The 72,089-nt window shown below is 45.2% G+C and overlaps 1 protein-coding gene and 1 pseudogene across 1 annotated transcript; one reads left to right on the top strand and one right to left on the bottom strand.

The window, feature by feature from the left end:
• The first annotated feature begins 19,327 nt into the window (after positions 1-19,327).
• Positions 19,328-23,312, top strand: LOC127308737 (ABC transporter F family member 1). The gene is made up of 5 exons (XM_051339639.2): positions 19,328-19,584; positions 20,497-20,570; positions 20,645-20,855; positions 20,985-21,219; positions 21,947-23,312. The coding sequence occupies exons 1-5, from the start codon at positions 19,384-19,386 to the stop codon at positions 23,005-23,007; spliced, it is 1,782 nt and encodes a 593-aa protein (XP_051195599.1). The 5' UTR covers positions 19,328-19,383; the 3' UTR covers positions 23,008-23,312.
• Positions 23,313-25,123: 1,811 nt separating this feature from the next.
• Positions 25,124-36,790, bottom strand: LOC127310729 (uncharacterized; annotated as a pseudogene).
• Positions 36,791-72,089: the final 35,299 nt, after the last annotated feature.

Below are 72,089 nucleotides of genomic sequence, written 5' to 3'. Positions count from 1 at the left end.
CTCTCCGGCGACAACATCGACCTCATCGCTGCGCATCTGGACGTTACCTACACCGTCCGACTTGCCGCATGTTCCAGGGAGCTCTACGACCGGATCAGCAAGGATGAAGGTAAGATGCACCATTGGGGTGAACCCTGCCTACTGATGCCTCCGCCTGCTTATTGGTTTGATGAACACTGGGATTGGGCGACAGCATCTCGTCTGCATGATACCGTGTACGACCTGGTGCCCCTCGACCATCCTCGCCGTTCTGTCGCCCTGCCGTTCATGCACGACAGAAAATGGCTTGGCGCGAACGGCGACTGGATCGCCGCCGCCGATCATCATGGGTACCAGTGGTGCCTCGTGAACGTCTACACCGAGCGACATATCCCCCTTCCATCCCTACCCGCTTCGAAGATCGATCATAGTAGTTTTTCATATCAACCTGCATACTCTTTTAACTGGGGTCCAGCAATTGATTTGTTGAAGATTGTAATCTGCCAAGTGCCCACAAAAGGTGGGAGGTACGCAGATTACAAGCTCATCGCCTTGTTCGACAAAACAATTTTCTACCTTGAAGGGGGTGGCGACTGGAGAATGCCCATGCTGGAGGCCCTTACACCTGCACCTGATTATCCAAATTACTGTGATGCCATTGAACTCGGTGGCCACGTTTTTGCGGTGGACGAAACTGACGGCTCCACGTACTGGGACACCGCAAATGGTATTTTTCAGTCCTTTTGCATTGCATGATACTTCGCCTTAACCAATGAAGTTATTAATGAACTACCTTGTTTATATTTTACCTTTCTTAAATGACTTAATGATCACACCCCTTTTGCTGAATATGAATGAACCGTTGCTTGCAATGAATTAGTAGTACTAATTAGCCACCAACAAACATAGTATGCTCGCATGTGATTGCATTCCTGAATTAGTAACTCTACGCCAATGCAGAATATGGATGTAATTAACCAAGATCTCAAAAGATAACGTAGCACTATGAAGGCACCCTTTTTGATAACCTTTTACACCCATTGTTTCATATATAACTAATTGATTTTGCCTCCAAAAGGAGGACGAGAGACTCGCCATCCGCATCGAGAGATGCATAAGGACTTTCATAAGTATATGACTTAACGATCACATCCTTTATCTGAATATGAATGAACCATTGCTTGCAATGAATTAGTACTAGTCAGTCATCAGCAAACATAGTATACTCCGTATGTGAATGCATTCCTGAATTAGTAACTCTATGCAACTGCAGAATATGGATGAAATTAACAAGTATCTCAAATGTTAACGTAGAAACAGAAAAATAGAAGAAAATCGTTTGTAATTACATGCGTAGCTTATATTTTCTAGAGATCAGGGAAAAAGCGTTGATTGGATGTACCTACATGCAGATCAAACAGTTCTTTGTTTATATCGGTGAACAATCTGCAAAATGGTATAATTAATTTTGTGTTTGATACATTATTTCTCCCATTTTCTTGAATAGATTTCAGTTTCCCACAATTATCTTTGATTAGTGATTGTGACGTCCCCTCATTCAAAATAACTCAGGTTATCTTTTTCCTAATCAAGTGTTATTTAAGTTTGAGTAAGTTTACGACTAATATCTACAACCTCATATATATATAAGATTTAGCACCTGCATGCCTAGCAAAGTTAGCTGCCTGTAGTCCCCTGTATAGTTCTTTCTTTTTGCTTTCTCAGTTTTTCGTAGCCTTGCTACAACCCTGTATGCTCTAATATATAATGATGCACGACTAGGCATGTGTTCGAGAAAAGAAAATCTAAATATCTTTTGTAATATATGAGCCTATATTGATGTTTTAGATGTTGGTAGTATAACTTTCGATAAACTTGAACAGACTTAAATTAGTTTAACTTAGCACAACCATATGGCGTACCTTTTTTAGAACGCGAAAATGAGGTAAAGAAATACCTGTGTACCCTTAACTATCAATAGTAGAGAAGAGATTATGAACCTTCAACTCTAAAATGCAAATTCTTCTACTGAATGGATAGCTGTATCTGATACCTATTTTGCAAATGTTACCAGACTTGGGGTTAGCTATAAAAAGGCATTTCTTTCTTGTCAAGCTTAATGCACTACCAACACAACCAAAAGTCCGAACTGATCGCAAGGGCGGCAATTTTAGGATAATTGCGAAAGCCAGGACTCGAACTCGAGACCCCGGCTCGACACCATGTCAAGCTTCATCGACTAGCCAACGCAACCAAAAGTCCGAACTGATGGAAAGGTCTAGGCAATCCACTTATACGATTAAACATTTCTTACCCTTCGGGTGGTCACAGTGGAAGCTCTCTAATAGATCACTTAAGACAAAGGGAATTAACTACAAAGACAGGACTTAAACTTAAGATGATATATATTTGTCAAAATTTGAATCTATCTATATGCTTTCACCGTCTAGATACATCTGAATTTGGACAAATCTCGACACTTTCGGTGGGACAGAGGTAGTATATAACTGTGTATACACTAACTAGTGTCTAGTTTTGGCATCAATAATAACCTAGATGACACAAATGCTAAACCGCAAGAATGCTCGATGTCGATCACGTAAACATTATTGCAGTACCACTTTAGTATGTAAACATCGTCAAGTAACAGAAAGACTCAAATAGAGTTAGCTACTGAATTCATTCTTATCCCGATGTAGAGTTATTTTCTATATATTATTGAGACGTTTACGATGCTTAGTTTCTGTTGGGCTTTTCTATCCGGACAAATCATTAGCTGAAATGGGCAGCTACTATTTTTAGATTATATCAACTAAGGCAGCTGTTACTTTTCTCTGTTCTTACTAATTACTGTTCATGAAACTATAGTTCATATTACATGTGTCAAGGTGAGACGATTGCTAAAGTAGAATTATCTGCATTTACTTTGCCGTGCTTTCCCTGAAAATAGTCTGTTGTTTTTGGCTACTAATTCATACGCTCACATCTTCACATGTTAAACATGGATGTACACTAGACCAGCTTAGATGAGGCAATTGTCCACTTTTGCTGGTGTAGCAATTTTAGTATTTCATCTTACACTCAATTACTTCAGGGTAGCCATCTTTTGTTTTCAGATGTCTTTTAATAGATCAAATTCTAAGAAGGATGCAATTACCTTCCCACGGTCAGTTTCCTACATGGGGTAGCTAGCTGAGCATTTGGCTAAGTATATGAACTCTTACTTTCACAACTGGAGACATGAACCATCAGTATTAGTAGATGGCCTAGCAATTTAACCGATACTGCACAAGATACACACCAAGGAGTGATAACAAATGGCATCACAAAATTGTGTTCTGTAAAAAATAATCCTAAAGTTGTGTTGTGATCTATTTATGAGTTGCAGCAATGTGTGCAACGGATTCATTCTCTACACATTAGGATTAGACAGTTTTGTTAAATTAAATGTTGATCTCTTCACAGTTGATATTGTTTCAGACTTCCGGATAGCATGATGTTTGATTGCGTTGTCTCAGGGCTTAGGGAAAGTGGGTATGTGCCTAATATCAGCTCCCTTAACGTTGTAAGGGCAGTTTGAGAATCGGTGAGTTTGAGCATCATTTATTCAAAAAAAATCATGCTACAACTGCTAAACTTCACTTCATGTTGTGCCATCATCATTGCTGATGAAAAGCCCATAAATATTTACAACTGCTAAACATTTACTCCATCTCACAGCTTAAGGTGTAAATAAATTGGCGCTAGGATTAAGTAGGGTTGGCGTGGAAATTAGCTTCCATACTTGCCCCTCTTAAATCTCTAATAACTCACTCCTTTTACTCCGTATTTCTCTCTCTTCCCTAAAGTAGCCGCATTAGACTCCTCGTTAACTACCATCTCATGCATGCACCGTATACAACCAATGAGGCACCGGTTTTAGAGGAGATTGACTGGAGGAGCAGTTAATTCAGCGTGAATACCGTGTGCATGCCATAGCTGGGTCAATCGTCTCCCTGTTTTTAGCAAACGAGAAACGGCTGAGAGGGGCATCTTCGGTAGAAATAGGATAGAGTTCACCCTACGCCTTATGCTTTGATCAAAAATCGAATTTATTTTTACGCCTTAAGCTCTGAGATAGAGGGAGTATATTAGTTAGACACGCCGCGCCGATCATTGCTAGTGCCTTACTATATGACATAAGAAGACCATGTGAAGGAGACATGCATCACCTTTTTTGGTGATGTAACTAGTCGTCCTGTAGCCCTTGTCAAATTCCTCTGATACTGATGGGAGGGCCTCCTCACCCTATACGCTAGTACAGTAGTAGTAGTTGCATTTTTTGGGCTCACACCGGCGAAGGGCGCGAATCGGGCGCGTCAGCGCCTCGCGGCACGACGGTTTTTGCGTGTGGGGCCGCCTTGTCAGCGGGAGGACGCGACTGTTCGCATCAAAGGCGACGCGGGAAGGTTGGTAGTCCCCGGCGTTTAATGGTCTCCCGCGCCTAAACCTAGGCGGCCACGAGGGCAGCGGCCGGACACGCGGCCTCCAGTCGCCTACCCCGCCGTAAATGAGGGTAGTTGCCTACCACCAGCATAAAGTACCTACTACGCCGTCCACCCCCGCGGTGCTATCCTCTCATTTCCACCACCGCTTACGCTCCATTCTCTCCTCTCCACCTCAAAAATGCCGCGCCATCGGAAAACGAGGTTCTGTAGGCTTGGCCTCAAAGTCCGCACGCAGCCTCCACCACCATCGCAGCCGGAGCCGGAGCCGGAGCCGCAGTCCGACGCGGAGTACAGCTCCGATAACGACGAGGACCCACGGTTGAAGGAGGAGTACAGCGAGCACGACCTCCGGATCTTGGAGGCTTCCCAACGGAAGTTCTGCGAGGACAGGGCTCATCGCCATTATGAGGCGTTCGCACGCCACAAGCGATACTCTTCTTCCGGAAGGAGATTTCTCGGCTAAGGACCGAACCGCTGGGACAGCGCCGCCGCAAGGTCTTTTGACGGCGTCCGCCATGCTCGACCGCCTGGAGCGCGAATAAAGGCTGCGCCGATGTTGAAGTGCTGGGTATTCATTTTCAACCTGTGTATTCATTTTGCCAAAATCCTCATGTATTTGCCAAATTTTTCCCTGATTTATGAGGAAATTCTAAGGTTTTGTCAAAATCTTGGGTATTCAGCTGCATACGCAAGAATACCCCTGGGGCCGCCCCTATCGCGAAGCATGGGACCAGAAGCGGGCACGGACGTAGGCGGCATAGGCGAAGAACGAGGACGAGGCAGACCCGTCGCGCGCCCCAACCGACGTCCATTAGATTAGGATTAAGTTTAAGTTTTATTTAGGCCTCCCCAACCAACGGCATCACTTGTGTTCATGTAGTATTATTATGGTGGTGTACTTGTGTTCATGTACTTGCTTCAGACATGTACTGCTGTGTTTGTTGAAGGAGACATGCATCACCCTTTCTTGGTGATGTCTTCCTGTAGCCCTTGTCAAATTAAATTCCTCTCGATAATCGATGGGAGGGCTTGCTCACCACACACGTCAGGATGAAGTGGAGAGAAACTACTCGTCCCTTGTTGGACACGGACCATTGGAAACTTATTTTCATTATCAATCCTACGTATTATTTTTGTGGCATATATCTTATATTACACCTTGTCAGTGCCCATGATGATGGACTTGGGTGTCTAGGAATAGGAAGGAGGACACTAGCGAATAAACAAACCGGTCAGCCAAACTGGGCAGCCGATGAAAAGTATGATCAAGTGCGAATCGTCGAAATTGCAATACAATAATTTCCGGGGAAAATATATGTTGATATGAACTTGCAAGTGTGGGCTACCCACAAACTATTTGCAAACACGGGCTATGCATCCACCATGCCATGCTATCTATAGTTCTATTCCTGTTGCTTAGTTTTTTCCCGCTTTATGCGATGAACCTGATATACCGTTCCTACGAAATAGCCAAACTAGATCCAGAGGCATAATGTTCAGATTGTGGGCTTCATAAGTATACCATTTGGGTCCATTTTTGTTGTTGCATTGTTCAGGCAACAAGATCAAGCTTGTAGAGAGCTCATCTTCGAAAAAAAGGGAGCTGCCCTGATGATCAGGCCACCAAACGCTAGTGAGCAGACCCGCCCTGGCAGGTTCTGCAAGTTACTGGATGGGCTCATCCCCAGTGCTTTTAAGCCCTGGTTTGAAGGTTTGTGGCCAGAGACCATCAAGCTGAAGATCTCCACTGATTGCATCTGGGAGGTCGGCCTGAAGGAGGAAGATGGCAAGATTGTTATGGACGCACGCTGGTCAGCGTTTGTCAAAGCACATGACTTGAAGATAGGATACTTCACAGTATTCAAGAGGATTGACACCAGATCCTTGAAGGTGCTCGTATTTGATCACGAAAACTGCGAGAAGGTCATCAAGTGTAAAGGCAATCATGCACCACTGGAGGAACAATATGGATCACAGCTCAAATAAGGTGGTGCATGTTCGGTTTTAATTACCACTTTTTTGTAGAGAGGTGGTCAATAAGTATATTTACCACTCTCTTCGATGATGCATTTGTGGTCAACATGATGGTACTCTTATATACTATGTGCGTGGCTCCTCCACACACAATGTTATGTTAAACATGAAGGCTCAATCTGTACTCAATGTCTCTAGTTACATTAGTTAATGCTTGTGTTGGCTGTATTGTGAAGAACACATGCTGTTCAGTTGTCTGGTGAAGTCAAAATGCTGCATTTGGTTCCTCGCAAACGTATGCATGCACCAACAAACTCCCCTTCCATAGTTTTCCAACAAATAGCAAACCTCCTGCTGGCAAGCATATTAGGCGCAAATGTGCAACCTTCAGTAATGATCAAAGCTTCCAAAGATCGCCCCATGTAACCAGACATTTTTTGTGTGTGAGGCTAACCTTACCAATAGAAAAAAAGTACAACTTCCCCCGCTTGGGCCAAAATTTCCCCTTTTGGGTTGCCGTCTACATGGCAATTGATGTGGGCCTACTTACTAGGACTATAATGCCCAATAACTACAAACGGGCAACTCAAACACTTTCGGCCCCTTTTCTAATACAACACGGATACTATGATTCACCACAAAAAAAACAGGGACATTCTACGTACAAGTTGTTTTTAAAGTGATCAAATATCAGGAGCCAAAAATAATTCAAGAAAAGAAACTTGAGTGTACATAGAGGATGACATGCGGGTCCCATTTAGCAGCAGCGGTATCACCGTTTGAGAGGCTGCACGGGATCGAAAGAAAAAGGCAAGTGACCAAATACGAGGTGCCAAAAAAATCCAAGAAAAGAAAGTTTTATAGTACATAGAGGATGACATGCGGGTCCCATGAGCCAGCAGGTTCCTCAACGTTTCAAAGGTGGCATGAGATCGAAAGAAAAAGGCAAGTGACCAAAAATCAGGGGGTAAAAAATCCAAGAAAAGAAACTTTATTGTACATAGAGGATGAAATGCGGGTCCCATGAGGCAGCTACTTACTCAACGTTTCAGAGGCGGCATGAGATCGAAAGAAAAAGGAAAGTGACCAAATATCAGGAGCAAAAAATAATCCAAGAAAAGAAACTTTTATTGTACATAGAGGATGACATGTGAGTCCCATTTTGCAGCGGTCTCAACGTTTCAAAGGCGGCATGAGATCGAAAGAAAAATGCAAGTGCCAAAACATCAGTAGCAAAAAATAATCCAAGAAAAGAAACTTTATTGTACATAGAGTATGACATGTGGGTCCCATTTTATAGCAGTGGTCTTAACGTTTCCAAGGGGCACGGGATCGAAATAAAAAGGAAGTGACCAAATATCAGGAGCCAAAAATAATCCAAGAAAAGAAACTTTATTGTACATAGAGGATGACATGCGGGTCCCATTTTGCAGCAGCGGTCTCAACGTTTCCAAGGCGGCACGGGATCAAAAGAAAAAGGAAGTAGCCAGAAATCAGGGGTAAAAATAATTCCAAGAAAGGAAACTTTTATTCTACATAGAGGATGACTTGCGGGACCCACGAGCCAGCAGCTTCCTCAATGTTTCAGAAGCGGCATGATACCGAAAGAAAAAGGCAAGTGACAAATATCAGGTCCCAAAAATAATCCAAGAAAAAACGTTTATTGTACATAGAGGATGACATGCGGGTCCCATTTTGCGTGACGTTCTCAACGTTTCAAAGTTGGCATGAGATCGAAAGAAAAAGGCAAGTGACAAATATGGGAGCCAAAAATAATCCACGAAAGAAACTTTTATTGTGCATAGAGGATGACATGCGGGTCCCATCATGCAGCAGCGGTCTCGACGTTGCCAAGGCGGCATAGGACCAAAAGAAAAAGGAAGTAGGCAGAAATTAGGGGGTCAAAAATAAACTCCAAAAAAAGAAAGTTGATTGTACATAGAGGATGACATGCGGGTCCCATGAGTCAGCAGCTTACTCAACGTTTCCAAGGCAGCAGGGGATCAAAAGAAAATCAGTGTGTGAAAAAAATCCAAGAAAAGAAAGTTTTATAGTACATAGAGGATGACATGCGGGTCCCATGAGCCAGCAGGTTCCTCAACGTTTCAAAGGTGGCATGAGATCGAAAGAAAAAGGCAAGTGACCAAATATCAGGAGCCAAAAATAATAATCCAAGAAAAGTAATTTTTATTGTACATAGAGGATGACATGTGGGTCCCATTTTGCCGCAGCGGTCTCAGTGTTTCAAGTCGGCATAAGATGGAAAGAAAAAGGCAAGTGAAAAATATCAGAGCCAAAAATAATCCAAGAAAAGAAATTATTGTACATAGAGGATGACATGCGGGTCCCATTTAGCAACAGAGTTCTCAACGTTTCCAATGCGGCACAGACCAAAAAAAAAGGAAGTAGCCGTAAATCGTGGGTCAAAAAATCCAAGAAAAGAAAGGTTTCAATTGGGCCGCATCTCGGCCGTCTGGGGCCTTCGAACTATCCTGCTGACGCCTTTGGACTCGTACAGTTTCAGCCCACTCCAAAACAGGAAAGTCCTATGCTTCGCAAAAACAAAAAACAAGGAGATTCAACATATAAGTTTGTTTATTTAAAAATAAAGATTTTTTTCCGTTTGCAATAGCTCAGAGCGAAATACACTGTTTATTGTCTGCAAAATAATCAAGATATCACATGTTTTTGTACGGGGAGGCTGACATCGGGGACCCATGAGCCAGCAGCGTCGTCAACGTTTTAAAGACGGCAGAGGATCGAAAGAAAAAATAAACCAAAAATCAGTTGGTAAAAAAATAAAAAAATAAACATTTATCATTCTGAGAGGATGACATGCGGGACCCATGAGGCAGCAGCATCCTCAACGATTCCAAGGCGGCAGGGGATCAAAAGAAAAAAAGGAAATATCCAGAAATTAATTAGGGGTTCAAAATAAATCCATCAAAGGAAAGTTTTATTGTTCATAGAGGATGACATGTGGGACCAACCTGCCAACAGTGTTCTCATCGTTTCAAAGGGGGCAGGAGAGCAAAAGAAAAAGGCAAGTAGCCAGAAATCAAGAAAGGAAACTTTTATTGTTCGTAGATAATGACATGCGGGACCCATGAGCCAGCAGCTTACTTAAAGTTTCAAAGGCGGCATGAGATCGAAAAAAAAGGCAAGTGACAAAATATCAGGAGCCAAAGATAACCCAAGAAAAGAAACTTTATTTACATAGAGGATGACATGCGGATCCCATTTTGCAGCAGCGGTCCCAACGTTTCAAATGCGGCTTGAGATCAAAAGAAAAAGAAAGTAGCCAGAAATTAGGGGGTAAAAAAATCCAAGAAAATAAAGTTGATGGACATAGAGGATGACATGCGGGTCCCATGAGCTAGCAGGTTCCTCAACGTTTCAAACGTGGCATGAGATTGAAAGAAAAAGGCAAGTGACCAAATATGAGGAGCCAAAAAATAATTCAAGAAAAGAAAGTTTTATAGTACATAGAGGATGACATGCGGGTCCCATGAGCCAGCAGGTTCCTCAACGTTTCAAACGTGGCATGAGATCGAAAGAAAAAGGCAAGTGCCCAAATATCAGGAGCCAAAAATAATTCAAGAAAAGAAACTTGATTGTACATAGAGGATGACATGCGGGTCCCATTTAGCAGCAGCGGTCTCACCGTTTGAGAGGCTGCGCGGGATCGAAAGAAAAAGGCAAGTGACCAAATATCAGGAGCCAAAAATAATCCAAGAAAAGAAATTTTATTGTACATAGAGGATGACATGCGGGTCCCATTTTGCAGCAGCGGTCTCAACATTTCCAAGGCGGCACAGGACCAAAAGAAAAATGAAGTAGCCGTAAATCGGGGGTGAAAAAATCCAAGAAAAGAAAGATTTCAATTGGGCTGCATCCGGACATACGGGCCTTCGAACTATCCTGCTGGGCCTTTTGACTCGTACAATTTCAGCCCACTCCAAAACAGGAAAGTTCGGATTTTTCTAAAAAAAACAGGAAAGTCCTATGCTTCGCAAAAACACAAAACAAGGAGATTCAACATATAAGTTTGTTTATGTAAAAATAAAGATTTAATTTATCCGTTTGCAATAGCTCAGAGCGAAATACAATGTTTATTGTCTGCAAAATAATCAAGATATCACATGTTTCTTGTACGGGGAGGCTGACATCGGGGACCCATGAGCCAGCGTCGTCAACGCTTTAAAGGCGGCAGGGGGATGGAAAGAAAAAATAAACCAAAAATCTGTTGGTACAAAATCCAAGAAAAGAAACATTTTCGTTCTAAGAGGATGACATGCGGGACCCATGAGGCAGCAGCATCGTCAGCGTTTATTGTTCATAGAGGCTGACATGTGGGACCCGTGAGCCAGCAGCGTCCTCAACGTTTTAAAGGCGGCAGGAGATCGAAAGAAAAAATAAGCCAAAAATCATTTGGTAAACAAAATCCAAGAAAAAAAACATTTACCGTTCTGAGAGAATGACATGCGGGACCCATGAGGCAGCAGCATCCTCAACGATTCCAAGGCGGCAGGGGATCAAAGGAAAAAAAGAAAATATCCCGAAATTAATTAGGGGTTCAAAATAAATCCATCAAAGGAAACTTTTATTGTTCACAGAGGATAACATGTGGGACCGACCTGCCAACAACGTCCTCATCGTTTCAAAGGGGCGAGGAGATCAAAAGAAAAAGGCAAATAGCCGTAAATTAGGGGTCAAAAATAACTCCAAGAAAGCAAACTTTTATTGTTCGTAGAGGATGACATGCGGGACCCATGAGCCAGCAGCTTACTCAACATTTCAAAGGCGGCATGAGATCGAAAGAAAAAGGCAAGTGATAAAATATCAGAAGCCAAAGATAATCCAAGAAAAGAAACTTTATTGTACATAGAGGATGACATGCGGGTCCCATTTAGCAGCAGCGGTCTCAACGTTTCAAATGCGGCTTGAGATCAAAAGAAAAAGAAAGTTGATTGTACATAGAGGATGACATGCGGGTCCCATGAGTCAGCAGCTTACCCAACGTTTCCAAGGCGGCAGGGGATCAAAAGAAAAAGGAAATAGCCAAAAATCAGAGGGTGAAAAAAATTAAAGAAAATAAACTTTTATAGCACATAGAGGATGACATGCGGGTCCCATGAGCCAGCAGGTTCCTCAACGTTTCAAACGTGGCATGAGATCGAAAGAAAAAGGCAAGTGACCAAATATGAGGAGCCAAAAATAATTCAAGAAAAGAAAGTTTTATAGTACATAGAGGACGACCTGCGGGTCCCATTTAGCAGCAGCGGTATCACCGTTTGAGAGGCGGGGGGATCAAAAGAAAAAGAAATTGCCAAAAATCGTAGGGTGAAAAAAAACCAAGAAAATGAACTTTTATTGTACATAGCGGATGACATGCGGGTCCCATGTAGCTGCAGCGGGCTCAACGTTTCAAACGTGGCATGAGATCGAAAGAAAAAGGCAAGTGAAAAAATATCAGGAGCCAAAAATAATTCAAGAAAAGAAAGTTTTATAGTACATAGAGGATGACATGCGGGTCCCATTTAGCAGCAGCGGTATCACCGTTTGAGAGGCGGCAGGGGATCGAAAGAAAAAGGCAAGTGACCAAATATGAGGAGCCAAAAATAATTCAAGAAAAGAAAGTTTTATAGTGCATAGAGGATGACATGCGGGTCCCATTTAGCAGCAGCGGTATCACCGTTTGAGAGGCGGCAGGGGATCGAAAGAAAAAGGTAAGTGACCAAATATGAGGTGCCAAAAATAATTCAAGAAAAGAAAGTTTTATAGTACATAGAGGATGACATGCGGGTCCCAGTTAGCAGCAGCGGTATCACCGTTTGAGAGGCGGCAGGGGATCAAAAGAAAAAGTCAATTTGCCAAAAATCGTAGGGTGAAAAAACCAAGAAAATGAACTTTTATAGTACATAGAGGATGACATGCGGGTCCCATGAGCCTGCAGGTTCCTCAACGTTTCAAACGTGGCATGAGATCGAAAGAAAAAGGCAAGTGAAAAAATATCAGGAGCCAAAAATAATTCAAGAAAAGAAAGTTTTATAGTACATAGAGGATGACATGCGGGTCCCATTTAGCAGCAGCGGTATCACCGTTTGAGAGGCGGCAGGGGATCGAAAGAAAAAGGCTAGTGAAAAAATATGAGGAGCCAAAAATAATTCAAGAAAAGAAAGTTTTATAGTACATAGAGGATGACATGCGGGTCCCATTTAGCGGCGGTATCACCGTTTGAGAGGCGGCAGGGGATCGAAAGAAAAAGGTAAGTGACCAAATATGAGGTGCCAAAAATAATTCAAGAAAAGAAAGTTTTATAGTACATAGAGGATGACATGCGGGTCCCAGTTAGCATCAGCGGTATCACCGTTTGAGAGGCGGCAGGGGATCGAAAGAAAAAGGCAAGTGACCAAATTTGAGGTGCCAAAAAAAACTCCAAGAAAAGAAAGTTGATTGCACATAGAGGATGACATGCAGGTCCCATTTAGCAGTAGCGGTCTTAACGTTTCCAAGGCGGCAAGGGATCAAAAGAAAAAGGAAGTAGCCAGAAATCAGGGGGTCAAAAAAAATCCAAGAATAGAAATAATTTTGGTTCATAGAGGATGACATGCGGGACCCATGATCCTGCATCGTAAACGGCTCGATCGGAGAACGTTGAACGAGATGGCGCGATCTAGAAAAAAAACAATGCCAGAGAGGCTGCCATCTGGGCCCTACATCCCTCGGCGGTGCGGATTTGCGTTGACTCGGCCGGCGAACCCGAGATTTCGAGATGCACCACGTCCCGGGCCACCATACGCGACGTTTTGGCCGCTTTCGTCGGGCTAGGTGGCCTCAAAAACGAGAAAAAAAAAGTTTTGACATGCACCACGGAGGGACCCAAAATCGTCGGCCATGGTACACCAGCAACCACGACGCGACTTCAACTTCGTCGGCCATGGCAACTTTTCTTGTAGTGAGACTTCACTTGGCACAACAATGCAATAAAATAAAGATAAGGAGAGGTTGCTACAGTAGTAACAACTTCCAAGACACAACAAAACAGTAGCAAAATAAAAAACATGGGCTATCTCCCAAGAAGTGCTTTCTTTATAGCCATTAAGATGGGCTCAGTAATTTTAATGATGCTCGCGCAAGAAATAAGAGTTGAAGCAAAAGAGAGCATCAAGAAGCAAATTCAAAACACATTTAAGCCTAACCCACTTCCTAGGAAAAGGAATCTTGTAAATAAACAAATTCATGAAGAACAAAGTGACAAGCATAGGAAGATAAAACAAGAGTAACTTCAAGATTCTCAACACAAAGAGGGGAAACTTAATATTATTAAGATGCATATAACCATGTTTCCCTCTCTCATAATAACTTTCAGTGGCATCATGAACAAACTCAACAATATAAGTATCACATAAAGCATTCTTATTCACATGCATAAAAGTATCACTACTCTCCACATAAGCATAATCAATTTTATTAGTTGTAGTGGGAGCAAATTCAACAAAGTAGCTATCATTATTATTCTCATCAAGTGTAGGAGGCATAGTATAATCATAATAAAATTTACTCTCCATAGTAGGCGGCACTAAAAGACCACTATCATTATAATCATCATAAATAGGAGGCAAAGTATCATCAAAGAAAATTTTCTCCTCAATGCTTGGGGGACTAAAAATGTCATGCTCATCAAAACCAGCTTCCCCAAGCTTAGAATTTTCATATCATTAGCAACAATGGTGTTCAAAGCGTTCATACTAATATCATTGCTACTAGCATGCAAATAAGATTCCATAGGTTTTTTAATTTTCGTAGCAAACAATCCATGTCTTAACTTAGGGAATAGAATAAAAAGCTCACTGTTATTTTCCATTATGCCTAACTAGTGAACAAGAAACAAAAAGATGCAATTGCAGGATCTAAAGGAAATAGCTTCGAGCACTTACAACGGCACCAGAAAATAACTTAGTTACCTGGGACCGGAGTATGAGTGCCTTTTACCTTACCTCCCCGGCAACGGCGCCAGAAAATATGCTTGCTGTCCACAACTGGCGCGTGGTTAACGTGGGAGGTTTGATGGCGGTTGACGGGCTTGATGGAGTGCCTTGATTCGTCCCCGGCAATGGCGCCAGAAAATATGCTTGATGTCTACGCACGCTTCTATTCCTGTAGACAGTGTTGGGCCTCCAAGAGCAGAGGTTTGTAGAACAGCAGCAAGTTTCCCTTAAGTGAATCACCCAAGGTTTATCGAACTCAAGGATGAAGAGGTCAAAGATATCCCTCTCAAGCAACCCTGCAATCACGATACAAGAAGTCTCTTGTGTCCCCAACACACCTAATACACTTGTCAGATGTATAGGTGCACTAGTTCGGCGAAGAGATAGTGAAATACAAGTAATATGGATGAATATGAGTGGTAATAGCAATCTGAAATAAAGATGGCAGCGAGTAAACATGCAACAGAACAGTAAATAAACGGAGTTTCAGTGCTTGGAAATAAGGCCTAGGGATCATACTTTCACTAGTGGACACTCTCAACATTGATCACATAACTGAATAAACAAATACTACTTTCTCTACACTCTCTTGTTGGATGACAAACACCATTCATTGTGTAGGGCTACAAGAGCACCTCAATGCCGGAGTTAACAAGCTCCACAACATTCGATGTTCATATTTAAATAACCTTAGAGTGCATAATAGATCATTGCAATTATACCGAGTACTAACATAGCATGCACACTGTCACAGTCAGGCTATGAAAGGAGGAATAGATCGCATCAATACTATCATAGTAATAGTTAACTTCATAATCTACAAGAGATCACAATCATAGCTTATACCAAGTACTACATGATGCACACACTGTCACAATTACATCATGAAGGAGGAATAGACTACTTTTATAACATCACTAGAGTAGCACATAGATGATATTCAACTAGATCACAAAGCTCATGATCACATAAAGATCACATGGGAGAGAGAGAGATGAACCACATAGCTACCGGTACAGCCCTTAGCCTCGAGGGAGAACTACTCCCTCCTCATCATAGGAGACAGCAGCGGTGATGAAGATGGCGATGGTGTCGATGGAGAAGCCTTCCGGGGGGCACTTTCCCGTCCCGGCGGCGTGCCGGAACAGAGACTTCTGTCCCCCGAATCTTGGCTTCGCGATGGCGGCGGCTCTGGAAGGTTTCGTACCGTGGCTTATTCCTCCAAAGTTTTTAGGTCAAGAAGGCTTTTATAGGCGGAGAGTCGGAGTCGGAGGGGGTCTGGGGCAGCCAGACAACAGGGGCGCCCCCCCTTGGGCCGCGTCGCCACCTTGTGTGGTGGCCCTGGGCCTCTCCTCTGGCCCCTCTCCGGTGTTCTGGAAGCTTCGTGGAATTATAAGATACTGGGTGTTGATTTCGTCCAATTCCGAGAATATTTCCTTACTAGGATTTCTGAAACCAAAAACAGTAGAAAACAGGAACTGGCACTTCGGCATCTTGTTAATAGGTTAGTTCCGGAAAATGCATCAAAACGATATAAAATATGAATAAAACATGTAGGTATTGTCATAAAACTAGCATGGAACATAAGAAATTATAGATACGTTTGAGACGTATCACCGGCGTGCCGGAACAGAGACTTCTGTCCCCCGAACTTGGCTACGCGATGGCGGCGGCTGCGTAACTTTTCTCGTCTCGTGGCTTCTCTTTTTATGGTTTTCGCGACAGAGGTAATATATAGGCGGAAGGGCAGCCTCGGAGGGGCCAGGGGGCTCCATCCCCACATCTGGGCGCGGCCAGGGGGTCACCTGCGCGCGCCTTATGATGTGGGCCCCCTGCTGCCCGTTTCCGACTCTTCTTCGATGTTCTGGAAGCTCCGTGGAAAAATAAGACCCTGGGCGTTTGTTTCGTCCAATTCCGAGAATATTTCCTGTGTAGGATTTCTGAAACCAAAAACAGCAGAAAACAGGAACTGGCACTTCAGCATCTTGTTAATAGGTTAGTTCCGGAAAATGCATATAAATGATGTAAAGTGTGTATAAAACATGTGAGTATTGTCATAAAACTAGCATGGAACATAAGAAATTATGGATACGTTTGAGACGTATCATTATCCAACAAGAGAGTGTAGAAAGTAGAATTTATTTATTCATTTATGTGATCAATGTTGAGAGTGTCCACTAGTGAAAGTATGATCCCTAGGCCTTGTTTCTAAGTATTGAAACACCGTTTCCAACAAATTCTGCTACATGTTTGCTTGCTGCCATTTTTATTTCAGATTGCAGTTACTACCTACAATCATCCATATTACTTGTATTTCACTATCTCTTCGCCGAACTAGTGCATCTATACATCTGACAAGTGTATTAGGTGTGTTGGGGACACAAGAGACTTCTTGTATCTTAATTGCAGGGTTGCTTGAGAGGAATATCTTTGACCTCTACCTCCCTGAGTTCGATAAACCTTGGGTGATTTACTTAAGGGAAACTTGCTGCTGTTCTACAAACCTCTGCTCTTGGAGGCCCAACACTGTCTACAGGAATAGAAGCATGAGTAGACATCAGGAGGCGCGGGAAGGAAGGAGCGACGAGAAAAAAAGGCGCGAATCAACGGTTTATGCAAATACTCGCCGACATGTGGGAGCCCGCGTCGCTTCGCCTCGCTTTTCGTTGTGTCCGGCCTGCCCGGTGCGTCCCCTGTGGGACGAGGACGGCCTCGGGGCGCCGGACACCGTATCGGGGCGCGCCGGACAAAAAAGGGGTTTGGGGGACGCGGCTGGAAGCGTTTTTTTGTCCGGCGCGCCCCAAATAGCTTTGAGGGACGCTTTAGGGGACGGGAGTGTAGACGCTCTTAAACTCGTAAAGCTTTGGGAGAATGAACCTCAAATCTGAAATCCTTGTCGTTTGTATCCTCAGCCATACAATTCTGATCTAAATCGGACCTTAGTCATGTTTGGCGAACCGGGAATATGAAAATCTCGGCCGGGATTGCACGCCCTAGGACTGACATGTGCACCCTACTTGTAAGATTAAATTTTTCCTAAAATCTTTCTCCTCCCTTACCTTACCCAATCTCGATTCCAACTCCCGTTTGGTGACGCATCCAATGTTTCATCGAAGATGGCGCCACCAACTACAGCTAGCCCAACATACAAGGAGTTGTGTTGTATCTACCGTCTGCTCGATGTCTCTGCGCCGCCACCCTACGACCCACCCGTGCGCCGCCCTTACGACCCGCCCGCTACGTCGTTGTTGCGCCGTTAAGGATGTCCCCTTGCGACCCGCCCCCTATGCCGCCCAACGCCACCCATGTTGCAGATGCACATAAGGAGCATGCCTATGGCTCTATGTGTGGGTGACGTCGGTGTCGTAGAGGCCATGGGGAGTCCATGCCTATGCTTTCTCGCTAGCACACACCGTGCACCATTTTCATTAATCGTGGATGCACAACCAAAGGTAGATGATACATATGACGTGTGGGCCGTCTTAGTCAGTGGGAGTAGAAATTTATTCATTTTTTTTTGGAAAACTGGACATGGTTCAAAATAGACCGGGATTGCATAGTTTAGGGTACAAACACTAGGGATTTCGAGCTCAGGTTTCATTTTGCCGAACCTTTACGAGTTCAGGGTTCACAATACCTTTTCCAGGGAGCAACCCGTGAAGGACGAGGATGAACTACATCACGAGTAAGGGAAATCAAGAATGAAGCAGTCGACACCGGTAGGATCTAGGTTGCTAGTGTCTCTTCGACAATATCGGTCTCATCCGTGACTGCAAGCTCTAGTGCCAATTGACATGACTAAGTTTCAAAACTAAGAACTATCGACGGAATTCAGTAGAGCAACATAAAGTAAGCCTAACTTCATGGATCAATTTCACTAACATAGTCGATTAAAGAGGAATGCTTCACCACACTTCAATAGAGGTGTGTAGGGTTAAACTGGAACACGGGAGAGGGAGAGGGAGAGGGAGAGGGAGAGGGAGAGGGAGGAAGGGAGGGAGGGAGGGAGGGATGGAGGGAGGGAGGGGGAGGAGGAGGAGGAGGAAGCCAAACAACACGGATGTGAGATTAAAGTGACATGTGTAAGGGCATGTACAATCATCTGGGCGCTTAGGGAGAGAGAAAAAAAGGAATGCAATCCTAGCGTTCCATGCAAGAGTCCATCGCTCCAACGGAGTCGCTAATTGAGGCGTTTGGGGAGATTTGTTTGAGCGCTCTTGTCGCTAAAAAACAGTAACTTCCGTGGAGCAAAATACGGAGTGCTGACGTCACAACTAGCAGCGACGTTGGGCAAAATCCCCCGATCGGCAGGGAATCGAAACTAACGATTAGGAAATCAACCCTAGCATCCGCATTGTACATGCCCTAAAGTTATCTTGTCGGATTTTAAATAGCGATGTTGGAGGAGTCTCTGCCGTTGGATGGTAGATCGACAAATGAGCACAACGCGATAAAATAGCAACGTAGAAATGCAGTATACTGAGAGTTAAAGGCACTTCGCCAGGTGATTTGGGTCATGACACCTCGACTTGCAACCGTGGTTTCGTACTAATTGGTCGAAGCAATTAAGCAAATGACCGTCTTCGTGTCATTATGTACACACTGTACACAGTACACTGGATTTAGAAAATTAGGCGATTTAGGTGGAGCATACCAACTGGACACCTACCAAGTCATTTCTGCATTGCTTTGGTGGACGCGTGGCGAGTAGTTGAGGGATCGAAAATCGGCCCATCACTATCACTCCCAGCTTTGCTTTACAATAAAAGAAGAGGAAAGCCCAACACGAGTCGGCAATTTGTGTCGACGAGTCGAAGTACAAGACGTTTCTGGAAGGAAGGCCAAAGCCCACCACGACACGACACCATCCTTCCTTCCTTCTTCCTCTCCGGCAACCCCTCGCCGGCGCCACCTCTCTCCCTGCCTCGCTCGTCAGTCGTCACCGGCCAGCCATGGTGTCCGAGGCCAGCAAGAAGAAAGCCGCGCAGAAGAAGGCCGCCGCCGCCGCAAAGAGGGGCGCCAAGGTGCCCACCTCCTCGTCGACCTCCTCTTCTTCCACCAAGGCCGCTGCCGACGCCCTCGCCGCCGTCCACCTCTCCGACCGCACCTGCACCGCCGTCCTCACCTCCCACCCGCTCTCCAGGGACATCCACGTGAGATCTGCCGCGCCGCCCATCCTCTTACTCTGTTGTTATTGTTACAGATTATATCTTTCGAATATTATTGGCGTTAATTAGATGCATCATCCGTTCTCACCCGCCTTCCTGTGCATATTCCCCGAATTCTAGATTATGGCCTCATCCCCGGAAAGACTAGTCCTTTCGCCCCATCTGATAAGAAACGAACAGAACAGAACAGAGCCAGTAATTCACTGGTCGAGTCTGCTACTGATTCTTAGCAATACATAAGCACACCCCTTGCTTGGCCTGATTCGTTGCATTGATTATTAAATTATGCCCCCTCTTCGGTCTCAGATTCTGCAATATAGTATGACAATTTCTTTTCTGCAATATAGTACTCTCAGTAGTAATATATTTCTACTGCCATAGATGCCCCAACCAGATCAGTAATCCTAGATCAGGGATATTATACCATTTTCTGCAATTGTCCATGGCTGGACTGGATCCGGTTCATCGTCTAACACAGCACATTTAGGTTCCCTCTTCGGATTCTATGGTAGGATCTTCATAGGATATTTTTAGGATTATAATCCTTAGGATTTTTTCTTCCATGAAATGATTAATGCATTTTTCCAGTGTTCTGATTTGAAATACTTCTGTTATTTTTCATCCTAGGGGACTACTCCCTCCGTTCCATAATTCTTTGTCGTGGTTTTAGTTCAAAAAACATGACAAGAATTATGTAAAGGAGGGAGTAGGTCCTAACTCTTGGCTCACGGTCAGTCATATAACATTATGCCCCTCTTACCCTCAGGGTCAGAGTCATATAAAGTGCTGTTCGCGCCCTTCATTCTCTGCAATATGCCTGCTAACTTGTATTTTTTCCCACTAATAGTACATGATATGATCTAACACAATTTTCTATGTCGAACGCCCCACCTGCAGATAGAGTCTCTCACTTTGACATTCCACGGCCACGATCTACTCGTTGACACAGAGCTAGAGCTCAACTACGGCAGGTATTACAATAATGCCACTTTTCCCAACCATCTGGCTTCTGTGATCTTGTTTAATCGGTTTTATTCCATCCCAGGCGCTATGGTTTGCTTGGTCTGAATGGCTGTGGAAAGTCTTGCCTTCTCAAAGCAATAGGATGCAGAGAGCTTCCTATTCCTGAGCACATGGATATATACCACCTCAGCCACGAGATTGAGGCTTCAGACATGTCTGCGCTCGGAGCGGTCATTAGTTGTGATGAGGAGAGGGTCAAGCTGGAAAAGGAAGCTGAAGTTTTGGCTGCTCAAGTATGTTTCCAATCAATCAAATATGTTGTTATCATCATGTTGTTTAACTTGTTCTTTCTGCTGTTCTGTACTTTTAAGCTGAAACTTTATGAAGGTGTTCTGACAAATGTCTTTGCTGGCATAATTCAGGATGATGGTGGAGGTGAAGCTTTGGAGCGCGTGTATGAGCGGTTAGAAGCTATTGATGCATCCACCGCTGAGAAGCGTGCTGCTGAGATTTTGTTTGGCTTAGGCTTTAACAAGCAGATGCAGGCCAAGAAAACTAGGGATTTTTCTGGCGGTTGGCGCATGAGAATTGCTTTGGCAAGAGCTCTCTTCATGAATCCGACCATCCTTTTGCTTGATGAGCCTACCAATCATCTCGGTGAGTTGTTGTGTAACCCACATGTTACAAGTAAAGTCGATCTGGTGCTTTCTGTGTATTATTACAAAATAGCGTGTTTTTCCTGTGACCGAATTTAGGAGGTCTCAGCCCTTTTAGATGTGCAGCATTGGCCAATTCTGAATGTGAAAATGGGACACACTTCTTGGCCGAACCATGTATTTAATCCAATGCAATATCTACAATTTGACTTAGAGTGTCAATGAATGCATCCCCCTTATGCTTGTTTGAGGGTTATATCTTCAGAACAAAGTTTAGGCTGAATTTCTAGGTGATGTCCATATGAAAAGGGAGGTCTATTGTTACTGAGATTAAAGAAGGAACATAAGTTCTGAATTTTTTCTCCCCGGTGTATGATGAGCTCGTAGTTGTAAATGTCTCTAATTTTCCTTGGTCAAAGCTTCTGGCATCACTTCATTTGTTATGATGAACAGTGATATGTACCTTCAGTAGTGGTGCCTAGCTGTAGGAGCAGCGGGGCAGCAGAACTTAAGGTACCTGGGTGTGCCATGAATATGTTTTAACATGTGTAGTAACGTTTTTGTAAATAGCACGATTACTGCTTACCCGCGATGTGCCTGTTTTCCCTAAGCTGAGACATTTTTGAGGCTGACTGATAAATACTCATTATACAATCTCTGAACAAATATAACTATATAAGTATGCTTGTATGAAAAATTGAAAACTAAAGCTTTGTGATTCTTTGCAGATCTTGAGGCATGTGTCTGGCTGGAAGAAACACTAAAGAAATTCGACCGTATACTTGTTGTCATATCACACTCCCAAGATTTTCTGAATGGAGTATGTACGAATATCATCCACATGCAGAACAGGAAGCTTAAGCTGTACACTGGCAATTTTGACCAGTATGTGCAGACACGGTCGGAACTGGAAGAGAACCAGATGAAGCAGTACAGGTGGGAGCAGGACCAGATCGCTTCGATGAAGGAGTACATTGCCCGTTTCGGTCACGGGTCCGCAAAGCTGGCACGGCAGGCCCAGAGCAAGGAGAAGACGCTCGCTAAGATGGAGCGCGGTGGGCTAACGGAGAAGGTCGCCAGGGACAGAATACTGACGTTCCGCTTCACAGATGTTGGCAAGCTCCCGCCGCCGGTGCTGCAGTTTGTTGAGGTGACGTTTGGGTACACACCGGAGAACCTGATCTACCGGAAGCTGGACTTTGGGGTGGACCTGGATTCAAGGGTGGCGCTGGTAGGCCCGAATGGGGCGGGGAAGAGCACCCTGCTGAAGCTGATGACGGGGGAGCTGGCACCACTGGATGGGATGGTGCGGCGGCACAACCACCTGCGGATCGCGCAGTTCCACCAGCACCTGGCAGAGAAGCTTGACCTGGACGTGTCGGCGCTGCAGTACATGATGGACGAGTACCCGGGCAACGGGGAGGAGCGGATGCGCGCAGCGATTGGCAGGTTCGGGCTGTCGGGGAAGGCGCAGGTGATGCCGATGCGGAACCTGTCGGACGGGCAGCGGAGCCGGGTGATCTTCGCATGGCTGGCGTGGCGGGAGCCGCAGCTGCTGCTGCTGGATGAGCCGACAAACCACCTGGACATCGAGACGATCGACTCACTGGCGGAGGCACTGAGGGAGTGGGACGGAGGGTTGGTGCTGGTGAGCCACGACTTCCGGCTGATCAACCAGGTGGCGGAGGAGATCTGGGTGTGCGAGAATCAGGCAGTGACGCGGTGGGGAGGTGACATCATGGAGTTCAAGGAGCACCTCAGGAGCAAGTCCGGCCGGTCGGAGGACTGAGGGTTGAGTTGGGTTACTTGAGTGTGTCCGCTGATGAATGCTCGAGCTAGCTAGTATTGAGGTGAGAAGATGTATAGCTACCTAGGTGTTGAGTTGTGGTTACCGTGAAGGAATCCGGTGCATGCTATGACGGATGATGCTGATAGTTGGTAGTATGCTGCCTACCTTATGTATGGGCGGCACGACACGGCACCAATCAGATGCGTGTAACCTGAATAAGTTACTGTACAACAGTATTCATGAACATTTGAATCTTGCATGTCTAATATATGTTATGTATGGTGTGGTTTGTGACTTACGAATAAGATATTGTGTTTGTTGCTATGGGGTGGTTAATTGTTGCATCATGTGTGGTTCTTAGCAAGAGCGGAGGTCTTCTACTATGCGCTGACATTGGGCAGAAAATTGCAGCTATACCATTTTTCCTTGACCAATCTGACAACAAACTGTACATGGGCTGTAATTACCTGGTAGAATATGTTGCCATGACAAGAGTATGCAGATGTAGATCTGGCTAGATAGATACAACCATGACAGATGGCTAAGGATAAAATATATGTGATTTGTATATTTAAAGCCACATGATCTGATTCTCAGTTGCTGGAAGCTAAGTTGTGCATCCATGACCGGGCACAAATGGCTTCACATTACTTTCCAGACTCTCTCTGTTTGCCCCCCATAACTCTTCTGTGCCGATGAAGGAAAAAAAAAGCTTGGATAAAGAAGATGAAAATCTTCAAAAGGACTCAATCTTTATCTTGATCCAGGATGCGATTTTTGGCTCCTACAGTTCTATGATCTTGTCACAATTCCTGTAAACATCTTAGTAGATCAGTTCATCATCAATAAAGAGCTAACAAAGTATGTGTACTTATTTTCTCAAAGACATCTATGTATACTTCATTCCGCTCTTAAGAGAACTGTACATATACTTCCCTCCCATTGAAAAAACACATACTTACCTCAAAAGGAAACACACCCACACACACATACTGAAAACCAGTATGCCCAAAGAGTTAAGAGTATTTTTCATGTTCTAAGACTTATGACATAAAGGGAACTAAGGGTAGCTGACATGGAACAAATAATTATAGTGGAGCTAGCCCACTCACAGAGCCTGGGCAAGGCCTATTCGTGGCATCGGCTGCGATTGCCCTGAAAATCACTGCTAACTTTTATATTGTTATTAATCTCTAAGCATTTAATTTTTGTATGGTAATGCGCTAAGAGATTCTCCATTGTGAAATGCCTAAGGAGACTTGAAGACGAGCCGAGCAGCTGAAACATTATGTATACATTGTTTTTAACTAACCGAGATAAGCCTTTGGTTGAAAGTAACTGAAATAATCCAAATATGTGTAGAATCTATATATAATATTTTTTGAAACAATAAATCTAGTTACGGTTTTATTTTAGTATCAAAGGTATACGAACCATGGAAAAATATACCAAGGGGCCTGACGCTGAACGGTGGATAACTAACCCATATGGCACGACTCCCTAGCAAAACCATTCTCCGTTTGCTACACATTCGGATGAACTAAACAATTTACTCACCTTTTTTCTGCTTCAACAGGTAAGCAGCAATAAATTCTAATTCAATTATAAAACAAAAAACTGCCAACCTGCCTAGCACAATTGCAAATGTATGCCCTCATTGTTTTGAATATGGATGTTCATCGTAGAAGAAGATAGAGTTTGATATCTCTGACTTGAACCTCATAATTCCTTATCACGGTACAAGCATATAGAAAACAAAATTGATATTTTTATTTATAGTGATAAAGGGAGGCACACCCACCAGCTTCACTCAAGGAAACGTAAAATCGTACTATAGTACAATATTATTGCTACAGAAATAGAACTATATGACATATATAAAAACATAAAGGGATACGTTGGTAGCACTAACAGATTGTTTTCGTCATACAACCATCACATAGAATTCCACCACACAAGCATCACAACAGACCACAGTAAAAAAGCTATATGTTGGTCAGTTCATCAAGAATTGAAAGAAACAATTGATACATCATTCCTTTAAATTGTTAGTTCAACACAATAGGATGTGGATGGCATTACCATCAACCAATTAGTGAAATATAACTTGGTTTTGTTATACCTGCGCTGTATAGACGCTTTCGAATGGATAACATTCAGAAATGTTGGTGTTGAAAACCTTGTTGAACTGCAATGTGTGAAGCTGCACCATGAAGAGACCGGCAACTGTCCACAGGAACACAACATTATTGTTCTCAGCCAACCCTAGCATCGTTAGGTTCCCTTTCTCCTCAGAGTTCAGTTGAAGTAGTTTATCAAGTCGAATAGTTCTTCCTGCCTTCCATGAAGGAAAATGATACTATTCCCCCGGGGGATAACGCTTTTGCAACCCCCGGTTGCCTGGCCGCACGATTGAAGGGTCAAAACTACTCCTGCGCAGCACGTGGGTGGACCCCACCCACGTTCACCTATCCCTATCCCTTCGTTTTCACACACGCACGGAGATGAGCAAACGAGGTACCGCACGGCGAGCTCTCCGCTGCGCCGCCGTTCACGCCTCGCCGCCGCGCAGCCGGTCGCCGCCGCGCAGCCGGTCGCCGTCGCGCAGCCGGTCGCCGCCGCGCAACTCCTCTCCACTCTTTTTTTCCTTATCTTCTTCTCTCTACAAGCAATGGAGCGGCCGAGACGGAGCAAAGGAGGCCGGCCAGGGAGCCTCCGCACGAGCTCGGGCCGCAGCGCCCCAGCCACGCGCCGCCGCACCCCAACTACTCCCGCCGCCGTGCCGCAACAATGCTCTGGCTGCCGGCGCGCGCCGCCGCGAGGTGCGGCCATGGCGCCGCGAGGTCCTCCTCTCCCCGTCCGTTGCCGTGTGCTCGTCGTCCCTCCACACGAGTTCGGGCCGCAGCGCCGCCGCGCCCCCGCGGCCCAGCCACTCCCGCTGCCGTGCTATAGCCATGCTCTGGGCGCCATGCTCCGGGCGACGACGCTGCTGTGTAGCCCAATTTTTGGATGCTACTAGTGGCTGTCACTGTTGCTATCAGCCGAGGGCGTCGATGCTACAAGCGGTCGCCTCCGATGCTACCAGCGCCACCTCCATCTCGTGCTCCTCTGCTTCGTTAGGGAGTTTTGCTGCCTTAGGCCTGCGGTGTTGCTACCTGCGGAGGTCGGTTTTGCTATTTAAGGTGTCCGGTATTGCTACCGGTGGAGGGTGGATTTTTGCTACCATAGGCATAGGGCGTTGCTACTAGCAGCTTGTGGCGTTGCTGTCCTGGACGAACGGAGTTGCTGCAACCTCGGACGGCGTTTGCTGCCAGCTGCAGACGATGTCTCCGTTGATGTCTTAGAGGATTTGCAACATATGAATAAAAAAATTTGCTACAATTTATTTGCGGTTTTGCTACATCTGCGTAATATGTTTGCTACGTGGTCTCCGGCGAGGTCTCAGGCGAGCCCAGCCTTTTTTTTTTCTTTTTATGAATGAACCGTTTTTTGCTTCAGTCATTTGCTGCCGGGGGTGATTTTTTGCTGCCGGAAGATGTTTTTTTGCTACATGCAAATCTAACCGTCAAAATGGTTGATCCGACGGCTGGGGACCCGGGGGCTGGGGAATCAGATCCCCCGGGGGACGCCCAGCAGTTTCCTTCCATGAAGCAACACCACCCTTCCTTTTCCTCTCCCTTTTCCATAATTGGATTCTGAAGTCTGCCTCTGAGACGGAGAGGAGACCAATGCCACCACCCTTTGCTCGCATAACCCAGAATTCGCAGTTCCTCTTGGCAAACCTGTCGAGCGGCACCTCTATCTCTATCACAGCTAGCATCTGCCTCTCCAGATCAAACTCGAGAACTCCAAGCGGGTTTTGATTCCCGGCAAGCATCCAATGGAGAGAGCTCCCAATCAGCACGGCAGGCTTGCCCATAAGATCCTTGGATGGAAGCGGTGTTGAGATTATATCACCCCAAGTTTCTGTATCCGACGAGTAAACGCAGGCGAGGGCGTGTTTATGAGCGTAGTTATTGTTGTGTGCCACTGCTAGCAAGACCACGTGGAAGTGTAAGCAGCATCGGGTGGCGTCTCCTGCAGGAGCGAGAAGCACCTCCCCATTGACGAGGGCCTTGGTTGCATCTTCTAACCTGGAGGGAAGATCTATGCGGTGCTGGTCGGAGGTGGCGGGATCCCACACCAGGACCTGACGCCGCCACGCGTCCAGGAATAGTAGGAGGCCATGGCGGCATCCAAGGGTCAGGAAGCGGTTGTCTAGTTGCGAGGAGAAGCGGTTTGGCGGGATACGATCCGGGGCCGACATGGTTGGCTGGAAGGAGCGGGAGTGCCCGTCGAAGAAACCGATCGAGGAGGGGAGGGTTGCGACGGTGGTGGTGGATGCGGAAGCGGCGGCGGAAGACGGGGTCGGTGATAAGGCGGCGCCAGCGCTTGCAGACGAGGGAGGCGCGTGGGAGAGAGGACGGGAGTGAGTGTAGGCGGAGGAGGATCTCGCGGAGCATGTCGTCGCTGTCCATCGGTGCCGCCGCCGCCGGCGAGATAGGGCGGTGGAGGAAGATGTCCGTCTCCGTCGTCATCGCTCTCTCACAGCTCGATCGTGCGCCGTGCGTGCAGAATCCGTCCCGACTAGGTCGTGCGTGGATACGTACGTGAAGAAGACACTCCGGGTATGCACCTCGCCCTGCGCCACTGCGAACCCTTGGCCGCCGTGGCCCGTGCGAACTGCAGCTGCACGGGCCGACGTTGCCATGGCCGGTGTGGTGCTGGTAATTGGGGGGATTACGGGTGTGGAGAACAACGCTGTAATTGGCTTGGGCCTGGCCCACGAATTACCACTGGCGCACCAGGCCGAGCATGCGCCGGTAATAGCAAAATATCGTCACCGCAGTGCAATTCCTATACACCGATGATGACGCGTAAAGCACACGCTCGTTGGGAACCCCAAGTGGAAGGTGTGATGCGTACAGCAGCAAGTTTCCCTCAGTAAGAAACCAAGGTTTATCGAACCAGTAGGAGTCAAGAAGCACGTTGAAGGTTGATGGCGGCGGGATGTAGTGCGGCACAACACCAGGGATTCCGGCGCCAACGTGGAACCTGCACAACACAACCAAAGTACTTTGCCCCAACGAAACAGTGAGGTTGTCAATCTCACCGGCTTGCTGTAACAAAGGATTAACCGTATTGTGTGGAAGATGATTGTTTGCAGAAAACAGTAGAACAAGTATTGCAGTAGATTGTATTTCAGTAAAGAGAATTGGACCGGGGTCCACAGTTCACTAGAGGTGTCTCTCCCATAAGACAAACAGCATGTTGGGTGAACAAATTACAGTTGGGCAATTGACAAATAAAGAGAGCATGACCATGCACATACATATCATGATGATTATAGTGAGATTTAATTGGGCATTACGACAAAGTACATAGACCGCCATCCAACTGCATCTATGCCTAAAAAGTCCACCTTCAGGTTATCATCCGAACCCCCTCCAGTATTAAGTTGCAAAGCAACAGACAATTGCATTAAGTATGGTGCGTAATGTAATCAACAACTACATCCTTAGACATAGCATCAATGTTTTATCCCTAGTGGCAACAGCATAACACAACCTTAGAACTTTCTCACTTTGTCCCGGTGTCAATGCAGGCATGAACCCACTATCGAGCATAAGTACTCCCTCTTGGAGTTACAAGCATCTACTTGGCCAGAGCATCTACTAGTAACGGAAAGCATACAAGATCATAAACAACACGTAGATATAACTTTGATAATCAACATAACAAGTATTCTCTATTCATCGGATCCCAACAAACGCAACATATAGAATTACAGATAGATGATCTTGATCATGTTAGGCAGCTCACAAGATCCGACAATGATAGCACAATGGGGAGAAGACAACCATCTAGCTACTGCTATGGACCCATAGTCCAGGGGTAGACTACTCACTCATCACACCGGAGGCGACCATGGCGGCGTAGAGTCCTCCGGGAGATGATTCCCCTCTCCGGCAGGGTGCCGGAGGCGATCTCCTGGATCCCCCGAGATGGGATCGGCGTTGGCGGCGTCTCTGGAAGGTTTTCCGTATCGTGGCTCTCGGTACTGGGGGTTTCGTCACGGAGGCTTTAAGTAGGCGGAAGGGTAGGTCAAGAGGCGGCGCGAGGGGCCCAGACCATAGGGCCGCGCGGCCAGGGCAGGGGCCGCGCCGCCCTATGCTCTGGCTGCCTCGTGGCCCCTTTTCGTTTCGTCTTCGGACTTCTGGAAGCTTCGTGGAAAAATAGGCCCCTGGGCTTTTATTTCGTCCAATTCCGAGAATATTTCCTTACTAGGATTTCTGAAACCAAAACAGCAGAAAACAGCAACTGGCACTTCGGCATCTTGTTAATAGGTTAGTTCCAGAAAATGCACGAATATGACATAAAGTGTGCATAAAACATGTAGATAACATCAATAATGTGGCATGGAACATAAGAAATTATCGATACGTCGGAGACGTATCAGCATCCCCAAGCTTAGTTCTGCTCGTCCCGAGCAGGTAAAACGATAACACAGATAATTTATGGAGTGACATGCCATCATAATCTTGATCATACTATTTGTAAAGCATATGTAGTGAATGCAGCGATCAAAACAATGTATATGACATGAGTAAACAAGTGAATCATAAAGCAAAGACTTTTCATGAATAGCACTTCAAGACAAGCATCAATAAGTCTTGCATAAGAGTTAACTCATAAAGCAATAATTCAAAGTAAAGGCATTGAAGCAACACAAAAGAAGATTAAGTTTCAGCAGTTGCTTTCAACTTGTAACATGTATATCTCATGGATATTGTCAACATAGAGTAATATAATAAGTGCAATAAGCAAGTATGTAGGAATCAATGCACAGTTCACACAAGTGTTTGCTTCTTTGAGGTGGAGAGAAATAGGTGAACTGACTCAACATTGAAAGTAAAAGAAAGGTCCTCCATAGAGGAAAAGCATCGATTGCTATATTTGTGCTAGAGCTTTGATTTTGAAAACATGAAACAATTTTGTCAACGGTAGTAATAAAGCATATGCATCATGTAAATTATATCTTATAAGTTGCAAGCCTCATGCATAGTGTACTAATAGTGCCCGCACCTTGTCCTAATTAGCTTGGACTACCGGATCATCACAATGCACATGTTTTTACCAAGTGTCACAAAGGGGTACCTCTATGCCGCACTTTGTACAAAGGTCTAAGGAGAAAGCTCGCATTGGATTTCTCGCTATTGATTATTCTTCAACTTAGACATCCATACCGGGACAACATAGACAACAGATAATGGACTCCTCTTTTATGCATAAGCATGTAACAACAATTAATAATTTTCTCATTTGAGATTTGAGGATATATGTCCAAAACTGAAACTTCCACCATGGATCATGGCTTTAGTTAGCGGCCCAATGTTCTTCTCTAACATTATGCATGCTTAACCATAAGGTAGTAGATCTCTCTTACTTCAGACAAGACGGACATGCATAGCAACTCACATGAAATTCAACAATAAATAGTTGATGGCGTCCCCAGTGAACATGGTTATCGCACAACAAGCAACTTAATAAGAGATAAAGTGCATAATTACATATTCAATACCACAATAGTTTTTAAGCTATTTGTCCCATGAGCTATATATTGCAAAGGTGGATGATGGAATTTTAAAGGTAGCACTCAAGCAATTTACTTTGGAATGGCGAAAAATACCATGTAGTAGGTAGGTATGGTGGACACAAATGGCATAGTAGTTGGCTCAAGTATTTTGGATGCATGAGAAGTAATCCCTCTCGATACAAGGTTTAGGCTAGCAAGGCTTATTTGAAACAAACACAAGGATGAACCGGTGCAGCAAAACTCACATAAAAGACATATTGAAAACATTATAAGACTCTACACCGTCTTCCTTGTTGTTCAAACTCAATACTAGAAATTATCTAGACCTTAGAGAAACCAAATATGCAAACCAAATTTTAGCATGCTCTATGTATTTCTTCATTAATGGGTGCAAAGCATATGATGCAAAAGCTTAATCATGAGCACAACAATTGCCAAGTATCACATTACCCAAGACATTTATAGCAATTACTACATGTATCATTTTCCAATTCCAACCATATAACAATTTAACGAAGGAGAAACTTCGCCATGAATACTATGAGTAGAAACCAAGGACATACTTGTCCATATGCTACAGCGGAGCGTGTCTCTCTCCCATAAAGTGAATGCTAGGATCCATTTTATTCAAACAAAACAAAAAACAAAAACAAACCGACGCTCCAAGCAAAGCACATAAGATGTGATGGAATAAAAATATAGTTTCAGGGGAGGAACCTGATAATGTTGTCGATGAAGAAGGGGATGCCTTGGGCATCCCCAAGCTTAGACGCTTGAGTCTTCTTGATATATGCAGGGGTGAACCACCGGGGCATCCCCAAGCTTAGAGCTTTCACTCTCCTTGATCATGTTGCATCATACTCCTCTCTTGATCCTTGAAAACTTCCTCCACACCAAACTCGAAACAACTCATTAGAGGGTTAGTGCACAATAAAAATTAACATATTCAGAGGTGACACAATCATTCTTAACACTTCTGGACATTGCATAATGCTACTGGACATTAGTGGATCAAAGAAATTCATCCAACATAGCAAAAGAGGCAATGCGAAATAAAAGGCAGAATCTGTCAAAACAGAACAATTCGTATTGACGAATTTTAAAATGGCAACAGACTTGCTCAAATGAAAATGCTCAAATTGAATGAAAGTTGCGTACATATCTGAGGATCATGCACGTAAATTGGCTTAATTTTCTGAGCTACCTACAGGGATGTGGACCCAGATTCGTGACAGCAAAGAAATCTGAAACTGCGCAGTAATCCAAATCTAGTACTTACTTTTCTATCAACGGCTTAACTTGGCACAACAAAACACTAAACTAAGATAAGGAGAGGTTGCTACAGTAGTAAATAACTTCCAAGACACAAAATAAAAACAAAGTACTATAGGTAAAAAACATGGGTTGTCTCCCATAAGCGCTTTTTTTTAACGCCTTTCAGCTAGGCGCAGAAAGTGTGTATCAAGTATTATCAAGAGACGAAGTGTCAACATCATAATTTGTTCTCATAATAGAATCAAAAGGTACCTTCATTCTCTTTCTAGGGAAGTGTTCCATACCTTTCTTAAGAGGAAATTGATATTTTATATTACCTTCCTTCATATCAATAATAGCACCAACAGTTCGAAGAAAAGGTCTTCCCAATATAATGGGACAAGATGCATTGCATTCAATATCCAAGACAACAAAATCAACGGGAACAAGGTTATTGTTAACGGTAATGCGAACATTATCAACTTTCCCCAAAGGTTTCTTTGTAGAATGATCAGCAAGATTAACATCCAAATAACAATTTTTCAGCGGTGGCAAGTCAAGCATATCATAAATTTTCTTAGGCATAACAGAAATACTTGCACCAAGATCACATAAAGCATTACAATCAAAATCTTTAACCTTCATCTTAATGATGGGCTCCGAACTATCCTCTAGCTTTTTAGGAATAGAGGCTTCGCGCTCTAGTTTCTCTTCTCTAGCTTTTATGAGAGCATTTGTAATGTGATGTGTAAAAGCCAAATTTATAGCACTAGCATTAGGACTTTTAGCAAGTTTTTGCAAGAACTTTATAACTTCAGAGATGTGGAAATCATCAAAATTCAAACCATTATAATCTAAAGCAATGGGATCATCATCCCCAATGTTGGAAAAAATTTCAGCAGCTTTATCACAGGCAGTTTCAGCAGTTTTAGCAGTTTCAGGCAGTTTCTCGCGCTTTGCATTAGAAGTGGAAACATTGCTAACACCAATTCTTTTATTATTATTAGTAGGAGGTGCAGCAACATGTGTAGCATTAACATTACTAGTGGTGGTAATAGTCCAAACTTTAGCTACATTCTTCTCTTTAGCTAGTTTTTCATTTTCTTCTCTATCCCACCTAGCACGTAGTTCAGCCATTAATCTTATATTCTCATTAATTCTAACTTGAATGGCATTTGCTGTAGTAACAATTTTATTATGATGATTCTCATTAGGCATAACTTTCGATTTCAAAAGATCAACATCAGCAGCAAGACTATCGACTTTAGAAGCAAGTATATCAATTTTCCCAAGCTTTTCTTCAACAGATTTGTTAAAACCAGTTTGCGTACTAATAAATTCTTTAAGCATGGCTTCAAGTCCAGGGGATGAATTCCTATTATTGTTGTAAGAATTACCATAACAATTACCATAGCCGTTGCTATTATTATAAGGATATGGCCTATAGTTGTTACTAGAATTGTTCCGGTAAGCATTGTTGTTGAAATTATTATTTTTAATGAAGTTCACATCAACATGTTCTTCTTGTGCAACCAATGAAGCTAATGGAACATTATTAGGATCAATATTAGTCCTATCATTCACAAGCATAGACATAATAGCATCAATTTTATCACTCAAGGAAGAGGTTTCTTCGACAGAATTTACCTTCTTACCTTGTGGAGCTCTTTCCGTGTGCCATTCAGAGTAATTGATCATCATATTATCAAGAAGCTTTGTTGCCTCACCAAGAGTGATGGACATAAAGGTACCTCCAGCAGCTGAATCCAATAAATTCCGTGAAGAAAAATTTAGTCCTGCATAGAAGGTTTGGATGATCATCCAAGTAGTCAGTCCATGGGTTGGGCAATTTTTAACCAGAGATTTCATTCTTTCCCAAGCTTGAGCAACATGTTCAGTATCTAATTGTTTAAAATTCATTATGCTACTCCTCAAAGATATAATTTTAGCAGGGGGATAATATCTACCAATAAAAGCATCCTTGCATTTAGTCCATGAATCAATACTATTCTTAGGCAGAGATAGCAACCAATCTTTAGCTCTTCCTCTTAATGAGAAAGGGAACAATTTTAGTTTAATAATATCACCATCTACATCTTTATATTTTTGCATTTCACATAGTTCAACAAAATTATTAAGATGGGCAGCAGCATCATCAGAACTAACACCAGAAAATTGCTCTCGCATAACAAGATTCAGTAAAGCAGGTTTAATTTCAAAGAATTCTGCTGTAGTAGCAGGTGGAGCAATAGGTGTGCATAAGAAATCATTATTATTTGTGGTTGTGAAGTCACACAACTTAGTATTTTCAGCGTTGGCCATTTTAGCAACAGTAAATAAAACAAGCTAGATAAAGTAAATGCAAGTAACTAATTTTTTTTGTGTTTTTGATATAGCAAACAAGATAGCAAGTAAAGTAAAACTAGCAACTAATTTTTTTGTATTTTGATTTAGTGCAGTAAACAAAGTAGTAAATAAAACTAAGCAAGACAAAAACAAAGTAAAGAGATTGAGAAGTGGAGACTCCCCTTGCAGCGTGTCTTGATCTCCCCGGCAACGGCGCCAGAAATTTAGCTTGATGACGCGTAAAGCACACGCTCGTTGGGAACCCCAAGTGGAAGGTGTGATGCGTACAACAGCAAGTTTCCCTCAGTAAGAAACCAAGGTTTATCGAACCAGTAGGAGTCAAGAAGCACGTTGAAGGTTGATGGCGGCGGGATGTAGTGCGGCGCAACACCAGGGATTCCGGCGCCAACGTGGAACCTGCACAACACAACCAAAGTACTTTGCCCCAACGAAACAGTGAGGTTGTCAATCTCACCGGCTTGCTGTAACAAAGGATTAACCGTATTGTGTGGAAGATGATTGTTTGCAGAAAACAGTAGAACAAGTATTGCAGTAGATTGTATTTCAGTAAAGAGAATTGGACCGGGGTCCACAGTTCACTAGAGGTGTCTCTCCCATAAGACAAACAGCATGTTGGGTGAACAAATTACAGTTGGGCAATTGACAAATAAAGAGAGCATGACCATGCACATACATATCATGATGATTATAGTGAGATTTAATTGGTCATTACGACAAAGTACATAGACCGCCATCCAACTGCATCTATGCCTAAAAAGTCCACATTCAGGTTATCATCCGAACCCCCTCCAGTATTAAGTTGCAAAGCAACAGACAATTGCATTAAGTATGGTGCGTAATGTAATCAACAACTACATCCTTAGACATAGCATCAATGTTTTATCCCTAGTGGCAACAGCACAACACAACCTTAGAACTTTCTGTCCTTGTCCCGGTGTCAATGCGAGCATGAACCCACTATCGAGCATAAGTACTCCCTCTTGGAGTTACAAGCATCTACTTGGCCAGAGCATCTACTAGTAACGGAAAGCATGCAAGATCATAAACAACACGTAGATATAACTTTGATAATCAACATAACAAGTATTCTCTATTCATCGGATCCCAACAAACGCAACATATAGAATTACAGATAGATGATCTTGATCATGTTAGGCAGCTCACAAGATCCGACAATGATAGCACAATGGGGAGAAGACAACCATCTAGCTACTGCTATGGACCCATAGTCCAGGGGTAGACTACTCACTCATCACACCGGAGGCGACCATGGCAGCGTAGAGTCCTCCGGGAGATGATTCCCCTCTCCGGCAGGGTGCCGGAGGCGATCTCCTGGATCCCCCAAGATGGGATCGGCGTTGGCGGCGTCTCTGGAAGGTTTTCCGTATCGTGGCTCTCGGTACTGGGGGTTTCGTCACGGAGGCTTTAAGTAGGCGGAAAGGTAGGTCAAGAGGCGGCGCGAGGGGCCCAGACCATAGGGCCGCGCGGCCAGGGCAGGGGCCGCGCCGCCCTATGCTCTGGCTGCCTCGTGGCCCCTCTTCGTTTCGTCTTCGGACTTCTGGAAGCTTCGTGGAAAAATAGGCCCCTGGGCTTTTATTTCGTCCAATTCCGAGAATATTTCCTTACTAGGATTTCTGAAACCAAAAACAGCAGAAAACAGCAACTGGCACTTCGGCATCTTGTTAATAGGTTAGTTCCAGAAAATGCACGAATATGACATAAAGTGTGCATAAAACATGTAGATAACATCAATAATGTGGCATGGAACATAAGAAATTATCGATACGTCGGAGACGTATCAACCGACCAGGTCGGCCGCTACCGCGCGTCGCACACCCCCACGCGCGGTATGGGACGGCCTGGTCGGCCCAGTTCACCTATTATTTTCGTTTCTGTTTCCTTTTTCCTTTTTTCCTTTCCTTTTCCTTTTTCATTTTCTATTTCTTTTTTGTTTCTTTTTCTTTTTTTGGTTTATTTCTTTTCTGATTATTTTAATTGTTCAAATTTAGAAATAGCTCAAATTCAGAAAATGTTCAAAATTCAAAAATATCCAAATTTGAAAATTGTTTAAATTTGAAAAATATTCAAATACAAAAAATGTGCAAAATATAAAAACATTCAAATTTGAAATCCGTTCAAATATATAAAGCGTTCAAATTTGAAAAAACATTCAAATTCGAAAAATGTTCATAACTAAAATTATTAAATTTTTGGAAAAATAAATTTTACAAATTTTAAAAAATGTTCAAATTTAAATTATGTCCATATCCAAAAATGTTCAAATTTCAAAAAAAACATCAAAATCTGAACATTTTTAAAATTTCGAAAATTTCAAATCTGAACAGATTTTAAAATTTTGTTCTCCGAAAATATTTTTTTTAAGAGTTAGATATAGAAAAAGAAAAATATTAACAGAAAAGAAACAGCAAAAAAGAAAGAAGAAAAAATGTACCTACTCTTAATGGGCTGCGGCCCAACCAACCGACCTGGTCGCTGGGTGTGCAGTGCCCCGTACACGCCGACCATGTCGGTGTATAGGCACCCCCTCGGCGCACTCCCATGCCGGTGCATCTTCGTGGACTAGGCCCGATCCAGCCGGAGCGGCACTCCTTTGTCGCCAGCGCACCTAGCTACTTGCATGTCGGCGTTTGCCTACATTTCACCGATGATTCTCTGAGCGGTAATTGGGGGATTATGGGTGTGGAGAACGACGTTGTAATTGTCTTGGGCCTGGCCCACGAATTACCGCCAGCACACCAGCCCGAGCATGCGCCGGTAATAGCAAAATAGCGTCGGCGCACTCCTCTAGGCCCGGTCCAGCCGGAGCTGCGGCCCTCCTTTATCGCCAGCGCGCCTAGCTACTTGCATGTCGGCGTTAGCCTACATTTCACCGATGATTCTGTGAGCCGCTGCGCCGGCGGTAGTAAGAACCGGCGTGTTGCTATTTGGGTGCGTCGATAGTAAGCCATGTGGCTATAGGCGTTTTCCTAGGAGTGTCTTCTCGAACAAAACATCAAAATTTCCTAGTGCTCACAAGTAAAATCTGATGATATTTTTAGGGGAAGAGGAGCAGTGATATGTACAGTAGTGGGCTAACTCTTCTTTGCGCTTTTTTAAAATAATACCTTTTCAGCAATTTTATAATTGATACCTGATTTTTATTTAAAATCTATAACTCGGTCGGCTGACCAGTCGTCGGTCGACAGAGTGGTGGTCGACCAGCCGCATGGCCTAAACATCCTACACAAATCTTACCGAATGGGGGCTGGTTGGCAGTCCGTGCACCGATCGGCCACCGGCCACCACCACCAGGCGGCCGCTTCATCTCCGGCTCGACTCCGCGGCCTAGCCGGCTCAGCCATGTCCCGCGCATTCTCGCTTCCAGTGTCATGGCCGGCTCCGCTCGGCCCACGCCCGACGGCGCCCCGCACCGACTCAGTTGCCAGCGCCTCCGGTTTCCCATGCGTCGCAGCCAGCTTCGCCGATCACTTCTCCGGCTCCCGGGCCGCCCGCATCGCGTCCGGTCTGCTCCCCTGCGCTCAATTGATGTTACCCGCATCGTGTCCCCCGTCAGGAGAAAAAAAAAAGGAAAAGGTGAGGTCAGCTGGAATGGTTGGCCGGTTGGAGAAAAAGAAAGAAAGGTCAGCAGACAATGTGCCAATCGGCAGCTATCCCACCAACCGAGTCACATATTCGTAAAATTTTGAAATCGTATATTAGTTGTAAAATTGTTGAAAAGTGTATTCTTTAAAAAAACGCCTCTTCTTTAGTTACCGTGGACCGTGAGGCCTTCTCTTGTTGTCCCGGCTTGAGTCAGACGGGTTCCACCCCTGACCCCTCCCCATGTGTGGCATTCTCGAACAGAGCTTCAGTGACTTGATGCTTCCAAGTCTCACCGTGACTCGGTGCCACCATCTACCATCCATCTTAGATCCAACGTCTCAGATTATTTCTGATTTCAAACCTAAAAACTAAAACTATTCAGAATATTTCAACCCATTGGGACAACTAGCTTGTGATTAAATAGCTTTTTACGTATTCAAGCACTAAATATATATTTGCTCACAAACTTTTGATTCAAACGGAATGAAACTTAAGCAAAATATAAATCGAAATATGCATGCTTTACTATAAGTTTTTTAAAATTTTCTAAACAATTTTAATTATTTAGTTTAAATTCTAAGTCAATTGGATACATTGGATCTGAGATAGATGATGAATGGTGACACTTGGAGCATCTCCAGCCGCATCCCCCAAAGGGATTTGGAGCGCGCCGGACAAAAAATGCGTTCCAGCCGCGTCCCCCAAAGCCCATTTTTGTCCGACGCGCCCCGACACGGTGTCCGGCGCCCCGAGCCCGTCCCCGTCCCACAGGGGACGCACCGGGCACGCCGGACACAACGAAAAGCGAGGCGAACTGACGCGGGCCCGACCCGTCAGCGGCTCGGAAGGCTAAAACCCCGTCGCCTACCTTTGGTCAAGCGACGTTAATGGTGTCCCTGTTTTCCCAGGCGACGCAGGGACGCGTCTCGTCGTGCATGGCCGCGTGGCCGTCCGCGCCGGCGTTATTGCGTGCAACCACCCGCTGCCGCCGCTGTTTAAAGACGCCCTGCAGTTCTCACCGCTCACAAACCATCTCGCCGTTGCCGCCTCCCCCTACCAGATCTTCTCCTCGCCGCTCCAAAAATGTCGAGCTCGTCCTCCCGCAAGATCGCCGCGGCGAACGGCTTCGGCCGCGGCAGCCTTACCGTGCCGGAGGCGTGGGCGCTGTACAACGCCCGGTATCCAGTCCCGCCGGACATGCGGCTGCCAAGCAGCGGCGCCGCATGTCCGGCGGCTGGAAGATGGCCGTGAACAGCATTAGCGTTCCGCCGCCGCCGAAGCCGCGCACGGACCAATGGAGGGACGCCATCAAGGCTCGTCGGGTTCAACTCACCGCCGAGGAGCGGTTGGATCCGACGTGGGCGGCTGATGTCTACGGGTGTTTCTATTCTTGTAGACAGTGTTGGGCCTCCAAGAGCAGAGGTTTGTAGAACAGCAGCAAGTTTCCCTTAAGTGGATTACCCAAGGTTTATCAATCTCAGGGAGGAAGAGGTCAAAGATATCCCTCTCAAGCAACCCTGCAACCACAAAGCAAGAAGTCTCTTGTGTCCCCAACACACCTAATAGGTGCACTAGTTCGGCGAAGAGATAGTGAAATACAAGTGGTATGAATAAGTATGAGCAGTAGTAACGGCACCAGAAAAGTGCTTGCTGGCGTGTAGTTGATGGTGGTAATATTGCGGACAGTACAGATGCAGTAGAACAGTAAACAAGCAGTGATAATTGCAGTATTTAGGAACAAGGCCTAGGGATCATACTTTCACTAGTGGACACTCTCAACTTTGATCACATAACAGAATAAATAGATAAATGCTAGACTCTACACCCTCTTGTTGGATGATGAACACCACTAATTGCGTAGGATTACACGAACCCTCAATGCCGGAGTTAACAAGCTCCACAATATTCGATGTTCATGTTTAAATAACCTTAGAGTGCAAGATAGATCAACACAACCAAATCAAGTACTAACATAGCATGCACACTGTGACCATCACACTATGAAAGGAGGAATAGATCACATCAATACCATCATAGTAATAGTTAACTTCATAATCTACAAGAGATCACAATCATAGGATATACCAAGTACTTCATGATGCACACACTGCCAACATTACATCATGGAGGAGGAATAGACTACTTTAATAACATCACTAGAGTAGCACATAGATGAATTGTGATACAAAACTCATATGAATCTCAATCATGTAAGGCAGCTCATGAGATCATTGTATTGAAGTACATAGGAGAGAGATTAACCACATAGCTACCGGTACAGCCCTTAGCCTCGATGGAGAACTACTCCCTCCTCATGGAGACAGCAGCGGTGATGAAGATGGCGGTGGAGATGGCAGCGGTGTCGATAGAGAAGCCTTCCGGGGGCACTTCCCCGTCCCGGCGGCGTGCCGAAACAGAGAGTCATGTCCCCCAGATCTTGGCTTCGCGATGGCGGCGGCTCTGGATAGTTTCTCGTACCGTGGCTTTTCCGTATCGAGGTTTTAGGTCGAGCGGCTTCTTATAGGCGAAGAGGCGGCGTCAGAAGGTCAACGAGGCCACGACACACTAGGGGGGCGCGGGCCCCCCCTTGGCCGCGCCAGGGCCATGTGTGGTGGGCCTGTGCCCCCCCCCTCTGGCCTCTCTCGGGTGTTCTGGATGCTTCCGGGAATTCTAAGATCTTCGGTGTTGATTTCGTCCGATTCCGAGAATATTTCCTTACTAGGATTTCTGAAACCAAAAACAGCAGAAAACAGCAACTGGCCCTTCGGCATCTTGTCAATAGGTTAGTTCCAGAAAACGCATAAATATGACACAAAGTATGTATAAAACATGTAGATATCATCAATAATGTGGCATGGAACATAAGAAATTATCGATACGTCGGAGACGTATCAGCATCCCCAAGCTTAGTTTCTGCTCGTCCCGAGCAGGTAAACGATAACAAAGATAATTTTTGGAGTGACATGCCATCATAACCTTGATCATACTATTGCAAGCATATGTAATGAATGCAGCGATCCAAACAATGTAAATGACATGAGTAAACAAATGAATCATAAAGCAAATACTTTTCATGAATAGTACTTTCAAGACAAGCATCAATAAGTCTTGCATAAGAGTTAACTCATAAAGCAATAATTCATAGTAGAGGTATTGAAGCAACACAAAGGAAGATTAAGTTTCAGCGGTTGCTTTCAACTTGTAACATGTATATCACATGGATAGTTGTCAATGTAAAGTAATATAACAGGTGCAATATGCAAGTATGTAGGAATAAATGCACAGTTCACACAAGTGTTTGCTTCTTGAGATGGAGAGAAATAGGTGAACTGACTCAACATAAAAGTAGAAGAAAGGCCCTTCGCAGAGGGAAGCATTGATTGCTTTATTTGTGCTAGAGCTTTGGTTTTGAAAACAAGAAACAATTTTGTCAACGGTAGTAATAAAGCATATGTGTTATGTAAATTATATCTTACAAGTTGCAAGCCTCATGCATAGTATACTAATAGTGCCCGCACCTTGTCCTAATTAGCTCGGATTACCTGGATTATCATTGCAATACATATGTTTTAACCAAGTGTCACAAAGGGGTACCTCTATGCCGCCTGTACAAAGGTCTAAGGAGAAAGCTCGTATCGGATTTCTCGCTATTGATTATTCTCAACTTAGACATCCATACCGGGACAACATAGACAACAGATAATGGACTCCTCTTTAATGCATAAGCATGTAGCAACAATTAATTTTCTCATATGAGATTGAGGATATTTGTCCAAAACTGAAACTTCACCATGGATCATGGCTTTAGTTAGCGGCCCAATGTTCTTCTCTAACATTATGCATGCTCTAACCATTTTATTGGTAAATCTCCCTTACTTCAGACAAGACGAACATGCATAGCGACTCACATGATATTCAACAAAGAGTAGTTGATGGCGTCCCCAGGAACATGGTTATCGCACAACAAGCAACTTAATAAGAGATAAAGTGCATAAGTACATATTCAATACCACAATAGTTTTTAGGCTATTTGTCCCATGAGCTATATATTGCGAAGATAAAGGATAGAAATTTAAAGGTAGCACTCAAGCAATTTACTTTGGAATGGCGGAGAAATACCATGTAGTAGGTAGGTATGGTGGACACAAATGGCATAGTGGTTGGCTCAAGGATTTTGGATGCATGAGAAGTATTCCCTCTCGATACAAGGCTTAGGCTAGCAAGGTTATTTGAAACAAACACAAGGATGAACCGGTGCAGCAAAACTCACATAAAAGACATATTGTAAACATTATAAGACTCTACACCGTCTTCCTTGTTGTTCAAATTCAATACTAGAAATTATCTAGACCTTAGAGAGACCAATTATGCAAACCAAATTTTAGCAAGCTCTATGTATTTCTTCATTAATAGGTGCAAAGTATATGATGCAAGAGCTTAAACATGAGCACAACAATTGCCAAGTATCACATTATCCAAGACATTATACCACTTACTACATGTAGCATTTCCCATTTCCAACCATATAACAATTAACGAAGCAGTTTCAACCTTCGCCATGAAAATTAAAAGCTAAGAACACATGTGTTCATATGAACCAGCGGAGCGTGTCTCTCTCCCACACAAGCATTTATTCAAACAAAAACAAAAACAAAAACAAAAGCACACAGACGCTCCAAGTAAAGTACATAAGATGTGACTGAATAAAAATATAGTTTCAAGAGAAGGAACCTGATAATTTGTCGATGAAGAAGGGGATGCCTTGGGCATCCCCAAGCTTAAATGCTTGAGTCTCTTTAAAATATGCAGGGATGAACCACCGGGGCATCCCCAAGCTTAGAGCTTTCACTCTTCTTGATCACATTGTATCATCCTCCTCTCTTGACCCTTGAAAACTTCCTCCACGCCAAACTCGAAACAACTCATTAGAGGGTTAGTGCATAATCAAAAATTCACATGTTCAGAGGTGACACAATCATTCTTAACACTTCTGGACATTGCCCAAAGCTACTGGAAGTCAATGGAACAAAGAAATCCATCCCACATAGCAAAAGAAGCAATGCGAAATAAAAGGCAGAATCTGTCAAAACAGAACAGTCCGTAAAGACGAATTTTAAAGAGGCACCAGACTTGCTCAAATGAAAATTCTCAAATTTAATGAAAGTTGCGTACATATCTGAGGATCACTCACGTAAATTGGCATAATTTTCTGAGTTGCCTACAGAGAATTAGGCCCAGATTCGTGACAGCAAGAAATCTGTTTCTGCGCAGTAATCCAAATCTAGTATGAACCTTACTATCAAAGACTTTACTTGGCACAACAATGCAACAAAACTAAGATAAGGAGAGGTTGCTACAGTAGTAACAACTTCCAAAACACAAATATAAAACAAAGGTACTGTAGTAAAATAAACACATGGGTTATCTCCCAAGAAGTTCTTTCTTTATAGCCATTAAAATGGGCTCAGCAGTTTTAATGATGCACTCGCAAGAAATAGTATTTGAAGCAAAAGAGAGCATCAAGAAGCAAATTCAAAACACATTTATGTCTAACCCACTTCCTATGCAAAGGAATCTTGTACACAAATGAATTCATGAAGAACAAAGTGACAAGCATAAGAGGATAAAACACGAGTAACTTCAAGATTCTCAACATAAAGAGGGGAAACTTAATATTATTAAGATGCATATAACCATGCTTCCCTCTCTCATAATAACTTTCAGTAGCATCATTGATGAAATCCACAATATATCCATCACTTAAAACATTCTTATCATTGTTCATATGCATAGAAGTATCATTAATTTTGGCATAAGAAGAGTTCTTCTCATTAATAGTAATTGGAGCAAGATTATTATCAAGAATTTGAACATGGTAAACAAGTTGCATATTAAGGGAATTGTTTTTGGTAATCCAATCATGACTATGACAAGTTTCATAAGGATAGTTATAGCTTATATCATAGCATTCTTTATAATAATCATCAAAGGTCGGAGGCACACTGTCATCATAAGAAATAGAATAGTTATCTTTCACAGTCGGTTTGTCTGTGACCATACCATCATTGTTATTAGAAGGAGATGTATCAAACACATAATGATCAGTAGCAAAAGGATTTTCAAACACCTCTTCCCCAAGCTTAGAGCTTTCTATATCATTATGGGAGGAAGCATGGATAGCACTGATACTATGGCAATTATTATCATCATCATTTTCAGAATTAGTTTCCCAGAGATTTGCAATATCAAAAGTAGTGTGCTCATTCAAATCATGATCACTAATGTATGTAAAGGGCATAGGAAGATCATTCTATTCAGATTCATTATCATAATAATCATTAGGAGCAACATACTTACGGTTACCTAGCGTTATCTCATTCACGCGGGGATATGCCATTACCTCTTTCTCTTTATTCTCCTTCTTTTTCTTCTTCTTCTTCTTCTTCTTCTTCTTCTTCTTCGTTCCCTTCTTCTTCTCTTCCTTCTCATCGTTCCCTTCTTTAGGAGGAAGAGGCTTGAAGGGTGGCTTGTCCGCATAACCTGATTTACTTTCAGAAACAATAGAAGAAACTTGGGAGGATTCCTCTTTTCATTAATTAATTCAAAACACACAGCGGTCCTATCATATTTTGGCAAGGTGTCATCTTCTAAAATATTTTGTATGTAAGTATTTGTATGGCTATTATCAATGCAATAAGAAAAACACCCATGCAGGACGTCATCAATATCAAGATTACTCATATGTAACAAAGAGATTTTTCTTGAGAGCTCTTCACACCATAAAAATAAAGTAAGTTCATCATGCTGATTAGGAGTAATTTCATCATCACAATACCAATTTGTAGCACTCATGGGGTTCAAATTATCATTGGAGGAGCATTGAAAATTAAAATGACCCACTCCATGGCAAAGTTCACAAACAAAAGGATAGAGGGCACACACTTTTTTACCAAGATCATCTAGAGCCCTAAACCACTTTCTAGTTTTTTCATTAATATGATGGATACAATATTCATCTTTGATTTGATTAATTCCACAAGGTCTATGTATTCCACAAAAATTAACATGCTTATAGGAAATAGCATTCTTAGGAGTTTGAGCATGCTTATTGCAATCATTAACAACAATTTCATTCTTCATGCAAGCCTCTTTAAAAGGTTCATGATACTTATCAAAATTCTTCTTAGGCAATTCAAAATGAGAAGCAAAGGCTTTATAAAGATTTGCAGCAACTTGAGAACCAAGACCATAAGTAGCACTCATATCTCGAAATTTATCAGTATCCATAAAAGTTTCAATGCATTCATAATCATAATTTATACCTGACTGATACGCGTACAGCACGCGTCCGTTGGGAACCCCAAGAGGAAGGTGTGATGCGTACAACGGCAAGTTTTCCCTCAGTTTCCATAAAAGTTTCAATGCATTCATAATCATAATCATAAAAGTTTCAATGCATTCATAATCATAATTTATCAGTATCCATAAAAGTTTCAATGCATTCATAATCATAATTTATACCTGACTGATACGCGTACAGCACGCGTCCGTTGGGAACCCCAAGAGGAAGGTGTGATGCGTACAACGGCAAGTTTTCCCTCAGTATGAAACCAAGGTTTATCGAACCAGTAGGAGCCAAGAAGCACGTTGAAGGTTGATGGCGGCGAGATGTAGTGCGGCGCAACACCAGGGATTCCGGCGCCAACATGGAACCTGCACAACACAACCAAAGTACTTTGCCCCAACGAAACAGTGAGGTTGTCAATCTCACCAGCTTGATGTAACAAAGGATTAGATGTATAGTGTGGATGATGATTGTTTGCAGAAAACAGTAGAACAATTGCAGTAGATTGTATCGATGTTAAGAATGGACCGGGGTCCACAGTTCACTAGTGGTGTCTCTCCCATAAGATAAATAGCATGTTGGGTGAACAAATTACAGTTGGGCAATTGACAAATAGAGAGGGCATGACCATGCACATACATGATATGATGAGTATAGTGAGATTTAATTGGGCATTACGACAAAGTACATAGACCGCTATCCAGCATGCATCTATGCCTAAAAAGTCCACCTTCAGGTTATCATCCGAACCCCTTCCAGTATTAAGTTGCAAACAACAGACAATTGCATTAAGTATGGTGCGTAATGTAATCAATAACTACATCCTCGGACATAGCATCAATGTTTTATCCCTAGTGGCAACAGTATATCCATAACCTTAGAGGTTTTTGTCACTCCCCCAGATTCACGGAGACATGAACCCACTATCGAGCATAAATACTCCCTCTTGGAGTTAAGAGTAAAAACTTAGCCAGAGCCTCTACTAATAACGGAGAGCATGCAAGATCATAAACAACACATAGATATAAATTGATAATCAACATAACATAGTATTCTCTATTCATCGGATCCCAACAAACACAACATATAGCATTACAGATAGATGATCTTGATCATGTTCGGTAGCTCACAAGATCCGACAATGAAGCACATAAGGAGAAGACAACCATCTAGCTACTGCTATGGACCCATAGTCCAGGGGTGAACTACTCACTCATCACTCCGGAGGCGACCATGGCGGTGTAGAGTCCTCCGGGAGATGAATCCCCTCTCCGGCAGGGTGCCGGAGGCGATCTCCTGAATCCCCCGAGATGGGATTGGCGACGGCGGCGTCTCTGGAAGGTTTTCCGTATCGTGGCTCTCGGTACTGGGGGTTTCGCGACGAAGGCTATAAGTAGGCGGAGGAGATAGGTCAAGGGGCGTCACGAGGGGCCCACACACTAGGCCGGCGCGGCCAGGGCTTGGGCCGCGCCGCCCTAGCGTCTGGCCACTGATACGTCTCCGACGTATCGATAATTTCTTATGTTCCATGCCACATTATTGATGATATCTACATGTTTTATGCATACTTTATGTCATATTTATGCATTTTCTGGAACTAACCTATTAACGAGATGCCGAAGAGCCGATTCTTTGTTTCTGCTATTTTTGGTTTCAGAAATCCTAGTAAGGAAATATTTTCGGAATTGGACGAAATCAACGCCCAGGGGCCTATTTTCACACGAAGCTTCCAGAAGACCGGAGAGCTAACGAAGTGGGGCCACGAGGCGGCCAGATGATAGGGCGGCGCGGCCCAAGCCCTGGCCGCGCCACCCTATGGTGTGGGCCCCTCGTGACGCCCCTTGACCTGCCCTTCCGCCTACAAATAGCCTTCGTCGCGAAACCCCCGATCTGAGAGCCACGATACGGAAAACCTTCCAGAGACGCCGCCGCCGCCAATCCCATCTCGGGGGATTCAGGAGATCGCCTCCGGCACCCTGCCGGAGAGGGGATTCATCTCCCGGAGGACTCTACACCGCCATGGTCGCCTCCGGAGTGATGAGTGAGTAGTCTACCCCTGGACTATGGGTCCATAACAGTAGCTAGATGGTTGTCTTCTCCGTATGTGCTTCATTGTCGGATCTTGTGAGCTGCCTAACATGATCAAGATCATCTATCTGTAATGCTATATGTTGTGTTTGTTGGGATCCGATGAATAGAGAATACTATGTTATGTTGATTATCAATTTATATCTATGTGTTGTTTATGATCTTGCATGCTCTCCGTTATTAGTAGAGGCTCTGGCCAAGTTGATGCTAGTAACTCCAAGAGGGAGTATTTATGCTCGATAGTGGGTTCATGTCTCCGTGAATCTGGGGGAGTGAGAGAAACCTCTAAGATTATGGATGTGCTGTTGCCACTAGGGATAAAACATTGATGCTATGTCTGAGGATGTAGTTATTGATTACATTACGCACCATACTTAATGCAATTGTCTGTTGTTAGCAACTTAATACTGGAAGGGGTTCGGATGATAACCTGAAGGTGGACTTTTTAGGCATAGATGCATGCTGGATAGCGGTCTATGTACTTTGTCGTAATGCCCAATTAAATCTCACAATACTCATCATATCATGTATGTTCATGGTCATGCCCTCTCTATTTGTCAATTGCCCAACTGTAATTTGTTCACCCAACATGCTATTTATCTTATGGGAGAGACACCTCTAGTGAACTGTGGACCCCGGTCCTATTCTTTACATATGAAATACAATCTACTGCAATTGTTCTACTGTTCTCTGCAAACAATCATCATCCATACTATACATCTAATCCTTTGTTACAACAAGCCGGTGAGATTGACAACCTCACTGTTTCGTTGGGGCAAAGTACTTTGGTTGTGTTGTGCAGGTTCCACGTTGGCGCCGGAATCCCTGGTGTTGCGCCGCACTACATCTCGCCGCCATCAACCTGTTAATGAAGTTAAAATTGAAACCTCTCTTGAAGATGTCATGAAAAAGTTGGAAACCATAGAGCAAAACCTTCCAAGTATTGAGACTAATTTGGGAGCATTACTTGATAGCACTGATAAACTTGATAAATCTCTAGGTGGAATTAATGAGAGAATTGCCATATTAGAAGCTTGTGCTATTCATGATAATCAAACCCAAAGGATTAGTGAACTTGAGGAGGCTATGGAAACATTGGGTTCAACCTTTTCATCTATAAAGTTTAGAGAGAAAGCTTATGTGGGTAAGGAGCAAAAGTTCATGTATGTCTCTAAGGGGCCTAAACCAAAAAGCTATTATAGGCCTAAAATTGATAAAGCTCTTAAAACCACTATAGATAAGGGAGCATCTAAGACACCCAATGGGAAAAATTGTGAAAATTATGATGTTTCGTCTTTCGATAATACTTGATACACACTTTCTGCGCCTAGCTGAAAGGCGTTAAAGAAAAGCGCTTATGGGAGACAACCCATGTTTTTACTACAGTACCTTTATTTTTATTTTGAGTCTTGGAAGTTGTTTACTACTGTAGAAACCTCTCCTTATCTTAGTTTTGTGTTTTGTTGTGCCAAGTAAAGTCGTTGATAGTAAGGTTCATACTAGATTTGGATTACTGCGCAGAAACAGATTTCTTTGCTGTCACGAATCTGGGCCAAATTCTCTGTAGGTAACTCAGAAAATTATGCCAATTTACGTGAGTGATCCTCCGATATATACGCAACTTTCATTAAATTTGAGCATTTTCATTTGAGCAAGTCTGGTGCCTCAATAAAATTCGTCTTTACGAACTGTTCTGTTTTGACAGATTCTGCCTTTTATTTCGCATTGCCTGTTTTGCTATGCTCGATGGATATTTCGATTCCATTGACTTTCAGTAGCTTTGTGCAATGTCCAGAAGTGTTAAGAATGATTATGTCACCTCTGAACATGTATATTTTGATTGTGCACTAACTCTCTAATGAGTTGTTTTGAGTTTGGTGTGGAGGAAGTTTTCAAGGATCAAGAGAGGGAGATGATACAACATGATCAAGGAGAGTGAAAGCTCTAAGCTTGGGGATGCCCCGGTGGTTCACCCCTGCATATATCAAGAAGACTAAAGCGTCTAAGCTTGGGGATGCCCAAGGCATCCCCTTCTTCATCGACAACATTATCAGGTTCCTCCCCTGAAACTATATTTTTATTCCATCACATCTTATGTGCTTTGCTTGGAGCGTCGGTTTGTTTTTGTTTTTTTTTGTTTGAATAAAATGGATCCTAGCATTCATTGTGTGGGAGAGAGACACGCTCCGCTGTTGCATATGGACAAATATGTCCTTAGGCTTTACTCATAGTATTCATGGCGAAGTTTCTTCTTCGTTAATTTGTTATATGGTTGGAATTGGAAAGTGATACATGTAGTAATTTGCTATAATGTCTTGGATAATGTGATACTTGGCAATTGTTGTGCTCATGTTTAAGCTCTTGCATCATATACTTTGCACCTATTAATGAAGAAATACATAGAGCATGCTAAAATTTGGTTTGCATATTTGGTTTCTCTAAAGTCTAGATAATTTCTAGTATTGAGTTTGAACAACAAGGAAGACGGTGTAAAGTCTTATAATGTTTACAATATGTCTTTTATGTGAGTTTTGCTGCACCACTTCATCCTTGTGTTTGTTTCAAATAAGCCTTACTAGCCTAAACCTTGTATCGAGAGGGAATACTTCTCATGCATCCAAAATCCTTGAGCCAACCACTATGCCATTTGTGTCCACCAAACCTACCTACTACATGGTATTTCTCCGCCATTCCAAAGTAAATTGCTTGAGTGCTACCTTTAAATTTCTATCCTTTACCTTTGCAATATATAGCTCATGGGACAAATAGCCTAAAAACTATTGTGGTATTGAATATGTACTTATGCACTTTATCTCTTATTAAGTTGCTTGTTGTGCGATAACCATGTTCCTGGGGACGCCATCAACTACTCTTTGTTGAATATCATGTGAGTTGCTATGCATGTTCGTCTTGTCTGAAGTAAGGGAGATTTACCACTAAAATGGTTAGAGCATTGCATAATGTTAGAGAAGAACATTGGGCCGCTAACTAAAGCCATGATCCATGGTGGAAGTTTCAGTTTTGGACAAATATCCTCAATCTCATATGAGAAAATTAATTGTTGCTACATGCTTATGCATAAAAGAGGAGTCCATTATTTGTTGTCTATGTTGTCCCGGTATGGATGTCTAAGTTGAGAATAATCAATAGCGAGAAATCCGATGCGAGCTTTCTCCTTAGACCTTTGTACAGGCGGCATAGAGGTACCCCTTTGTGACACTTGGTTAAAACATGTGCATTGCGATGATAATCCAGGTAATCCGAGCTAATTAGGACAAGGTGCGGGCACTATTAGTATACTATGCATGAGGCTTGCAACTTGTAAGATATAATTTACGTAACACATATGCTTTATTACTACCGTTGACAAAAATTGTTTCTTGTTTTCAAAATCAAAGCTCTAGCACAAATATAGCAATCGATGCTTTCCTCTTTGAAGGATCATTCTTTTACTTTTATTGTTGAGTCAGTTCACCTATCTCTCTCCACCTCAAGAAGCAAACACTTGTGTGAACTGTGCATTGATTCCTACATACTTGCATATTGCACTTGTTATATTACTTTACATTGACAATTATCCATGAGATATACATGTTATAAGTTGAAAGCAACCGCTGAAACTTCATCTTCCTTTGTGTTGCTTCAATACCTCTACTTTGAATTATTGCTTTATGAGTTAACTCTTATGCAAGACTTATTGATGCTTGTCTTGAAGTACTATTCATGAAAAGTCTTTGCTATATGATTCATTTGTTTACTCATGTCATTTACATTGTTTTGATCGCTGCATTCATTATATATGCTTACAATAGTATGATCAAGGTTATGATGGCATGTCACTCCAGAAATTATCTTTGTTGTCGTTTACCTGCTCGGGACGAGCAGAAACTAAGCTTGGGGATGCTGATACGTCTCCGATGTATCGATAATTTCTTATGTTCCATGCCACATTATTGATGATATCTACATGTTTTATGCATACTTTATGTCATATTTATGCATTTTCTGGAACTAACCTATTAACGAGATGCCGAAGAGCTAGTTGCTGTTTTCTGCTGTTTTTGGTTTCAGAAATCCTAGTAAGGAAATATTCTCGGAATTGGACGAAATCAACGCCCAGGGGCCTATTTTCACACGAAGCTTCCAGAAGACCGGAGAGCTAACGAAGTGGGGCCACGAGGCGGCCAGATGATAGGGCGGCGCGGCCCAAGCCCTGGCCGCGCCACCCTATGGTGTGGGCCCCTCGTGACGCCCCTTGACCTGCCCTTCCGCCTACAAATAGCCTTCGTCGCGAAACCCCCGGTGCAGAGCCACGATACGGAAAACCTTCCAGAGACGCCGCCGCCGCCAATCCCATCTCGGGGGATTCAGGAGATCGCCTCCGGCACCCTGCCGGAGAGGGGATTCATCTCCCGGAGGACTCTACACCGCCATGGTCGCCTCCGGAGTGATGAGTGAGTAGTCTACCCCTGGACTATGGGTCCATAGCAGTAGCTAGATGGTTGTCTTCTCCTTATGTGCTTCATTGTCGGATCATGTGAGCTGCCTAACATGATCAAGATCATCTATCTGTAATGCTATATGTTGTGTTTTGTTGGGGGGATAACCCCCGGTATGCCAAAGGCATGCCAAACCGGATGGTTTGAGCCATCGAGATACCGGTTTGATGTTCTTACCGGAAGCCTGGTATGAGTTTAGGCTAAGTGAAGCTAAGCCGGTATCCCCAAGGGGGTATGCCGGAACCCGGTAAAGAAGATACCAGAAAGGAGGGCCTGTCGGCAGGACTGGTCAAAGATTCACTTCAGAGCAAGAAGACAAGGATGAGCTAAGAAAAGCGGCTTTAATCAGAGCCCTGGCGCCAAAGAGAGGGATGACGCTAAAAGAAGCCGGAGGACATCAGCAGCCCTGATTAAAGAGGACCCCGGCGTCATCTATGATTAAAGTAGCTTTGTAAAGTAGTTTGTCCAGTCAAAGATGCCATTAGGGTTTCTTGTTCTGTAAGCCACCCTCTCCCCTATATAAGGAGAGGGGGTACTGCCTCTTACAGGCGCGAGACCACAGAAGGAATTAGACAACAGAACTTGTAACCATGTTGAGATCAATGAAGCTAGCGATCTAGTAAAGAGTTCTTCCTCTTGTCTCTCTTCTTGTATATCGGCCTTTGGTTATGTTCTTGAGGAAAGCATCCGGAAGTTCTTCCCATCTAATCGCAAACCCTCCCCCGAATCCTCTAGCGTCCATTCGGCCCCAATCTAAGCCATCATATGGCATCTGCTCGTTCACCACGACAACAGTTGGCGCCCACCGTGGGGCATGAAGTGGCGCTTGATGGAGTTCACATTCGGGCGGGCATCCTCGAGGTCGCCGGCGAGCGTACGGTGTCCGCGCTCGTGCAGCGCATCTACGCCATGGACTTCATCAACGACAACGCGGGCTGCTTCGCCAACGGCGGCGTCTTCCCCAAGAACGGCCGCATCATCGAGTTTGGCAGCCACCGCGTCTACTTCGGCACCGTCCCTGTGCGCCAGCGCCTCTCGCCGGTGCTGGTGGCACCGGACCCGCCAAGATGGCTCTGTGCAGGCCGCGCCGCCGGCAGCGTCGAGGTAATGATGACCGGCGTGGTTGGTGCAGGAAAAGAAGCTGTGGGTGAAGGTGCTGGTCGTGCGGTTTCGACCCGTGCGGCTAAGCCACCGCTGGAGCGCGACGCAGGCGCAGCGGGAGCATCATCCGCGCCACCGGAAACACCGCTTCAAGCGGCGATGAACGTCCTCGCCACCCCCATCGCGCAGAACGTCGATCCGGCAGCGGCTCAGGCGGAGCTGGAGGCACAGCGCCAGAAGGTGCTCGAGAGCGGCAAGGACATCCTCCGGGCGCAGCGCGAGCTGAACCTTACCCTACGTGAGTACAACGCTACCCATGGCTTTGCTTCTGTTAGCGCGCATGCTGCTAGGATGCCGGAAAACCGGCTAAAAGCTCGCAACCTAGATCAGGATTTGCGCAAAGAAATTCTTACCGGCAAAAGTACCTCTGCATCTGTTAGCATCGTGGAAAAACCTAAGTACAGTAGCCCGGATAAAACAATAAAAGCTGCTAAGGCTGCAGTAGAGCTATGCGAGTCGCTTTCCGGAGATGCTTTGGCAAAACAGCAAGAGCGTGTTAGAGAGCTGCTAGAAACTATTGAGCAGCAGAACGCTGAGCAGCTGGCTAAGCTGAACAAGGCCGCGGCCTCAAAATCCGCGCGTTCAACAAGGAATGCCGGTAGCAACTCCCATGGGCAGGCTTCGTCCCCCCATCCGGACAAAAGAAGAGAAAAAGAAGTGAATGCGCAGCAGATGACTGTGTATGATCCGGTTCTTGCCGGAAAGCAACAAGCCGGGCAACATGATGCCAGTAGAAAAAGCCAAGGGGCAGAGCGAGGCTACGCCAGAGGAGGCTATGCCGGAAACAATCATGCCGGTAGATATGAGACCGGGCAAAATTATCGAGCTGCAAGGGCAGCGTACGATGAGGAGGAAATAGATCCCCCGAGGTACCGGCAGGCAAGGGCCGCGGTACCGGAATGTTATGATGAAGCCGATTCTGCAAGACCGGCAGCATACCGGAACCCATTGGGAGAACGTTTGGGAGAGAGATACTTACCGGAACGGGATGCGAGGCACCGTTTGGATAGAGTGTACTTGTCGGAAATGATCGAGGAAGAAGGCCCTCCAGGTCCAAAGTGCTTTGGCCCAAGGATCATGAGAGAAAAACCACCAGTTCGCAACTTTACGTTGCCCCGTGACACAAAAACATACGATGGCACTACGAAGCCGGAAGATTGGCTCGCGGATTACGTGACCGCGGTATATGTCGCAGGCGGTGGAGGAACCGTAGCAGGAGGAGGAAATCGGCGTTGGGCCGTGAGGATCATACCATCGTTTTTGGTTGGACCGGCAAGAATCTGGCTAAACAACTTGCCGGCAGGCAGCATAAATGGCTGGCTGGATTTTGAGGAGGCTTTTGTGAGCAATTTCAGCAGCACCTATCAGAGGCCAAACAGGCCGCAGCAACTTGCTCTGTGCGTACAGCGCCCGAACGAAACAGACCGGGATTATCTGGCCCGGTGGAACATTACGAGGAACTCCTGTGAGGGGGTAATCGAGGCACAGGCCATTGCTTGGTTTAGCAGTGGGTGCAGAAGAGGTTCACCGTTGTGGCAAAAGTTGCAGCGGAACATGCCGACAACGTTGGCAGAGATGATACGTGTGGCAGATAGCTATGCGTTGGGAGACCCAACGCAGCCGGCAGTGCAACCTGAGCCGGAACAGCTGCGCCACGAACAACACCGGGATAACCGGAATAACAAAAGAAAGGAAGATTTTCCGGATCGAAGGTACGGTCCGCAGCAAGTTGCTGCTGCGCAGGAAAACTCTGAGGCCAACGGCAGTCAGAGGCAAAGAACCGGATCGCAGCCATGGGCGGGTCCTAAGAAACAATGGGTGGAAAAGAAACCCTGGGTCCAGAAAAGAAACTGGCAAGAACCCGCAAAATACACCATGGAAGCTGCCATGGACCAACCTTGCCGGTGGCACACGCCGAATCCGGCACACCCGTCAAACCACCTAACGAAGGATTGTACCTGGACCAAGTACTTGATGCAAAAGGGAGCGGTGAAAGATGCGCAACCACCGTGATACGTCTCCGACGTATCGATAATTTCTTATGTTCCATGCCACATTATTGATGTTATCTACATGTTTTATGCACACTTTATGTCATATTCGTGCATTTTCTGGAACTAACCTATTAACAAGATGCCGAAGTGCCAGTTCTGTTCTGCTGTTTTTGGTTTCAGAAATCCTAGTAACGAAATATTCTCGGAATCGGACGAAATCAACGCCCAAGTTCCTATTTTCACCGGAAGCATCCAGAACACCGGGAAGGACCGGAGGGGGAGCCTTTGGGCCCCCAGATGATAGGGTGGCGCGGCCCACCCCCTGGCCGCGCCGCCCTATGGTTTCGTCGCCCCTTCGACCCTCCTGCGCCGCCTCTTCGCCTATTTAAAGCCCCTGGATCGAAAACCCTGAGGCGTTCGACGAAAACCACAGAAACCTTCCAGAGCCGCCGCCATCGCGAGGCCAAGATCTGGGGGACAGGAGTCTCTGTTCCGGCACGCTGCCGGAGCGGGGAAGTGCCCCCGGAAGGCTTCTCCATCGACACCGCTGCCATCTCCACCGCCATCTTCATCACCGCTGCTGCTCCCATGAGGAGGGAGTAGTTCTCCATCGAGGCTCGGGGCTGTACCGGTAGCTATGTGGTTCATCTCTCTCCTATGTACCTCAATACAATAATCTCATGAGCTGCTTTACATGATTGAGATTCATATGAGTTTGTATCACAATTTATCTATGTGCTACTCTAGCAAAGTTATTAAAGTAGTTCTATTCCTCCTGCACGTGTGTAAAGGTGACAGTGTGTGCACCGTGTTAGTACTTGGTTTATGCTATGATCATGATCTCTTGTAGATTATGAAGTTAACTATTGCTATGATAATATTGATGTGATCTATTCCTCCTACATATGCATGAAGGTGACAGTGTGCATGCTATGTTAGTACTTGGTTTAGTTGTATTGATCTATCTTACACTATAAGGTTACTTAAATATGAACAAATTGTGGAGCTTGTTAACTCCGGCATTGAGGGTTCGTGTAATCCTACGCAATGCGTTCATCATCCAACAAGAGTGTAGAGTATGCATTTATCTGTTCTGTTATGTGATCAATGTTGAGAGTGTCCACTAGTGAAAGTGTAATCCCTAGGCCTTGTTCCTAAATACTGCGTTATCGCTGCTTGTTTACTGTTTCACTGCGTTACTACTGCTGCAATACTACCACCATCAACTACACGCCAGCAAGCTATTTTCTGGCACTGTTGCTACTGCTCATATATATTCATACCACCTGTATTTCACTATCTCTTCGCCGAACTAGTGCACCTATTTGGTGTGTTGGGGACACAAGAGACTTCTTGCTTTGTGGTTGCAGGGTTGCATGAGAGGGATATCTTTGACCTCTTCCTCCCTGAGTTCGATAAACCTTGGGTGATCCACTTAAGGGAAAACTTGCTGCTGTTCTACAAACCTCTGCTCTTGGAGGCCCAACACTGTCTACAGGAAAAGGAGGGGGAAAGTAGACATCAAGCTATTTTCTGGCGCCGTTGCCGGGGACCAGAAAGCTACACCACAGGGATTTCCTCCCTCGTCAACCCCGCGCCAGTCCTGGACAGCATCAAGTATTTTCTGGCGCCGTTGCCGGGGAGGAAAGGTAAAAGGTACTCACACTCCGGACCTCGGCTACCAAGCTATTTTTCGGCGCATTGTAAGTACTCAAAGCTATTTCCTTTAGATCCTGCAATTGCATCTTTTTGTTTCTTGTTTACACTAGTTTGGTATAATGGACAAGAATGAGCTTCTTATGCTATTTCCTAATTTAAAACATGGATTGTTTGATGCGAAAATTAAAAAACCTATGGAATCTTATTTGCATGCTGGTAGTAATATTAGTATGAACGCTTTGAACACCATTGTTGATAATGATATAGAAAGTTCTAAGCTTGGGGAAGCTGGTTTTCATGATCTTTTTAGTCCCCCAAGCATTGAGGAGAAAATTTTCTTTGATGATACTTTGCCTCCTATTTATGATGATTTAATGATAGTAGTCTTTTGGTACCACCTGTTATGGAGGATAAATTTGATTATGATTACAATATACCTCCTATATATGATAGCTACTTTGTTGAATTTGCTCCCGCTATTACTAATAAAATTGATTATGCCTATGTGGAGAGTAATAATTTTATGCATGAGACTCATGATAAGAATGCTTTATGTGATGGTTATATTGTTGAGTTTGCTCATGTTGCTACTGAAAGTTATTATGAGAGAGGAAAATATGGTTGTAGAAATTTTCATGTTACTAAAATGCCTCTCTATGTGCTGAAATTTTTCAAGCTACACTTGTTTTATCTTCCTATGCTTGTTACTTTGCTCTTCATGAACTTGTTTATTTACAAGATTCCTACGCATAGGAAGCATGTTAGACTTAAATGTGTTTTGAATTTGCCTCTGGATGCTCTCTTTCGCTTCAACTACTATTTCTTGCGAGTGCATCATTAAAACTGCTGAGCCCATCTTAATGGCTATAAAGAAAAGAACTTCTTGGGAGATAACCCATGTGTTATTTTACTACAGTACTTTGTTTTATATTTGTGTCTTGGAAGTTGTTTACTACTGTAGCAACCTCTCCTTATCTTAGTTTTGTGTTTTGTTGTGCCAAGTAAAGCCGTTGATAGAAAAGTAAGTACTAGATTTGGATTACTGCACAGTTCCAGATTTCTTTGCTGTCACGAATCTGGGTCCACCTCCCTGTAGGTAACTCAGAAAATTAAGCCAATTTACGTGCATGATCCTCAGATATGTACGCAACTTTCATTCAATTTGAGCATTTTCATTTGAGCAAGTCTGGTGCCATTTTAAAATTCATCAATACGAACTGTTCTGTTTTGACAGATTCTGCCTTTTATTTCAAATTGCCTCTTTTGCTATGTTGGATGAATTTCTTTGATCCACTAATGTCCAGTAGCATTATGCAATGTCCAGAAGTGTTAAGAATGATTGTGTCACCTTTGAATATGTTAATTTTTATTGTGCACTAACCCTCTAATGAGTTGTTTCGAGTTTGGTGTGGAGGAAGTTTTCAAGGATCAAGAGAGGAGTATGATGCAACATGATCAAGGAGAGTGAAAGCTCTAAGCTTGGGGATGCCCCGGTGGTTCACCCCTGCATTTATCAAGAAGACTCAAGCGTCTAAGCTTGGGGATGCCCAAGGCATCCCCTTCTTCATCGACAACATTATCAGGTTCCTCCCCTGAAACTATATTTTTATTCCATCACATCTTATGTGCTTTTCTTGGAACGTCGGTTTGTTTTTGTTTTTGTTTTTGTTTTGTTTGAATAAAATGGATCCTAGCATTCACTTTATGGAAGAGAGACACGCTCCGCTGTTGCATATGAACACATGTGTTCTTAGCTTTAAATATTCATGGCGAAGTTTCTTCTTCGTTAAATTGTTATATGGTTGGAATTGGAAAATGATACATGTAGTAATTGCTATTAATGTCTTGGGTAATGTGATACTTGGCAATTGTTGTGCTCATGTTTAAGCTCTTGCATCATATACTTTGCACCCATTAATGAAGAAATACATAGAGCATGCTAAAATTTGGTTTGCATATTTGGTTTCTCTAAGGTCTAGATAATTTCTAGTATTGAGTTTGAACAACAAGGAAGACGGTGTAGAGTCTTATAATGTTTTCAATATGTCTTTTATGTGAGTTTTGCTGCACCGGTTCATCCTTGTGTTTGTTTCAAATAAGCCTTGCTAGCCTAAACCTTGTATCGAGAGGGAATACTTCTCATGCATCCAAAATACTTGAGCCAACCATGCCATTTGTGTCCACCATACCTACCTACTACATGGTATTTTCCGCCATTCCAAAGTAAATTGCTTGAGTGCTACCTTTAAAATTCCATTATTCACCTTTGCAATATATAGCTCATGGGACAAATAGCTTAAAAACTATTGTGGTATTGAATATGTAATTATGCACTTTATCTCTTATTAAGTTGCTTGTTGTGCGATAACCATGTTCACTGGGGACGCCATCAACTATTCATTGTTGAATTTCATGTGAGTTGCTATGCATGTCCGTCTTGTCTGAAGTAAGAGAGATCTACCACCTTATGGTTAAGCATGCATATTGTTAGAGAAGAACATTGGGCCGCTAACTAAAGCCATGATCCATGGTGGAAGTTTCAGTTTTGGACAAATATCCTCAATCTCATATGAGAAAGTTATTAATTGTTGTTACATGCTTATGCATAAAAGAGGAGTCCATTATCTGTTGTCTATGTTGTCCCGGTATGGATGTCTAAGTTGAGAATAATCAATAGTGAGAAATCCAAATGCGAGCTTTCTCCTTAGACCTTTGTACAGGCGGCATAGAGGTACCCCTTTGTGACACTTGGTCAAAACATGTGCATTGTGATGATCCGGTAGTCCAAGCTAATTAGGACAAGGTGCGGGCACTATTAGTATACTATGCATGAGGCTTGCAACTTGTAAGATATAATTTACATGATACATATGCTTTATTACTACCGTTGACAAAATTGTTTCATGTTTTCAAAATAAAAGCTCTAGCACAAATATAGCAATCGATGCTTTCCTCTTTGAAGGACCATTCTTTTACTTTTTATGTTGAGTCAGTTCACCTATTTCTCTCCACCTCAAGAAGCAAACACTTGTGTGAACTGTGCATTGATTCTTACATACTTGCTTATTGCACTTGTTATATTGCTTTGCATTGACAACTATCCATGAGATATACATGTTACAAGTTGAAAGCAACCGCTGAAACTTAATCTTCCATTGTGTTGCTTCAATGTCTTTACTTTGAATTATTGCTTTATGAGTTAACTCTTATGCAAGACTTATTGATGCTTGTCTTGAAGTGCTATTCATGAAAAGTCTTTGCTTTATGATTCAGTTGTTTACTCATGTCATTACCATTGTTTTGATCATTGCATTCATTACATGTGTTTACAATAGTATGATCAAGTTTATGATGGCATGTCACTCCAGAAATTATCTGTGTTATCGTTTTACCTGCTCGGGACGAGCAGAACTAAGCTTGGGGATGCTGATACGTCTCCCACGTATCGATAATTTCTTATGTTCCATGCCACATTATTGATGTTATCTACATGTTTTATGCACACTTTATGTCATATTCGTGCATTTTCTGGAACTAACCTATTAACAAGATGCCGAAGTGCCAGTTCCTGTTTTCTGCTGTTTTTGGTTTCAGAAATCCTAGTAACGAAATATTCTCGGAATCGGACGAAATCAACGCCCAAGTTCCTATTTTCACCGGAAGCATCCAGAACACCCGGGAAGGACCAGAGGGGGGGGGCACTGGGCCCCCAGATGATAGGGTGGCGCGGCCCACCCCCTGGCCGCACCGCCCTATGGTTTCGTCGCCCCTTCGACCCTCCTGCGCCGCCTCTTCGCCTATTTAAAGCCCCTGGATCGAAAACCCTGAGGCGTTCGACGAAAACCACAGAAACCTTCCAGAGCCGCCGCCATCGCGAGGCCAAGATCTGGGGGACAGGAGTCTCTGTTCCGGCACGCTGCCGGAGCGGGGAAGTGCCCCCGGAAGGCTTCTCCATCGACACCGCTGCCATCTCCACCGCCATCTTCATCACCGCTGCTGCTCCCATGAGGAGGGAGTAGTTCTCCATCGAGGCTCGGGGCTGTACCGGTAGCTATGTGGTTCATCTCTCTCCTATGTACCTCAATACAATAATCTCATGAGCTGCTTTACATGATTGAGATTCATATGAGTTTGTATCACAATTTATCTATGTGCTACTCTAGCAAAGTTATTAAAGTAGTTCTATTCCTCCTGCACGTGTGTAAAGGTGACAGTGTGTGCACCGTGTTAGTACTTGGTTTATGCTATGATCATGATCTCTTGTAGATTATGAAGTTAACTATTGCTATGATAATATTGATGTGATCTATTCCTCCTACATATGCATGAAGGTGACAGTGTGCATGCTATGTTAGTACTTGGTTTAGTTGTATTGATCTATCTTACACTATAAGGTTACTTAAATATGAACAAATTGTGGAGCTTGTTAACTCCGGCATTGAGGGTTCGTGTAATCCTACGCAATGCGTTCATCATCCAACAAGAGTGTAGAGTATGCATTTATCTGTTCTGTTATGTGATCAATGTTGAGAGTGTCCACTAGTGAAAGTGTAATCCCTAGGCCTTGTTCCTAAATACTGCGTTATCGCTGCTTGTTTACTGTTTCACTGCGTTACTACTGCTGCAATACTACCACCATCAACTACACGCCAGCAAGCTATTTTCTGGCACCGTTGCTACTGCTCATATATATTCATACCACCTGTATTTCACTATCTCTTCGCCGAACTAGTGCACCTATTTGGTGTGTTGGGGACACAAGAGACTTCTTGCTTTGTGGTTGCAGGGTTGCATGAGAGGGATATCTTTGACCTCTTCCTCCCTGAGTTCGATAAACCTTGGGTGATCCACTTAAGGGAAAACTTGCTGCTGTTCTACAAACCTCTGCTCTTGGAGGCCCAACACTGTCTACAGGAAAAGGAGGGGGAAAGTAGACATCAAGCTATTTTCTGGCGCCGTTGCCGGGGACCAGAAAGCTACACCACAGGGATTTCCTCCCTCGTCAACCCCGCGCCAGTCCTGGACAGCATCACACCGCAAGACATGCCGCGGCAACAACACCTACCGCCACCACCGCCACTTACCGAGGCAAACGCCTTACCGGTGCCGCAAAACCGGCAGCAGTACCAGCAAGTTAACCGGGTGGAGCAAGATGACGATCAACCACCTCCACCGGCACCTTTAGGCCGGAATGTTTACGAGGGTCCGGATATGTGCTGTGTTGTCTTTGTCACTGAACCAACAGACAGGCAAAGTGTACACCGCCGCTCCATGGAGGTCAATGCTGTGATGCCGGCAGTCCCCAAGTACATGCTGTGGTCAAATCAGGAAATCACCTGGTCATTTAAGGATCACCCCAAGATCATGCCGAATCCGGGTGGATATGCTCTTGTTGTGGACCCAATCATGAAGGGGCCACAAACTCGAGTAAAGTTCAGCAAGGTGCTGATAGACAACGGCAGCAGCATAAACATCATGTACAAGCACACCATGCGTACGCTGGGCATAACAGAAAACATGCTTCAGCCAACGCGTACAACGTTCCACGGGATCGTTCCTGGCTTGTCCTGTGCCCCGATAGGAAAAGTTCGGGTGGACGTAGCATTTGGAGGACGTGACAATTGCCGGGTTGAAAATGTCGAGTTTGAGGTGGTGGATCTAGACAGTCCATAGCATGCGTTGCTGGGGAGAACGGCATTGGCAGCCTTCATGGCCACAACTCATACGGCTTACCTCAAGATGAAGATGTCGGCACCTCGTGGACCATTGACTGTGGTGGGAAACTATAAAGTCTCACTGGAAACTGCGTCTGCCGGATCAAACCTAGCGGAATCGCTGGTGATCGCGGAGGAAAAGAAAAGAATGCAAACAGCTATTGCGCTAGCTCAGTCCTCACAATTGAGCTTAGCGGCAATGAGTGGAAACTTGGGCTCACCGGCATTCAAGCCGACAAATGAAACAAAGGACATTGTGCTGGATCCGGCTTACCCAGAGCGCACCGTTCGCATTGGTGCCGGACTCGATCAAGCATAGGAAAGCGCGCTCGTCAGCTTCCTCCGTGAGAATCGGAATATCTTCGCCTGGTCAACTGATGATTTGGTGGGTGTTCCGAGGGAGCTGGCTGAGCACTCTTTAAACGTCCGGAAAGATGCCAAGCCGGTGCGGCAACCACTGCGCCGGTTCGCTGAAGATAGAAGGAAAATCATAGGAGAAGAGGTAACCAAACTGCTTGTTGCCGGATTCATTGTGGAGGTCACGCACACAGAGTGGCTGGCCAATCCGGTAATGGTAGAAAAGAAGAAAGATGAGAACCTGGAGGCAAAAGCTCCGAAGGTGTGGCGCATGTGCATCGACTACACCAACCTAAACAAGGCTTGCCCAAGGGACCCGTTTCCTTTACCACGGATCGATCAAGTGATTGATTCAACTGCTGGGTGTGAGTTGTTGTCCTTCCTGGATGCGTATTCCGGTTTCCATCAGATTCCCTTGAAAAAGGAAGATCAAATAAAAACTGCGTTCATTACCCCGCACGGGGCTTATTGCTATGTTACTATGCCCTTTGGTTTGCGCAACGCTGGTGCAACGTACCAGCGCTGCATGCAAAAATGCTTGTTTGATCAAATCGGAAAGAATGTGCAAGTCTATGTAGACGACATTGTGATAAAAACTAAGGTAAAGAACACCTTAATCGATGACATCCGGCAAACATTCGATAACCTAAGACGGTTCCGGATGAAACTTAATCCGGCAAAATGCACCTTCGGTGTCCCTGCCGGCAAGCTGCTCGGTTTCCTGGTATCAAGCCGGGGCATAGAAGTCAATCCGGTAAAAATCCGGGCAATAGAAAGAATGGCTGTCCCTCAAGAGTTAAAAGATGTGCAAAAGTTTACCGGAAGCTTGGCATCGCTAAGCCGGTTTATAAGCAGGTTGGGAGAAAAAGCTCTGCCACTCTATGCTCTGATGAAAAAATCTGACACGTTCGTCTGGACCCCTCAGGCAGACGCAGCGTTTAAATAGCTAAAAACAATGCTAGCCACAGCACCTATACTGGCTTCACCGCTAGAAAGAGAACCTATGCTGTTATACATAGCGGCAACAAACCGAGTTGTGAGCGTAGTGGTTGTGGTTGAAAGAGAAGAGGAAGGAAAAACCGTCCAGAGGCCGGTATACTACCTGAGCGAGGTGCTCTCCCTCTCAAAACAAAACTACCCTCACTTCCAAAAGATGACTTATGGTGTGTACATGGCCGCCACAAAACTCAAGCATTACTTTGAGGAACACCCCATGAAAGTGGTGAGTGAGGCACCAATCTCCGATATCATGTGCAACAAGGACGCTAGTGGAAGGATTGCAAAATGGGCGATCCAGATATCACCATACGTGCCGGTGTATGAAAGAAGAGATGCCATAAAATCACAGGCTTTGGCAGATTTCCTCGTTGATTGGGCGGAAATGCAATACAAACCGCCAGATCAAAGGATAGAGTACTGGAAAATGCACTTTGATGGGTCCAAACTCAAAGAGGGCCTAGGTGCCGGTGTGGTACTTACTTCACCTAAAGGAGATCACCTCCGGTATGTTTTGCAAGTACATTTCAGGGCATCGAATAATGTCGCTAAATATGAAGCTTTGATCCATGGGCTTAAGGTCGCAAAAGAAATCGGTGCACACCGGATCATTTGCTATGGAGATTCAGATCTTGTGGTGCAGCAGTGTTCCGGGGATTGGGACGCAAAAGATGCCAACATGGCCTCGTACCGGTTTCACGTGCAAAAGATTGCCGGATTTTTCGAAGGGTGTGAGTTTCACCATGTGCCACGCGCAGAAAATGAAGCCGTGGATGCTTTGTCCAAGCTGGGCTCATCCAGGCAAGAAATTCCTCCCGGAATAGCTCTGGCTCACTTAAAAGCACCATCAATCAAACCAAGCCCAGAATCGGAATCAATTTTCGTACCGGAGTCGCATGTAGTACCCATGGATATTGATGAAGGAAACCCGGGGACTGCACCGGTAAACCCGGGGACTGTTCCGGCAAGCTCGGGGACTGCTCCGGTAAGCTCAGGGACTGCTGTTCCCATACCGGAAGAAATGATGCTGGTAGATAGCATGGAGATAGATGCACCGGTGTTTCTAGTTCGAGAGACACCGTCATGGGTTAAACCTATTAAGGAATTCCTGATCAACGGCACCTTGCCGGCTGACGAAAATGAATCAAGGAGAATCCAAAGAAGGTCCAAGGCATATACGTTCATCAATGGTGAAGTGTACAAGAGAAGCGTTACCGGTATCCTTCAAAGATGTGTGGAACCGGAAGAAGGGAAAGAAATACTTGAGGAAATTCACCAAGGAGAATGTGGGCATCATGCTTCGTCAAGGGCGCTGGTAGCAAAAGTATTCCGGCATGGGTTTTATTGGCCCACTGCTTTGGAAAACGCTGAGGATTTGGTGAGAAAATGCAACGGGTGCCAGAGGTATGCCAAGCAAAATCATACCCCAGCGTCCAGTTTAAAAACAATACCATTAACATGGCCGTTCGCCGTTTGGTGCCTTGACATGGTTGGCCCATTCAAAACTGCAAGAAGCAGCATGACCCACATCTTGGTTATGGTGGATAAATTCACCAAGTGGCTAGAAGTGAAACCTATCGCAAAATGTGATGGGCACACCGCGGTGAAGTTCTTGAAAGATGTCATTTTGCGGTATGGGTACCCGCACAGCATCATCACTGACAATGGAACCAACTTTGCTCAAGGCGAGTTCAAAAGGTTTTGTGAGGACAAGAACATCCGGTTGGATTTGTGCTCAGTGGCACACCCACAAGGCAATGGCCAAGTGGAAAGAATGAATGCGTTGGTACTTTCCGGTATCAAACCTAGACTCATTGATGCAGTGGAAAAATCGCCGGGATGTTGGCTTGATGAGATACCATCCGTGCTGTGGAGTATAAGAACAACTCCAAACCGGTCTACCGGATACACTCCTTTCTTCATGGTTTATGGAGCAGAAGCGGTCATACCGACTGACATCATTCATGATTCACCAAGGGTACAGCTCTATACTGAGCAAGAGGTCAAAGAGGCCAGAGAAAATGATGTGGACTTGCTAGAAGAAGCAAGAGAGCTGGCTTTGGCAAGAACAGCCATTTACCAGCAGAACCTCAGACGCTATCATAACCGGAAGGTTAACCCGAGAGTTTTCCGGGAAGGAGATCTCGTGCTACGCCTAGTGTAGCGCACTGAAGGCCGGCATAAGCTTTTGCCACCATGGGAAGGTCCCTTCATTGTAAGCAAGGTGCTTCACAATGATGCATATTACCTGATCGATGCACAGGAGTGGAAAAAAGGAAAGGCGGACAGGTCCGGAGAGGAGAGCAAGCGTCCATGGAACGTAGCTCTGTTGCGTCCTTTCTACTCTTGAAGTGGTGGTGTAAGAAGTTCCTTTTTGTACCTTATATGCTATGAATAAAAGATGCCGGAACCTTGAATGAATCTCGGGGACTACCCCAATAAGGTTGCATGTAACTTGTTTATTTTTTCAGTTTACCGGTTGGTTATTGAATGTTTTTTCTTTCCGGTTTAGTAGTGTGCTAAATCCTACCGGAGTCTTCGACTCTGCTGCTGTCCGCAAATCGGCTTCATGGCAAGCAAGATAAACCGGTAGGAGATAAGCACATGAACTGCGAAGAGGGAGAGCAGGAAAGAACAATCCGGCAAATTTAACTAACCCCGGTTTAACCGGTTTTTTGCAAAATTTCGAAGTTATTTCTAAGTTCAAGAAAATGCTTGTTTGGTGAAAGAACCTTGTGCTCATACGCCAAAGAACGCCCAGAGAAGGCAGGCAGAGCCAAGGCAAAAGAACCAAGTGTGCATCAAATTGGATGCGGAAACAATTTCGAAATCTTTGCAGTGCAGGATAAAAGCAAAACCATGAGCAAATATGCTAAAGCAAACTTAAGATAATTAGCTACCGGTATAACTTACCGGCATGAAATGTTGTGCAACAACCAAAAGGAGACTTAAAGTTTTACATCATAAGCCCCGGCATAACGGGGCAGAATTTAACAAGCATTGTTTTGAAGCAAGCAGGACCAACAGACATATTACAGGCAAACATTTGATAGAAGATCATCAGGCAGCAGGGGCTTCCGGAGGAGCGTCGCCAGCACCAGCGTCGTCCAGAGGCTCCTCATCGGCTTCATCCTCCTCCTCGTCGAGATAGTCCTTGACGTCAGGAGGGGGAGGGATGAAGGTGCGCATGTCGGCGTACTCCGCAATGTGGTACGCGCGATCCTGCCGCTTAGCGGTGAGGATCGGGTCCAGATCGGTTTCCGCGCCTTCGCGCACGCCGGTAAGGGCGTCCAGGTCGAGCTCCGGGTACCAGGAGCAAGCGACGCGGAGGGCAGAGTCCGCTCCAGCGCGGGCAGCTGAGCACTGCCACTCGCGGATCCTCTTGCCGGCGCCCTTGAGACGGTCGCTGATGAGGGAGAAAGTATCCGGCACCTCCTCGCCAGGCCACAGGGTCCTGAAGAGCTGGGTAGCTACATCAGGAATGTCAGATAGATTGCGATCTATGGCGCGCATGTGTGACACCCGCGCGTTAAGCGCGACCAGATGGTCATTGGGTGTCCATGGCACGGCGAGATTCGCTTGGCCCTGGGCAGTGCGGCGCGCGTCAACCTTCTTGACAGCGTACTTCTGGGAGTCCGGAAAGAGGCCTGTGCGAAGAAAGAAAAAGGCTAAGGAAAAGAATCTGGAAGAAAAAGAGACCGGAAGGAAAAAAGTCCGGAAGAAAAAGAGACCGGAAGGAAAGATAACGAAAAGAAAATGGGGTCGAAAGAAAAAAGGCTAGTATGCAGTAATCAGGTATGTAAAAGAGAAGGACTTACGGTAGGCAAGTGTATCAGTTTGCAGGATCAGCTGGTTGCACTCCCTGTGCTCCTCCTCCAGCCGCGCGGCTTTCTCCTCAGCACCTTTCCGGGCCTTGGCCAGCTCCTCCAGCTCAGCCCGCAGTACCACGGTGGCATTGCTGGCGTCCTCCAGAGCCTCGTCCATCTTCGCCGCTGCATCAGCTTCAGCGGCTTTGAGGGCCTTGGCGTGGTCAAGCCCCAGCTGAATGAGCTGGGACTTGAGCTCCTGGTAGCTGGTTTTGTGGGCGCTCAGCTCCTCCTGATGCTGCCGGATGAGCTGGTCCTTCTCCCCTGCAACCCGGAAAAGCGGGCGTTAACAAGGTTATGCTAGTAAAAATGAAAAGGAAACCAAGTTAACAGGAGAAAGGAGAAAATTGTACGTTGGGCGGTAGCGAGCTGCTCCTTAAGCGCCTCAATGGAAGCTTCCGGAATCACTGTTAAGCAAAAGTTATAAGTGTTAGAAGGAAAAAAGGTTTCCGGTAAAAAGATGCCGGTGATACGAAATTACCTTGGCACTTATCGTGCGCCTCAGCGAGCTCCCGATGCTCCCATAGAAGCTCCTCAAAGAGGGCCTTCCGAGCGTCAGCCGTGAGCTGTTCAAGAAAAAGAAATGAGTTAAGTTTTGCGCTAAGAACAAAGTTCTTAACCCGAAACTCGGGGACTGGCAGTGCCGGTTTCACGTTAAGTTTTTAAGTTAAGTTTTGCGCTAAGAGTTGCGCTCTCACCACAAAACTCGGGGACTGGGAAGATAGACAAGAGAGAAACCGGCATGAACTAAAGAAAAGATAGAGCAAAGCCGGAAGCAAGGAAACCGGTAAAGATTGAAAAAAGTTAGTAGAACATACCATCAAATTGTTCGTGGAATCGTACCACGCGCTGTCGAGCTCCTTCACGGCGCTGCGAAGCCGCATGAAGTGCTCCTCGGAAGACCGGTCCCCGACAGGGTCAGGTGCCGGCAGCCTGTCCTTGCCCAGACCGCGGGTCGCCGGAGTCATGTCCGCGGCGTTCCACTTTTGGGCGTAGGGCAGAAGGTGCCCCAGGTCCCGGCCTTGGCGCTGGAATTCAGTAATACGGCCAAGGAGGCCGGTGGCCTTCGTGGCGGTATCCTTGGCGGCCTTGGCGATGTGCAGCACCAGGGGTTGCTGGCCGCCAGAAGGGACGCTGGAGGCTGTCGCCTTTCCCTTGATGAGCTTGGAAGTCTTGGGCGGCGGCGCGGTAGGAGCGGCCCCGGAAGTCTTGGGCGGCGGTGCGGTAGGAGCGGCCCTGGAGGGCTTGGCGCGAGGAGCGTCTGGCGGTGGCATGAGGATGGTTCTTGGAGAAGGGGGAGCGCTAGGAGCGTCACCCGATTTGGAGCCTTCCGGCGCGGAAGATTCCGGCGCGGAAGTTGTCATCTTTTCAAGGACGGGAGGAGCCGGAGGCTCCGCCCGCCCGGCAGCTTTTTCTTCTTCGGCGCCGATGTTGCTGGCGCCGGTGTCTTGGTTCTCAGGGAGAAAGGAAAGATCCTCCTCCGTGCGGTGATCTGACGATGAAGGGGCCGCACGCCCCGAATTTGTTGTGCCCCCCGAGAGGAAGGCAGAGGTGTTGCCGGCACCAGATGGTGCCGGGCTTAAGCGAGGAGGAGGGGTTGAGGTCCTTGCGGATCCTTCAGAGCCCGATGGCCTTGGGCCAAGCTTGAGCGCAGGGCTGAGAAAGAGAAAAAGCAAATAGTTGGAAAAAAGCAACCGGAAAAAGAACTTGGCAAAAAAGAGGCAAGCCAGAAAATAAAAAACTTACCCGGAAGCAGTTGGCATCGCCTTGCGCCCGTAGCGGCGCACGCCCACTTCCTTCTCCCCCACGGGCTCAGTGCGGAAGCGCTTGGAGGGAGGGGCCTGGCTGGAACCGGCATTAGATGCCGGCTGCTTGTTCTTTTGGCCCTGGGCCATGATTTTGTCCACAAACTCAGAGCCGGCCTCGGCGCGCAGGGGCGGCACGCGCTCATGGATCTATGAGTTGAATATGGCTAAGAAGTAATTCGCAACGAAGTAATAACGGCAAAGTACAAGAAACCGGAAAAGAAAGTACCTCGAGCATGGTCAGGTCATCGGAGGACCCGGTAGGCTCCGGCGGGTCCCGGCCAAGGCGCGCAGCCGGGGTCTTGCCCATCTTCAGATCCTTCCAAAAAATGTAAGGATCCGGGTCGAAGGAGTCAAGGGCGCGCTTCACCGGAATCCCACGTCGCTCCGCTTGGATGAGGGGGAAGCGGTCCTTGGCCTGAAATAAGAAAAAAGGAGGATTAGCAAGAGCAGAAAGTTACCGGCAAAAAACAACCCCAATTGCGTAATCTCTTACTTCTTGGGTCGGAGGGTTAGTAGTGCTGAGGGGAAGGAGGCCCCATTCCCAATCAAATGGCATAGCAGTTTGGCAAATCTGCTTAGCCTTGCGAACAACGTCCTTCTTGCTAAGGGGACGGCCTGTGATCTTGGTAGGATCGCCAGGGCCGTACATCTCGCTCATCCTATGCGCACGGCGCTTCAGAGGAAGCACCCGGCGTGAAATAAAGGTGCGAACAATATCATCTGAGCAGATGTTGGTCTCCTTTTTCAAAGAGGCCAGGAAGCGTACCACCCGGTTGGTTTCAGCATGATCCGTCTTCGGGTTGTAGCTCCAATTGGCCCTGCTAGGAGGCCCCGCTTGGAACGGAGGAAGATCGATAAGATTGGCGCGGCCGTTGTTCTTCACATAGAAGAAAGTTCCTTGCCAGGCACGGCAGGACTCGAGGCCGGAAAATTTAAGGAAAGTGCTCCCTTGGCGAGAGCCAACGATGCAAGATCCGCACTCCACAGGCGGTTTGGGCTTAGGGATTTCCTTGCCCTGGACGGAATTAATCCGCAAACAAAAGAAGCGAGCAAACGTCTCACGAGTGGGACGAATGCCGATATAGGCCTCCATGAAGGTGGCATAGCAAGAAAGATAGAAGATGGCGTTGCTAGGAAGGTGGTGAGGTTGGAGTTTATAGAAATCTAAAAACTCCCGGAAAAAAGGAGAGGCAGGAAGGCCGAAGCCACGCTCGAAGTGAGCAAGAAAGACAACATGTTCACCGGGCTCGGGGTCCGGTTCGATTTCGTCACCAGGAATCCGGCAGGTGACTCCTTCCGGAATCCTCCGGGACCGGTATAACCAGTCAATCTCAAATGCAGTGACATTGGAGCCCATCCAGGCTCCGCGGGTGATTGGGGAAGGCTCTGCGCCGGATGATTGGCTGGAGCTACTAGAGGCTTGGCCAGAGCTACTCGTTTCTTGGCTACCGGAAGCTTGGCTAAAGCTACCGGATTCTAGATGGCCACCGGACTCTTGGCGGCTACCGGATTCCTGCTGGTTGCCAGAATCGGTGTCCATCGGATCTGAAGCCGTGGATTCGCCGGGAAATTGTCTACGGCGCTTAACGGAAAAAGAAGAAGAAGACGCGGAGGAAGATTCCTCGTCAGACATTGGATGGGTAGGCGAGAAAACGGAAATCCCACACTTGAACCCCGCGTGAAGATCTACGAGTAAGAAGAAAACCAAAGAAAAAGAGGAAATAAGAACACCGTAGACCCAAGATCTGAAAAGCAAGCAGATGGCGAGCAAAGCAAGATTGGTACCAACCTTGAGCGGCGCAGTCGCTGAGGAAGATGTTGGCCGGTGGTGGAGCGGACCTACGGTCGCCGACGAGCACCGTCGACGGCGAGGCGGAGAAGCTCGCGAAGAAGCGCGAATGCAGCGGGCGCGGTGAAGGTGCTGCTGAAGATTCCCGCACAGCGAAGTCCGGCGGAAGCACGGCGTGAGTTCGCCGGGCGCCGGAGCTTGAGCGAGCGACGGCGGATGGAGAGCGGCGGAAGCGCAAAGGCGAGGAGCACTGTGCGCGAAGGATGAGGAATGCGAAGAAGAGGAAGAAGAAGGGGCGGTTGTGCTTATAAAGGATAGAGAAAGTGGGCCAAAAACCGCTGGGCCGCGGCGGTTCGCCTCGCGGGCCGCGGCGGTTCGCACCACGGGCCGCCACGTGGCGAGGAGATACACGCAAGAAAATGAGACGCCACACGGAGGCACACACGGGATCCAAAACGGCTAGTGGGATCCGCAGCGGTGCATTTAATGAGCGCGCGGGAGTCGAAGCGAAGTGACAACTGACACTGGCGCGACAGTTAACAGTGCGCATGTCACTGACAGGCGCGGGGCCCAAAAGATTCTCGACTTCGCCGAGGAAAAAATAAATGCAAATGATACCGGAGAAAAGAGATGCCGGAACGTGCCTTGCAAAGAGAAGAAAATGAACAAGGGTAAAGGTGCCGGAACCAAGCTCAAGGCGTGAGTGATTAAACCGGTATCTTAAAAAGATGAAAACCTGGCATGGTCTGTAGGATAGAATTCTCCAGACTATACCAGCTTCGGGGACTAATGTTGGGGGGATAACCCCCGGTATGCCAAAGGCATGCCAAACCGGATGGTTTGAGCCATCGAGATACCGGTTTGATGTTCTTACCGGAAGCCTGGTATGAGTTTAGGCTAAGTGAAGCTAAGCCGGTATCCCCAAGGGGGTATGCCGGAACCCGGT

The sequence above is a fragment of the Lolium perenne genome, chromosome 6, assembly GCF_019359855.2.
Source record: "Lolium perenne isolate Kyuss_39 chromosome 6, Kyuss_2.0, whole genome shotgun sequence".
NCBI classification, from domain to species: Eukaryota; Viridiplantae; Streptophyta; class Magnoliopsida; order Poales; family Poaceae; genus Lolium; species Lolium perenne.
This window is presented reverse-complemented; position numbering and strand designations above follow the sequence as displayed.

Bases quoted from the DNA above. Each gene is read 5' to 3' on its own strand.
- LOC127308737 (XM_051339639.2), top strand. From the start codon at position 19,384: ATGGTGTCCGAGGCCAGCAAGAAGAAAGCCGCGCAGAAGAAGGCCGCC. The intron at 19,585-20,496 runs GTGAGATCTGCC...CCCCACCTGCAG, and splicing joins CGCTCTCCAGGGACATCCAC to ATAGAGTCTCTCACTTTGAC. The intron at 20,856-20,984 runs GTATGTTTCCAA...GGCATAATTCAG, and splicing joins CTGAAGTTTTGGCTGCTCAA to GATGATGGTGGAGGTGAAGC.